We start from the raw sequence: 72,089 nt of genomic DNA on the forward strand, positions 1-72,089 counted from the left end.
GTGCAAATAGAGATGATCCCTCATTAATGCAGGAGCTTACATGAGGCCAGCTCCAAGGAATAATTGCAGTCATGTCTAAACACTCTCTGGTCCAAGTTTCCTTAAACCAGCATGGCATTTTATTAACATATCTGAACAGAAGGAAAACTCAGCAATAAATCTGTCTGGTAACCGTTTCCTTACCCTCTAGATACTTTTCAAAGCAGGTCTTCTGAGTTTGTCTTAGAGGGTATTAGAGTCCTGGAACTGTGTAGAAATGCATTTGGAAGCACATCACCAGACAAGAGGTCAAGGGGCCAACAGCCACTATTAATTGCAGCCAGGCAGGAGAAGAAACGCTGCCCTTCAGCCTCTCTGAGGTGGAGAGAGTGTAGCACAGCTGCAAACAGCTGTAAAGAGCCCTTAGGGAAGGAGAGAGCTACACCTACCTTTAGCATTTTTAGCCTTGTGTGGAGAAAATAATGTAAAAAGCAAAATAAAAACTCTACTTGCAGGAGGATACACGTGGATTTCTTCTCTTCCTCTTCTGAAGCCGAACACGTCAGTCTGCTCTCGCACGCAATGCGAGCTGCATGTTGAGACACCTTGTGATTATAAACTCTCCTCAGCAAAATTACTGAGGGTCAAAGAATCTGGGGGCTTGTGGGATGATGTGATTGGCAGGACAATTAGGTCTGGACTGAGTTCTTTCATTTCTGCTGGAAACTTGGTGTAATTACAGCTCCTGCCTGTGGCCTGTGTGCTGCTGGAGGTTGGATGAGGTGATCAGAATACTCCCTCTGGCCGTAAAATCTATTAACCTTGCTTTGCACTGCACGGGGCTCAGGCACACAGAAATTCAATACCTGTCCACCAGCTGAAAGCTCTCTTGTCAATGAGGGAGAAATAGAAGGAATGAGGTGCACAGGGTTTCTCTCCAGTTTTTTTCCATTGAAATTGCTGGAAAGAAGCTCTCAGGTGAGGGAAGCAGGGCTGTGTTTTGGAGGCTCTGTGACAAGGCTTGGGAGGAGTGGGCCCCTCTGCTGGGGTGCACTGCAGACCTGATTGGCAAGTGATGGACACAGGCCTTAGGGATTCCCATGCTCACTAAAAGTGCTGCTTCCTTATTTAAGGGGGATGGAAAAGGAAAATCTGGTGGGGGCTTGCTACTTTTTCTTATAAAAGGAAAGCTCTTGAGTACAGGAAAATAGGCTGTCCCAGAAACAGGCCAGAAAATCACCATACTCCAGAGACTGTGATCTTTATTTTTGCACATATAGGGCAGAAGGATTTTTTGAGTGAGGATCCTACTTATTTACCAGCTTTCTGAGAGGGTAATTTTTTGAGAAAGGGGCTAGTGCAACTTTCTAGTTAATTGGGTAATCTGCCTTAATGAGTGGGAGATTCATCTGCCTGAATTTGGTATCTAAAGGCTAAAGCGTTCAAGTCTGAGCCAGCTAGACTTTCACTCCCTTTGTAGGAAAAACAGAAGAAGAGATGGCAAAGACAGATAAGACTACTGACCCTCTGGAGATGCCTGTTTCCCTGCATCAGCTGGACAGGGAGCCTTGGGTGATTACTTCAGGCTTCAGCACTTGATTTGCAGGAATCCCAGGTTAGGTAAGATACGCAGCAGCCATCAGAGTAAAACTGTCATGCTTTTCACAGATGATATTAATGTCATTAGAGAAAAAAATGCCACCAAGTAATCAATCCTTAGCTTAACTGGCTCCAAGCTATGAAGTCAGACAGCTCCAGCTGGAGGCCAAATCCAGCCTGTGGGCTGACTCCATCTGTCTCATTTGTGCCTCTGCCCTGACTGTGTGGTGGGATGGGAGTGATGGGGAGCAGCTGTTTGCACCCTGGGGGAAGTCCAGCAGTTCCTCATGTTCCTACTGTGCTTAAGTGCAGCCAAACCCTCAGCTCAGGGAGGTGCTGTGTCCACATGGCTTGCGAGGGGAGTCTCCAAATGGGCATCTGGGCTCCAGGAACACAAAACAAAGCTTGGACCACCCTGTGAATGAAGTCATTCTTCTTGGCCAGAAAGAGACTTAGGAAAGTAAACATCTTGAAGCTTGTATTGCACAGCCCTTCTTTCAAAAGTCCAAATTAAGTGCTTGGATGTGCAGCCTGTCCTGAGAGGTAGCGTTTGTGTGTTTAGGGTTCTTGCAGTTTCCTTTGGAGGAATTTTCACAAAGAAAACAGGAGTTTGTGTTTTCTGACATTTGCTTTAGCTAAAAGGCATTGTGAGGACTTTTACAGAATACCAATTAGACTCACAGGTTAGTGAGGGAGAGCTATGCACTTCGTGTTGGCTGAGGTCACTGCACATCAGGAAAAGGAATCAGAGCTATTCACAAACAGCCTATCCCAGAGCTGCAAATCTGATTTCTCCACTTTAGCTAGATGAGGGTTGTTAGCAGAAGTAGCATCTCTCCTTACATTCACTGATTTAGTTAGAAAAGAGTAGACTAGTCGTTGGGCTGTGATCGAGGTCTGAAACAGAACCTGGCAACCAGAAGAAGGGTTCTACTCCCTGGGGTTCATCTGGGCTATTTTTCTCCCCCCAGCTACATCAGCCAATCTAGGAAAAAATATTACGTCACTATTAATGATCACTTACATTTATCTCTGACAATCACAGCTGTTGCAGCATTTCTCTTAGTTCCTATCATTATTCAACAATTGCAAGGCTTGGAAGCCTCTAAAAATACTCTTTGTGCCTTTGTGTTTGTCAACAGCTTTATGTGCTTATGTTTGACAGGTGATGCCTGTTTGTGCCACTGGTGCCATGAGACAGGCTGTGCTCTTGGGACACCAGACAAAGCCTATTTGACCCCTGCAGGGCTCAGGGAGAGCTGGGTGCTCCAACAGCTCCAGGTGTGGCTCATAGGTGGAGTTTTATCAAAGCAAAGCAATCCTATATCTCAGAGAATCCTTTCCTTCCTAATATTTCTCTGTCTTGGGGAAGCTGTAGGGCAAAGCAAACCCTTCCTCCCTAGGTACCACACAACAAGCACTGCCTGGCAGTGGATGGACATGCAGAGCACAAAGCAAGAGGACAGGAGGGATTTCCTGAGGCAAATCCAGGACTTGCTGAGACAGACACCACCCCTCTGAGCTCTGGGAGGGTCAGACCATCTCCTGTGACTGTTTTCTGGGTGGACCACTGAAAGCATGAATGAGCAAGAGCTCCTTGTAATGCTATAGCACATTTTCTCAGTGGTGTGGAGCATGAAAAGCCTATTTTCAAATGGCAGTAATATGCAGTGTTTAACAAAAATATATAAAGTAAAGAAATTCAAGGTAAATTGGAGCAATTTACTCTCAATTTTTACTCATGTTACCTCTAATTCAGCAGAGAGGTTTTCTTGCCCTCTCTCTGGTGTGAAACAAAGGGTATACCTCTAATAGTGATAGAGCTGTAAGAACAGAATTTAACCATCTACACAGCTTTAATCAAACATCTTTCACTACTTGAAAGGGGAATTTATCCAAGTAACAGCTTTTAAATTGACCACACTAGTGTTTCTGGGATAAGCCCTCCATCATTTCTTGGTATTTGTCTCCATCTGTCACATTAAACTTGCACTGATTTCTCTCCTAAATGTCAGTTCAGCAGGGTCAGAGGCAGCCACAACGTGGCCAGGAGGGCCTGAGGTGGTGCAGCTCTCTCCTCATTACCTGATTTGGCACACATTCCTGTGGCAGCTGAGACTGATGCCCCTCAAACTCCCCAGTTAGTTTGTCCCCTGAACAGAAGAACAGTGAAAAATGTCACTTTTCTTGATGGGTATAGTTCTCTCACAGATGATCTAAGTCTCAATCCTGTAACTCCTCTCTAGTGTGTATCATCACTCTCCTTAATATTTCTATTGCTCTACATCATAAACTTGTAGGCAATGTCTGTGCTGCAAAACAAAAGAGGATTAGGTACCAATGCCTGGTCTTAAAGCCAAGTGGCTTATTTGGTACAGCTACTGTAAAAATATCTAGTTCCCATGCTGAAAGACTACTTACTTTAGCTTACAGAAGCTGGAGGAGAGAGTAGCTGCTGTCTTTTCTAAATTTCAGTCCATGTAGTCCTTAGCTCTAGTAAATTTTTTGAAGATGTGGTTGCTCTACTGAGGTTGGTATAAAGCATAGTGTACTGATGTAGCATATAGAATTAAAATTCTTACAAATTCTTACAAAACTCATTATTAAAAGAGCAGATTTTAATGCTAGAAAGAGTTCATCCTCAATTAATGGTAGTGTTGTCTCAAAACAATATTTGCAAAGTACATACAGGCACATGCATGTGCAGGCACACTCCACCTTGTTTATGACCTGCTCCTCTTTCTTAAGTTCTCTGGTCATTAAGTGTAAAGTGGAATCCTTATTTCTTTAAATAACTAATTTTTTTCCTCTTTCAATGAACTTACTCATGCTCTTTGAACTTCAAGGTAGAAAAATCAAAAGCAGTCACTGTGTCTCTTAGGAGTTCTTGACCTACTTTATACTGATCAGTTCTCATCTCCTACAAAAATGTGGAAACTGTGTCAGAAGGATTTACACAATAAGATGTTGAGGCTCTTTCTTCTTTTAATTTTATACATTTCAAGGAAGGGAACCTGAATGCAATATGTACAATCTTTAGATACAATTGTAGGAAAAATGTCCATGCCGACAATGTAAAAGATCTGCTGTGGGCTCAAGAGAAAACTTGAATGAGTTGTCTTGTGTAATTCAGAAAGAGTCTCTGAGCTCTTTCATGTTGGCAGTAAAATCAGGACTATTGTAAAGTGATTTTGTTATCAGAAAAATGGGAAATTTGAAAACTTGGGGGAACAAGGTAAAGCAAAATACTTTTGCACTTGAGGATTAGGTTCCACTAATCAGTCACTGATCAATGTCATAAGATAAAGGCTCATAATAAGAAGTAATAATCCATTATGATTAGAGGACTTCATATTTATTAAATGTGGCTAAATAATCAAAGATCTGGTTAGGTTCTGGTTAGACCACCCGCTCCTCAACCTGTCAAATGCCTATTAATTAAATCAGCAGTCCAGGACACTGCTATGCAGAGATCAGGACAAATTTGATTTCATTGTGAGATAGCCCTTGAATTCTCCCCAAAGCAAAGAAGGAAAACTAGTTACCTTCACAGCCCTGTTCTGTCCCCTCTCCTCATCCTCTGCCTCGGACTTCCTTAGCAACAGGGATTTCTCCCCCTGGCAGGCTCTGAGGACCACGTCTAGGAATGCAACACAATAGGAAATGACAATCATACAAAACTTTGGCATGCTGAATATACAACCTGCTGAAGAAGAAGCATCCTGCAAGAGTCAGAAAGAGTTTTGGTTAATGTCTACAGGGGCTTTTCTTAATGTCCTTAAGGGTCAGCCACATGGTTGACACTGTGCTCTCAGACACAATTTGGTCACATCTGTCAGTGCTGGTCATTCCTGTAAGGCCCATTGGGTTCTGTGCTAAAACATAAAACAAAACATAGTTGCTTGGAAATGCCCTTGTTTCTGGCAGCAAACACTTCTCTACATGGATAACTGTGGAGAGTGTATTGAACACTGCCCCTAAAACACCACAGCTTTTCTGAATACAAAGGATTTAGTTTCTGACATGTCCATTAAGAGGTTCAGTATCTTTTTGTGCCATTACCTCTGTGACCAAGTGTGTGCAGTATTCATGTACGCATGTGCAAGTGTGCTTTTTCACAAGCCTTTACTGGGGAAACTGAATACCCTTATCCCTGTGTTCAGCACTTTGTGGGGACAAAAGCAAGGCAAGCCTCCATCATTATTCTAATGCCTCCAGTTCAAGAGCAGAGCCTTGCTCAAACTGTATTAAAGAAAGTCTGCCTGTAAGAGAAAAACTGATTTAAAGGATGTTGGATCCTTCAGTGACAATTGACTTAAAGCTCCAGTGGCATCAGCATTGTCAGACAAGTGAGCGGCACCAAATGCTCTCCTCAGCCCCACACCTTCTGTTCCCAGAGCTGCTACTGAGGCTTGATTTGGATCTTGCTCCTTTCTGCAATGTTTTTCTCCAAGTTGGACGTGAAATGCAGGGATGAGAGGGTTTATGCTGTGCTTACTGAGTTGTTTGCCATGAGCTCCTTCAGACTGGTGGAGATGGACACCATGCTAGGAATGGAGGTGTGTGACCCAGGTTCACCTTCCTCCCAGCTGGCATGATGCCCTCTCCTGCCCTTCAGGCACTCTGCTCAGCTGCCTCCTGGAAAGACCACGAGCTGCTTCTCTGGGAGAAAAAAAGATGTGATAGGCAACCTCCATTTAAACCTGGCTTGTGTGAATGATTCTTGTCATCATGATGTTCTAAATACAGACAGACATATTCCTGTGCATGCACATGAATGCATCACACCTCTGTGTTGTTCTGAGCACAGCTATTAAAATAAGGGGAGTCTGATAGACACTCAACACCATATATTAAAGCTACAGCCTGCTAGAGCCATTTCCTCTCCATTTTGTGCATGTACCAGCAGTAACCAGGTAACAGTAAACTGATTTACATTCCAGGGAGATTATCCACAGTGATGTGCTCCATTAAATGGGTGGACGGTGGCTTACACTTCATAATCCATGGTGACATACTGGAAATGAAAATGACAAAAATTATAGATAGCTCTTTGGCTGAAGATGTGAAAGAAAAGGCATGGAGAAGAGAGGCCCAGGGGCTTGCTTTTGCAAAATGCCAAGACAGGCTGTGACACGCCAGCTGATGGATCAGCTGCAAAGGGCTGGAGTAAATGTAGCTACATCAGGATGCTGACCAGCCAAGTGGGGTTCCATCTTAGGTCCAGCTCTCTTCAACATCTTCATAAATTACTTGGATGCAGAACTCAAAGGGTTACTGAGTAATTATGCCTATGATACTATTCTGGGAGGAGTTGTTGACTCCCTCCAGGGCAGAGAGACTCTGCAGAGGGACCTTGATAAATTAGAGGGCCGGACAATCACCAACAACATGAAATTTAGCAATGACAAGTGCTGGATCCGGCTCCCAGGTGGGGCAGCCAGACTGAGGGACAAGAGGCTGGAGAGCAGCCCCATGGAAAGGCCCCTGGGACACTGGTCAGTGGCAAGTTGAACATGAGCCAGCGGTGCCCTGGCAGTCAGGAGGGCCAGCCCTGTCCTGAGGGGCATCAGGCACAGCATGCCAGCTGGGCAAGGGAGGGGATTGTCCTGCTCTGCTCTGAGCTGGGGAGGCCTCACCTCGAATGCTGGGGGCAGTTTTGGGTGCCACAGTGTAAGAGAGATATAAGGCCATTAGAGAGTGTCGGAGGAGGGCTGAGGAGATGGTGAAGGGCCTTGAGGGGAAGCCACATGAGGAGTGACTGAGGTCACTTTGTTTGCTCAGCCTGGAGAAGAGGACACTGAGGGGAGACTTCATTACAGTCCTAGGTGGTGAAAGGGAGAAGAGGAAGTACGGACACTGATCTCTTCTCTGTGGTGCCCCCTGACAGGACCCAAGGGAACACCTGAAGTTGTGCCAGAGGAGGTTCAGGTTGGATATTAGAAAAAGGTTTCTCACCCAGAGAGTGATTGGGCACAGGAACAGGCTCCCCCGGGAAGTGGTCACAGCACCAGCCTGACAGAGTTCAAAAAGCATTTGGACAATACTCTCAGGCACATGGTGTGACTTGTAGGGATGGTTCTGTGCAGGGCCTGAGTTGGAGTTGATGATCCTTGTGGGTTCCTTCCAGCTCAGGATGTTCTATGATTCTATGAGTGCTCCCATTTCCACTCAAGGGCTGTGAAAGGAGGGCACTGAGTTAGAGTGCAGCATGGAGCTCCCATTTGGAAAGGAAATATTTATTTATTTACAAATATCATCTTCTGTGACTCAAAGAACATTAAATCAAAAGTGCAAACTTTGAATTTGCTACTTTTCTATTTTTCATGAAGGAACATCTATGAATGTGTGTGTATGTAGGTGTTTATTTGAGAATTTAGCTCAGCTAATGGCTTAGTTTGGAAAACAAGCCATTACTGACATCAAAGATCATGAAGGCAAGCAATGAAGACTGAAATGGATGGAACAAATAAAAATTGTGAAAAGAAGCTCAGACGCCTGAAATTTTTATTAGATTGCATTTTTTTTAAGCCCCAGGACACTTGAATACTCATTCAAGCTGGGTCAGCTCACAAGCATTCAAAAATTCCATATCTTTCCTTGATGACTGCTCCTTGGGTCACAGATTCTAACACTGTACAGTGAAATAAATGAATAAACAGGGCCATCATTTGTGTCTCCATGTTTCTAATATCACTAGTGGGCACTTTGGGGCCTTAGGGGTTTCTGGAAAAGCCATGGTTGAATCCGGGAACACCTGTAAAATTGTTTTATTCAACATTAGCATCCTAAAAAGAGACTTAAATCAGCCACATGTCAAGACAACCTTTAAAATCAGAAACATAAAAAATAAACCCCTACAGACTTGCCTTAAAAGATAGCTCTGAACTCAACAGCTCTGAAGTCTAATAAGTGCAATATAAACATCTTTTGAGCAAAACATACTGCTGAAAAGAGTGTTTATTGTGTTTCAAAAATCAATGCAATCTGCAGGGACTGAATCGAATAGCTGTACAGTCTACCCTCTGATTCATTTTGCTTTCATGAGTGAGGGATGCTAGGATGAAATGGAATATGCATGTAGCTGGAATGGTTGGGATATACATGGTGAGAAATATAATCACTTTTTTCTCACTTGGAATGTGACAGGACATATGCTTTACGTCGCTTTCATTAATATATCAAGATTTTTTTTCACCTGGTGAAAACCCCTAATTCATTAAATTGCAGATTAGATGCCACAACCCCTAAACTAGCTGAGAACCTTTAACTTGGGTATAATTATGAAATACTACCATCACCCAGACTTCTGCTGGCATGCAGGATTTGCTATCATCATTCACACATATATTTTTGTGTGAGTTAGACTTGCAGCTCATATTTTCAAAGCATTTGTGTCAGTCTCTGAGCTCTTTTCCTTTAAAGTAAATATATAACTGCATTAAAAAGATTGGCAGTGTCACCAGAAGCATCTTTTTATTCTAAAGTGGAGATGAGTCAAGCAAAAATTAAATTATAATGAAGTCGTGCCCATCTTACATGCAACTATCAGCCCCTTACTTGCTGAGATAGACCGAGATAGAGATCTGATTTTTACAGTGTTTTGAATACTAATTTTTTGAGTTTGTCATATGGGAAATGAGTTAACTGAGTATTGTAGGACAAGTCTTTGCCCCATGAGGGATATCCCTCCTAGGGATATGTCTGTAGGAGAAAGCAAGTAAGTCCTGAGAGGGCTCTGATAATTCTTGGAGCTGCATGAGTTTGGTGCTTAGTTCAGTGCACCCTGAGGCACAGCAAGCTGAAGCGTTCATACTTGGTACCAGGCTGAGTATGGCCCCTTCTGTGCTCATTCACAACACTACACACCTGGCTGCTCTAGAGCACAGGCAAAGCAAGGCTGCTTCTGCCTACGAAGTGTTGTGGGCACAGTCTGGTCACTGTTTCCCAGCTCTCAAACAAATGAAGGGCACATGCATGGAGAGGAGGAGATGGGAGGGTTGGGGTCATGGCACTGGACTGAATCTGCAATTATTTGTGAGGCCTTGGTATTTCCTACTATTTCCTTTAACTTCCCTCTGACAAGCTGGAATAAAGATTCTGGCTTTTATATTGTACAGGGTTGGCTTTTCTATATGGTCATGACAGGTTTGGTGTTGAGGGATGATACAAGTACCAAGCCAGAGAGAGAGGGAGTAAACCACAAAGGTTGCAATGTTAAACAATGTATTGCAATAACAGAGGCGTTTGGTTTGGGTTTTTTTTTTTTTGTTTGTTTGGTTTATTTTCTAGCCTGGAGAATTTTATAAAAGGACAGCAAAGCAATGGCAATCTGCTTGTCACATCAGAGCCCACCTCAGCCCTCCCTCTCTCCTGTGCTGTCACTGTGCACCCACTGAATGAATAGGCAAACCCAACTTCATTTCAGCTTCGGACAAAGACTGTCAGTCACTTCTGACAACAAGCATTTGGTGCCCGTTTTTAGCAAGATTTTAACAGATCAATCTTTATCTGCTGGTTCAAAGAAGCAGTTCCATCTGCGTGCTGCTTCATACTTGTAAATGCTGTGCTTGATCTTTAAACGTATCATTGTTCTGAGTCACCGGCTGCTTCTGTTTTAATGTAGGTGATCTGATTCACCAAAGTAAGTTAATAATATAAATGGGGAAAATTAAGTTCCTATATCTATGAAAGCATAAATGTTATCTGAGATGGTGACATTTACAATTCACCGAAAAATATGATTTGTTTTATATGCAGTTGTTACACTGCCAAGGAGGTTTTTTTATTTCTAGCAATTTAAGATTCTCTGTAAAGTAGATGATTTAAGACAGGCAGAAGATGCCTTTTCCTCACTAGTCCATTATGCCTGCCTTTTCACTTACTCTTACTCTAGAGCAGGCGAAGAAGCAGCACTGGTTAGAAATCACTGGATGAATGTACACAGCTCATTTTTCTTTGTAATATGAGGGAGGGAGAAGAAAATCTTATAAAACAGACCATTTAAAAAAAAAGGAGCAAACAATTCTATCATGATGGATAACACTTACACAATTAAATAAAAATACACTTGCGATAGCAAAGAGCAGAGCACATTTCATTTTTATCTGCAGTGTCACTCTCCTAATGGTTTCTGTCACCAAACCTAACCAAAACAAATCTTTGAAGCAGACAAAGTCTCAGATTTCAAGGATGCAGAGTTCTGCCAGGTGGATCAGAAAAGTAGGTCAGTGGGTCATTAATGCAGACCTGACAGGAAATAAACCCTGACCTGCTGAAAAGGAAGAGGTTTGGCACAGTCGTCCATTCGATACACTCCGTGCGTATCGTTTTCTTTAAACAGGCACTGGAGTTCAAGCACTGCAAGCCAAAATGCAGATCTGAGGACATCTCAGAGACTGAAATACCTTCATCCTCTCATATTGTGTGGACATCACAAATCAGATTACATAGATGTGGAATTTTCACACTCAAAGAGTGACATATATTACAATTTCTGTGTGCCTGAGTCTACTGCAAATAATTTTTAGAAACTCTTATGGTCGTATTCTATTACCGACCAAGTCAATAACTGCTTAAAATGTTTTTCATTTTTCTATGTCCTCCTAAAAGTCTGGAATATTTCTGACATTTCATTTTCCAAGAGGACATGATAGATGCAATGTTGGTAATCTCCACCTATGGTCTTGCACTGTTAGCTGCTTTGTGGTTTTCCCCTTATACATGGTGAGGAACATGATGGGGAGGGAAAACAAGTCCTGTTCCCTTGGGCATGTGGGGAGGATGCCATGCTGAGCTCCTGCTGGCAAACCTTCTGCATCCCTGCACCCCTATCTGCTGCTTGTCCAATCCCTTTTGCCTCCCCTAGCCACTCCAAAGGAGACCCACCAATGGCAGCCTTTGCCTTCAAGCTTTATGAATCTGTTTATTTTACTTAGTTTACCTTTCTTTGCATAGACCCAAGGGCTTTTTCCTCAAACAAATCTGGGTGTTTTACTCACTTTTCTGCTCAAGGAATCAAGCACTTGGGTATTTTTGATTTGTTTTTTGTTTTGGTTTTTTTCACATTGTTAACTTAATCAGAATTTCTTGCTTTGAGCTATTTTACTTTGGCACCAAGTTTTTCCATCTCTCTTACTTTTTTCCTGGCATCAATTTTGTATTTCACCCCACCTTTAAAAGCCCATTTCAGGAAATTGACAGTCAGTGGTTAAGAAATCTGCTGCAACTTGGAAATCCTTCATGATACATTAGTTTTCAGAAATATCTGATGAACAAAAATCCTTTGGGGGTTGGAGGTATCAAAAATACATATAGGCAAGCACAGAAATTTCAAGTTAAGATTTCTTATTTATCTTTCATACAATAATTTCCTTGCACTTGTTCAACTCTCCTTTTGTATGGCATTGTATTTTTTCTGGGCATCTTGAAAACCTAAATGCAGGTATGGCATAATAAAAAAACTCACACCAAGACAGACACATCCTGACTGGTTTAGCTTAAACTTTCTAGAAATGGCAATGAGATAATAAACCAAATGGTGCATGCAGCAGCAGCAGGTCACTGTACACATTAAAGCAGTGCAGAACATCTCTACTCAGTGTCAGGGTGGTTCTGGGTCCCTACTGAGATCACAGACCTGAAAGTCTTGTACTGGCCAGGAGTGCTTGTGATCCTCTGAAGGATTAAATAATCCACCTGGCACTGAGAGCACATCCACAGCAGAAGGAGGAATGGAGGTCAAGCCTCCTGAATCCATGCATGGTCCTCAGCACAGGATTTCATAGCAGGTAATTACTTTTGTATGTCTTAAAAGAGGTGTACAATAAACTAGTGGGTATCTACATGTCATAGATACGGGTTTGAATCCAAATAAAGTTAACAATTGTTTCTAATTATGATTTCAATCATTAACAGAAAATGGTAAATAATTTTGGCTGCTTGTTTTAAGTTCATACCTTCAGAATATTTCCCAACACAAAAGTTTGTAATCAAGAATTGATGTGCTTTTTTTTTAACACTAGAAGGTGAGCAAATCCACATCAAATTATCTGTGCAGTTATGGTTTGCAAACATTTATTCAGATCTTTAATTTGTGAGTTACTTAATTTTGAAACACCAAACAAAGCATCTCTTATTTATTAGATGATTATTCCTTCTTACAATTTAAATGAAAATGGAATTAATTAAAAGATGTAAAATCAACACTTTGTTATTGTTTGAATCATCTCAGCAAAGCTAACTTAGATGCACTGTGTTCCCCAAAGTAAACGTGCTATAGCATTTTAAGCAACTAAACACCTTTAATAAACAGAGGAGGCAACATTCCTGTTTGTCTAATTAAATTGATTATTTATGGCCACCTGCCTTTTAATTATATTTCAACTAGTAATTTTTATCCTTTCACATTAGGTTTTACTCACTAGTAGTATTTTTGGTTTTTTAAGTGAGTACTTGGCTTTCAATTTAAATGACCCAGAGGACTTCACCAGAGGACTTGTCCTTGACCAGAGCTACTTGAAAAAAATGTAAAGCAGAAAATGTTCCATTTGTACTTACAGTAGAAGTAATCTCTGATTAAAAAAATTATTTGTGACTGTAGTAAACCCTATTTCCAAGTTTCCCTAGGTGAAGAGTGTCTTTTTTAAAACCACATGCAACCATACAGTTTACTTTTATTGTAACTTATGTTATTCAAACATATGATAATAAATATAGATTTTCCCTTATGTTTTCATATTTTACATTTTAGTTTTAAGCAATTATTGTTTTAAAGGGAAAAATAAGATTTCATTTCAACTGTACAGATTTTTAAGTAAAATATCAATAGATTCAAATCAGTTGAGCAAGTTGATTACACCAACAAAACATATTTAGCAGCATTTCTGTTGCCATATATGTCTACTTATTTTATGCAGTAAGAACTTGAAAGTATAATTATATTAATTACCTCTCTAGCAGTACTTCAGACATATTCTGTTGATGAAGGGACATACTATGAGTACAGTCTAATTCCTACTTAAACCCAGAGTTTAAGTCCTACTAGAAATTGGTTAAAGCAAAGAATTTGCTGAGTGTTTTGTTAAATTGAGAGCCAGAAGAGAGACATCCAACAATTTAGAGATTAAGGATCATTCTGGAAAGTCTGAATTTGTATTTGACACCTTTATTTGACATCTCCAAGTAACTATGAAAGTAGTTACATAAAAGTATAAAGTAAGTATAAAGTAATTATGAAAAATAAAAGTTGGAGGAGCAATCAAACAAAAATTAAGTCTTTGTTCTAATGTGTCAGAGTGCAAAGCAATAACGGTGGGAGAATGATGCGCACTTGGGTGCTGCAGCTGAAGCTGTCATCATGGCTTTAGAGGCCATCCCAGACTGCAGCTGCCATGTCTCTCTTTCAGTGCCATGCACAGACAGGCAGGGCTAGGAGGGATTTTTCCAGTGCCCAAGATCCAGGCTGCCATCCTACCCCCAAGCACCCACCCAGATCACCTCCTCTACTGCTCCCCCTCTGAGGACTCCTGAGGACAGATCCTCATTGGGATGGCCCCATCTTGCTGGAGCTGACAAGGATTTACACCAGCTGAGGACCTGTCCTCAGCACATACCCTACTGGTATGTGTAAGTCAGTGTGCATTATACAGCGGGAATTATCTTTGAAATGAATTTCTAAAACAATGCATTTAACATATGAAAGCCTGGGAATCCAAAATGGAAGTTTTTACATACTTGGCATTCAATTGTAAGCTGGCAGTGACAGCTTTCATCCTACAGAAAACATTTTTTATCTCATGAAAGTTGAAAATAGCTTTGTGCTATACTGGTGCCTCTCGCTAAGATGGGGCTTTTCATCCGTGACCTACTTTGCTTTCCGCACAATGTACCTAATGAGTAATAATGACTTCGGAAAGGGCAGCGCCACAGAAGAAGTCGAAGTAACGCCGTAAGATGCTGTTTGCGAAAACATCAAACAGAATTTTTTCATCAGGCTGAATAAAAGAATGTGCTTAAAGTACTCATGAGTTTAAGAATTGAACCGCACTCGACTGCTGGTTGCAGGCTCTGGGCACCGGGCAGCTGTGGTGGCCATGCTGTGACAGCCCAGCAGTGGCGCATCCCTCCCTGTGGCACTGGGACACCCGCTGGCACCGCCCGTGGGACCCTGCAGCACTTTGGGGGGAGACAGACCTGCAGGGAGCAGGGGCTGCACTGAGCAGGTGGGAGAAGCTTTGGGGAGCCACAGAAGATTGGGATACCGAGCTCCACCCTCACTTGCTGAGCTCCTCTGCATTTTGCTGGTCAGTCACTCATTAGCATGGGCCAGTCCCCAGATAGATTTGTCCATCAGCTCTTCTGCAGATGGACAGAATTTATCAGCTTCTCCTCCTTTGCCCTTCAGCACCCTCGAGCTGAGAGCCAGAGCTGTACAACAGCCACCTCCCTCCTTCCTCTGCGGTGGGGCTGATGCACAGGTCCTGCTTCTCCAGCCCTCCTTGGCACTCTGAGTTTCCTTCCCTTTGCAAATTCCCAGCCCAGAAACCACCCCTCCTCTCTCAGGGAGTAATGCTCTGTCTCTTCTCACCCACCCTGCCCTGTCTCTACTCCAGCTTCCTAGATGATGTTTATTTTCATTGCAGAAATCTTGGTTAGACAAAGAAAGTAGAATATTACTTTTATTATTTTTACTGTTTTAATTCTCCTTGCTTTTTGGACTGAAGTACTTTGGTTTTGCAGAGAAGAAAAGATATGCTTTTTTCTTCTTGGATGACTGAAAATGTTAAATTGCAAAGGTCATGTATTTTGTTCTTCTCAGGTAAGCTGAGAATATTTGTGACAGTAAGAACATTCATTGTGAAACTGTGTAGAAGGAAAAGGATTTTATATATCAGAAATGTATGCAAGTCTCCATTTCAAAAATCCATGCAAGCCACAACACTGTATCATTTTTCTTTCTTTCTGTCAGCAGATGCCTTTTGAGTTTTCTCACCAGGCTGACTTTGAATTGTATTTTGCTTCTTTGCCCATGGAGCATAATCAGAAACCTGGGAAGATCGCATGAAAAGCACAAAATCCCTCCCTGAACAATGCAGAGTAAATAAAGCAGGCCAAATGCCAGGCAGCAGAGAGGAGAGATGACGTGCAGAAGGAAGATGAGTTGTGAGTTTGCTGCTGCAGGCAAGGAGAGGACAGAGAGATTCCTCAGCCTCTGACCCTGCCTCAAGAAAGAGTTTCCTGCTTCAGGCACAGCTCAAGATGAAGGTTGATCTGAGGGATTCAACTTAGAGGTGATCAGCAGGTCCAGGCTTGAGAATAAATTCAATTTCATACCAATTAGCATAAACTGGTCCTGAGGAACAACACTGAAAGCCACGAAAACCATGAGAAGCAGAGAAGGACAGCTGACTTCCCTCACAGTATGTCCAGTAGTGTAAAGGAGTATTAAGATGCTGATATTCTCGATGTTCCCAGTAGCTGCAAGGCCCCTTTATAATACTGACATGATCTGAAGGGGCGTTTGTTTAAGTGAAAACCATATCCAGTGCCTTAAGTAGGTCAAGTTCAAAGCCTAGTCAATATTTGAAAAATCTGTGCAAGTTAAAGAGGCAATGAGAAAAATTAGCATGTGAGCCCACTAGAGCTTTTCTTCCCAACTGCGCCTTACATGGGGAAAATGAGGACAGTACACAATGAATTGGTATTTGTGTCTCAAATACCCAACTCCTTCTCCAATTTTCCGTAGGAAAAAAAAGAAGTAATTCAGACACTCTTTTTCTGAGCTCTTACTTGATCATCCTTTTTTCTAAATTGGGAAATGGAAACTTTGATTTCTCATTGTAACTTTGCCAGAAAAATCAAGAGCTTAAAGTGAGTTTTGTGTAACTTAATTCCCAAACTTTTACCGTACAACCTAATTACAACATGTCACTGAAACTTGGAAAAGCTGGATACCAAATACACGTACCACAAAATATAGGCTGTGGATGACAAGAGAAGCCTTTCAAAACAATAACTAAAACTGTTGCTTCATTTACAAAAAGCTGGAATGGAAGAGTGATCTAAGGGATGTGGGGGATGCCAGGGCAGGGAAGGAAAGGAAAAGAGGAAGGGCAGCTCATGGCAGCTCGGGCCAGTGACATTTAGGCATAGTTTCTCCTGTGTTCCTCTTTAGCCAGTGTGCTTCCAGAGAGCAGCTCAGAGCAGATGTTGTGAGTCATTTTTTGGCAGAAACTCTGGATGAGCTACATTGGTATTTCAGTTCAGATCAGGAGTGCACTTCAGGAGGGACTATCCAAATTGTCCTCCCTTAAAACACTGGTTTTCATGGCAGAGCAACTCTCAGCTTCCAGATGAAATTAAACTGGGACAGGCACTCTCACTTCAATAAAATCAACATAAAATTCAAGCAATATTACAATATCTATTTATTTCAGGTTTATTTTATTCTTATGGGAACTTAATAGGGCTTAGCTATGCATTTCTATGTTCAGTTGTAATTCTAGCTGTAACACCAATTTCATACCTGAGTTTAGCCAAGAAAATGAACCAACCACAAATTGTAACAGCAGTTTTAAGTTAATGGTCTTGCTTATGTTTCTAAAAATAGTTTGGATATGAGACATGGCAAATAGTATTTTGCTAAGGTAAAGAGAAGAGAGAGAGAGAAATAGAGGTACATACATAATTTTTCTTAAATTTTTACATTAATTTTAAAAATATAATGATTTTGTCAGTGCAGCAGCATGAACAATGAGTTATAGTAAAAGGGACATGAGTGACAATCTTTATATAAGTTTGAAACATACTTCCTCCTCTCCAGAGAAAAACATGGTGTCAGTACAGTTAAATAATGGTCCAGCTTTTTAAAATTCACTGTACTTTTCCATACACAAATACATACAAGTGCTGTAAGAGAAAAAGTGCATACTAACAAATCGTCTTAGCTGCCTCATACTGATTCCTAGGCAACACTGATGTGCTTCAGTTTTACACTTCACTAAGGATAAACAATATGGCAAAAACATTAAAAGCTATGCAAACATGGTTTCAGGATCTCATCTATGACATCCTTCTGAAAACAGTTTTTTTCCTTATCTAATGCCCTCACAAGAGTACATTTCTCATTACATTTCTGCCAGCTGGAGAATTCCAGTGAAGTGAGAAGAAATAATGAGCAGCATTACAGCAACCAGAGAAAAGAATACATGAGAAATTTAAAGTATTCTCCACTACACCCATTGCATAAATATGCACCTTCCAGGGAGAAGAGAGAAAAGATAGCAAGGATATTACTTTGCCCACACTGACCCTGACCCAATAGCCAAGAAGTAAAGGCTTGCTTATATTTACAGCTGCCTGTTGCTTGTCAGCCACTCTGGGATGGTGATCATGACTCTTCGCTGCTTGTTAAATGGAAAAGAGCAACTGAAAATAACAAGAATCCTTGGCCCTCCTTCTTTGGAGGTGGTGGTGTCATGTGAGCAATTCTTACCTTTGGAGGACCTGTAAACCAGCCCCAAACACCTGAGAGCCATGGGGTGCAAGCATGGAATCACTTGTTACACCACTTTCCCTAGCAGGGCTTACTTCTGCATTTATCTTTTGCACATACCAAACAATAATAATAATAATAAAATAATTAATGCTAAAAATATTGATAGTAATATTTTTTAATAACTCTGCAGATCACTTGGTTTTTCCTGTGTCATAGTATCCTATCTGCCTTCAGAGATACACTCCCAGTCCCCCAGGCTGAGATGCTTGATCCATTTAGGCACCAATACTTTGGGTAAAGGCTGAATCAGACACAAATTTGAAGCTGATGAAGCTGTTTGAGTTATTCATACAGTATAAGCAGTGTGTACCTTTCACTGCAAAATTCCTTGATTCTTAGTGTCATTACTAAATAGGAATATTCAGTCTAGGTTTCCTAAAAGAGCCCTTGGGTCTTGAGAAACTTCCACATTCGTCTGAGTTTGTATCCAGTTTGTATCCAACTGAAATAATAAAATTATTTCAGTTGGAAAAGACCCCAAAGATTATCCAATCCAATCAAAATGTATTTTCTCAGGGAGTTTTGACTAAAGAATGACCCAAGAAACCAGTCAGCTCATGACTTTTCTTGAGTTCTGAGTAGTTCAGAGAAGGGCTGATAGACAGGGAGCACATTAAGCAGTTATCAGTGGGACTCAGATTGGCAGTCAGGTCAAATACAAGTGCTGCAGTAAGATTTTGGTTTCCAAATCAGATGTGGAGAAATAGGATATTTAAATGGAGTTAAATAGTAGCATAAAACCCAAATCAGGATGTTATTTTCACTTAGCAGATGGTTTGTTTTTTCACAATACTTCTTGCAGCCGGTTTGACAGTGTACCAGTGCAAAACTAATGCTGTCAGAGCCAACTACGTGTACTGCAGCACACAACAAAGTCAGGCACTACTGTGAGAAAGTTTGCCTCCAGGCTGTATTTCTAATAGACACTAAGACCATAAGATGGAAACAAAAATGTATGAAACAAGCATTGAAGAGACACATTCACACAATGAAAAAAATAGCATGAGGGCAGCACTTTTGGTGCAAGCAAGGCAAAGCCCCAAATATCCTGCACTGATTCAAATTTGTGGTGATCATTAGCTTGAGCAAGTAGTTTGAGTTAGCTCTGAAATCCTTCGGTGAGTTTGTTTTTCTAAGTCCACCCATCTCTTCTCCCCCCATTGCAGGGCAGAACTGAGAGCTTCTTTATTTGCTCTTCCCTCCCTTCCCTTTCCATCCTCCACCTCATGTCCCTAGGAGACCAGGCTTCATTGCTTTGACTCTCTGCAGAATGGCTAGTTTACGGTGGTGATGTTATGTTTTTTGGTTTATAGGACAATGTCCCTGTCCCAGGGAGCTGTCTCCCAAGGAGTTGTGGGAACACAAGTAATCACAGGAGAGATAAGGAAAGCAGTGTGACTGTGTGCAAAAGGGAAAGGAGAGAAGGAAAGCTCCCCAGGGCCCAGCAAATAAGGTTGCATATTGGTAGGACAGATGTTTATTTATTCCGTCTCCTCTTCTTTCTCTCATATGCACACAAATACACACATTTAATGATTGCAAGCAAAGAAGCATAGACTTTCTTGTAGCACCAAATAGAAAGAAGAGGCTGATTATGAGGGTGATATTGTTACACCTTCAGCTATAGCAAAGGGAATACTGAGAGCTGCTGGAAAAATAAATTGCTTTTTTACATAAAAGTTCTGTTATATTGAAAATATCCCACTGTGAGAATTCCTGTATGAAAAGAAAGTAAGAAGGACTGAGGTTGGTATTAGCTCTGGTAAACTGTGAAGAACTGAGGCCTTCCAAACTTCAAGTGCTCAGACAGATTGCAGAGTGAGAAGGATTATATTTTTTTAAAAAAGGCAATGAAACCTACTTTCAATCCAACACATTTCAATTACTGAAATTATTTAGTATTGGACCTCAATTTCTTTAAGCTTCTTACCTTGACAAGAAGTTATTGCACACCAAAAGATTTAGAGCATGTAGCATTCCTCCAGCAATGACTTTATGTTCGCTGGTATGTAATACAGAGAGGGAACTTTCCATGCCACCTTATCACTGGGAAATCCACTGGAAAAGAATATTTTTTTAGACCTAACTCTCCACAGCAGGAGTGAGATCAGTCTCTCTGTATGTATTTTGAGTCTGTAGTTAATGAGCAGAATTAATTGCATTAGTCTTGTAAAGGCCTCATCTTCCCCAGCCTTGAATTAACACTTTAATGATATTTTATGATGTGAAGTCTTATGATCTTGAATAACACCATACTTAAAAAAAAAATTCCTCCTATTATCACTCTCACTGTCAGAGAATAACTAGATGCTTAAGACAGTTTTGCCAGGGAGAAAAAATTAGGGAAGTGAAAATAAAATTGAATGATCAGTATGGGTGCCCCACTTTGCCTCCTCGATTATGTCCCTGTAATGAACGAGATGTTGGGATTCTGTTGAGAGCTCATAGGATCCTGTGCTCGTGCAAACTCAGGCAACTTAATGCTTCTTTAGGAAGCAGAGCTGAATATCAAGGGTCAAGATAAACTGTATGGATTCAAGACATGAGCCAGATAAGACCACTCATCCATGGCTGGGCCACCAGCCGAGAAGATTTTCCCTGTGGCAGTGGGCTGGGGCTGAACAGAGGCTGACTCTGAACTGGTGGGATCCCCACTTCACAGGAGCCTTTCCTCTGCCTTTCCCCTTGCTTACAAGGAGACAGCAACACCACTGTGCTCTGTGGAAACAACTGGCATGGCAGATCCATCTTGATTGCTCCCAAATTTCTGCTTAAGAGGAAGATGTTTGGTATTATCACACAGTAATTCAGGCTTTTGAAATTCCATCTCTTTGAGGCTAAAGTGCTTTCAGCTCAAACCCTCGCTCTGAGCCTCTTTTGGAAGTTCCCCATCTAAGGAACCCTGTCAGGCTGGATGATTATTAGACCAGAGTTCAGTGCAGTATTCTGAAAATCCAGCATGTGCTTTATTACATCAGAGTGCTTTTGCACAGCTCTCATGTTCAATGCAAGCTGAGCCCCAGAGCTCCAGGTGAAGACCCAGGAGAAAAACAAATTCATGACAAGTCCAGGGTGGATGGGGTTTTGAACAACTTGGTCTAGTAGAAGGTGTCCCTGCCCATAGGAGGGAGGCTGCAACTTGGTTGTCTTTAAAGTACCTTCCAACCCAAACCATTCTGTGATTCTATGGTTCTATGACAAAGCAGAGCTCCTTGCTTTCCCTGGCGACCTTGCAGGACTACTAAACACCTTTTTTGTTCCAAGGAAAAGGTGTGCAGGCTTTTCAGCCAGCTGGCTTTTCATTAGAGGATGGCTCTGTGGGGCAGCCCCTGTCTCACACCAGGAGATGTGCAGGGCAGTCATTCTGCTCACACCCAGCCAAGGGACAGGAGAGACAAGGGACATGTCTGCTGTGGGGAGCAGACTGCTGCTGCTGCCCCAGGGGGACACCAAGTCATCTGCAAGCCACCCAGGAAGGAGGTGCATGCAGAAGGGTGTCCCCCCACCCATCCATGTCCCTCATGGTTGCCTAGTGATCTGCACTTCTTGGTTGGTCTCATCATCTTTAGGTTGAAGATGGGATGATCCCCATATCCGTTCTTTAATTAGTTGCTAATTTATTCAGTAAAAGGATATTTCAGGCTTGGGCTACAGTCAAGACAAAACACAGTTTGCTGGACATTAAGATTTAAGATCAGGAATACACAGAGCACAGGAGAACAAGGGATGCAGTGAAAGAGAAATGCTGGCAGGGAGCAAGGAGGAGAGTCAAACTGCAGCTTGGGCAAAAGCAAAAAAAAAGTATGGCAGGCTGCTGTCGTCCAGGCTTGCAGAGCTCCCACTTCTGGCAGAGCCAGCAAGGAGAAGAGCATGTTTCACAGCTGGGAAAAGCTGTGTCCCTTCTGTCTGGAAATGTCAGTGAAATATCCTTGCTGCAGCACAGAGACTGGTTTCAGAGAGACATCCCAGTGTGTCACAGCATCGAATATTTTGTTGAGATATTTTTGCATTTTGTGGATTACTGGAGTGGTTAAAATCTTCACCTGAGCTCAAAATCATCTGGAAACAGAGGGGAAAAAACCAAGCAAAGTTCCAGCTGCATTTTATCCTGTATCTGCAAGCAAAATGTTCCTAGGAAATTGAAGATGTGAGAAAAGCTCATCTCACTATTGACAGTGGAAGCCTCTGAGGCATTTCAGGTGCTTTATAGCTTTCAATTAACTCAAGCAGGAAAAGTTAACAATAAAGCTGTGGCATGGAAATGCTAAAAGTGCCAAATTCCAAATAAAAACAAGCAGGAGAGAAATCAACACAGCAAGGCATATGGGGAAGTCACATAAGCTCACTGGTCCTGCTGCAATACTTGTTCTAACCAGATGAAGATGAGACACAAACATAACTGAAAACTGCAGAACTGAAATTTATTCAATAGTTTAATTGCCTAAATCACTAAACTTCATAGAGATGTCCAGTGAACCCACAGCATGCTGTCAAAAGCAATTCAGGATATCAAAAGCATCAATGACAGCATTGGGTGCTCTGAGGTATGAGTGAGAACCAAGGTGGGCTCCTCAGGGATGGGTTGTGGCTGCACTCCTGGTGCAGGCTGGAGCACAGCTCTGCAGTGGTGAAGGCAGGGATTTGGTGAGTATACAGCTTACAAACCATTGGGGTGACAAGAAAGGGGAGATTTCTGGTCTCCACAAACATCTACTGTTCTCTTTTGCCTTGATAGGGTCCTTGCATAGTTCAGGTGTGCTTCATTACGCATGAGAAATAAAGTGGTGAATGAGGTGCCTCTGACAAGTGGATGGAACTCTTCCCCAAAAGCAATACATCCAATTTAGTAGGGAGAAACAGGCACAAAACACTTCCTTCTTGTATTTATGGGATGAATTAGTTGAAAATGGGTATAGGTCATTACTGGTTACCATGCAAAACCAAGTCCAGAATGTAGAGGACATTTTTTCCAACACAAGGGCAGGATTTGGAGATCAGATACAAACTTGGAAGAAAGAGGGTAGCTGCAAATACACTCTCTAGAACAGTGTTCTTCATACTTTCAGATGTGCTTCATACCAATTTGTACATTGCCTTTCCTACCCACCTGGAAACAACCCTGGAGAACCCTGAAGGAACACCAGGCCCCAGTCCAGGGTGCTGTTTGACAGTGGCTGAACATGAGCCAGCAGTGCCCAGGTGGCCAAGAAGGCCACTGGCATCCTGGCCTGGATCAGCAATGGTGTGGCCAGCAGGAGCAGGGCAGGGATTGTCCCTCTGTGCTGAGCACTAGTGACACCTTCTGTGTCCAGTTCTGGGCACCTAACTTCAAGACAAACATTGAGATACTGGAGCACGTCCAGAGAAGGGCAACAGAGGCAGTGAAGGGTCTAGAAAATGTCTTATAGGGAGCGGCTGAGGGAACTGGAGTTGTTTATTCTGGAGGAGAGAAGGCTCAAAGGGGACTTCATTGCTCTCTAAAACTACCTGAGCTTGTAGTGAGGTGGCAGTCAGTCTCTTCTGCCACAAATCAGGTGGAAGGACACGAGGAAATGGCCTTAAGCTAAGGCAAAGCAGTTTCAGATTAGAAACTAGAAAAAGATTTCCATTCAAAGAGTGATTAGGCATCAGAAGAAATTGCTCAGAGAAGTGGTGGAACCACCACTTCTGGAAGTGTTCAAGAGGTGTCTGGATGTGGTACTTGGGGATATGGTTTAAGGGTGGTTCTAGTGATGCTGAGTTGACAGTTGAACAAGATAATCTCTTGCAACCTTAATGATTCTGTGGCTTGTGACCCTGCTGGAGCAGTCTGTTCCTGAAGGACTGTACCCTGTGGAAAGGAGCCTCACTGGAGCAGTTTGTAAAGAACTGCAGCCTGTGGGAAGGACTGAGGTAGGAAAAATTCATGGAGGACTGTCTCCTGTGGGAGTGACCTCATGCTGGAGAAGGGGAAAAGTGTGAGAAGTCCTCCCCCTGAGGAAAAAGGAATATCAGAAACAACTGTGACCTCTTCTCCCCGTTGCACTGCACCACTGATGGGAAGGAGGCAGAGAATTCTGGATTAAGTCCAGGAAGAAGAGAGGGGCGGGGGGGAAGCTGTTTTTAAAATTTGGTTTTATTTCTCATTATCCTACTCTTATTTAATTGGTAATAAATTAAGTTAATTTTTCCCCAAGTTGAGTCTGTTTTGCCTGTGAAAGTAATTAGTGAGCAGTCCCTCTCTGTCCTTATTGATCACAAGCCTTTTATTATATTTTCTCTCCCATGTCCAGCTGAGCAGAGAAAGATATTTAATGGCTTTGGTGGGTACCTGGCATCCACCACAACTCTTATTTGGCATGAGAGCAGATGGGCTGAGCAAAACCAAAGGGTCTGGTCCCTCCTCTCTCTGGGACTGGTGCTGCCAGCACTGGTGTTCCAGGCATATTGCACAAGTCAGAAGCCTGTTTGTGTTTTCAGACATTTAAAATCTTTACAACAGTATTCATTTCTTTGGGTTTCCCAATAAGATAAAATACCAAGGACAAGTCAAACAGCAAAGCATTAACTATTTTATTTCTCCCCACTTTCTATTACTAAAAGAGCATGAGAAACACTTGAGGGCAGTTTGCAGAGTGCATCTACCATCCAATATGACAAGTAGGTTAATTGGAATGAAGGAAAATGTGACCCTTGACTACAACTGCCCCTTCAGGGTATTGAGTTTAATGTTGTTGTTATTGTGCTCTGTAGCATTGTGAAGCAAAACACAGCGACGGGCTCTTCTCAAGCACAGGAGCTGTTCTTAACAAATGGAGCTGCACCGAGTGACTTGGATTAAATTTGACTAAATCTTGCCTCAAGAAATCTTTCCCTAGAAAATCCTGCAGCACTCACAAATATTTTAGGAGTGACAGTGCTGGGTGTCCAGCTCAGCGGAAAAGCTCCTGGGCTATGAGGGTGCAATACGATAGGCATCTTGCAAGCAGGAGAATGTGAGGATCACCTGCCACTTCTGTTGCTACCTGTGCATGTAAAGAAATCAGCTCAGTGACTTTGTGTGAATGCTGAGGCAGGGAAATAGCTGTCTTTGTGTTTGGGTTTGGTTTTTTTTTGTTTGTCTTTTTTCAAAGAGGGAGAAGGCAGCAAGAAAATATGTGCAAATTAATGTTAAAGAATGGTGAGTTTTAGTCTAATTCACTTGGATGTTCTGCTCTGTTGAATGCCAGAATAGTATCCATGGAAATTCAGGCAGGAAGAGTTGGGGTTACACACATCAGATTTGCCCTCACACAGCTCAGTGTTAAAAGCTATTGCTAACATGGAGAGAGCTTATTCTCCTAAACTGGCCCAACAGTTTCTATGGGACTCTTCCAGGGAATCAGGTTTTGAAGAAGGAATTGAGTCGTACTCACAGCATGGGATTGCCTGCATGCTGATGTGGGAAGCAGGTGGAGATGCCAGCAGGCATGGGGCAGATTTTTCTCACTGAGGCCTGTCCTTGGCTGTGCCCTGAAGACCACCAGGAGCCAGTACCCAGCTTTGCCAGGAGCACCTGTCTGGAAACGCCTTCCTGAGGCAAAGGGTCTGGGCAAAGGCACAGCTGGGGACAGAAGGGCCACACGCAGGGTCACAACACTCCCAAGGAAAGATCAGAGTGTGGGAAATAGTAAGAAAGGCAGTGTTAGCAAGAGGAATAGAGGAAAATGTGGTCTGAGGAGATCCTGAAGTCAGCTGGGATGTATATACTATCGAGATCTGGAACTGCTAGCAGGACTTTTCTTCCAGGTAAAGGCTATTTTTAGCTGAGGGATGTGAAAGGTAGTAGGGTACGAAATAAAGGAATAAGGTCTCAAGAGTAAGCCGTAGGCAAAGGTGAAAAATATGTTGCAAATAGAAATCAATCTACCTTATAGCTTTTTTTTCCATATTGTACCTGCTATAATAATCCTCAGCAAAAACTGGAAAAACCAATTGCTCATCCCTGCATAGGATATACCAGGAAAAAAAGGCAGAAAGGAATTTTCTCTGAAATAAGCATACTCATGAGGACCTGAGGACCTGAGATCTGAACTTTAAGAGGGGAACATTGTCCTTGCTCCTCTCTCCTTGTCCCAAAACAGGATTAACCCAAACCACAAGTTTTTATACATCCATCCATGTATTAGCTGTATTATTTCATCTTTTATTGAATTTGTTCCATCAGATTTACTTATGTCACTGACTTCACTGGGAGCAGAATTGGTACATTGCTTTGTACTATCTGAACAAAAAGCAATAAAAACATAAATGTTCCTTAGAGCCAAATCTGTTCTCTGGCAGAAAAGAAAGGTTTCAAAACTCTTCAAAAGATGAGTTATTAAATGAGATGAAAGTATATTTCAAACAGTGGGAGAGGTTGACCTGTGGCCTACTGAACAGTGATTTGAATATTTTGAATTTTCTGAACATTTTTTACACTTTTTTGCATTTCTTTGGGATTTATAAGACACCCCGCTGAAGGGTGCAATTGCAGGGGAATATTAGCAAAATCACCAAGGACTCCTAGACACTTACTGCTTCTTGGAATCCTCTCAGACATGCCTGTCTTACATCAAGGTAGGTTTTAGGAACACAGGTGTTTGGGTTTGACACCTCCATAGAGGACAGTGAGTTTAAAAGCACAGTCTGATAAGCTGTTCCTGTTTCTGGTGTGGGTTACCTGTTCTGCCCTACTGTAGCTGCTTGTCACCCCTGGAGCCCATTCTGCTGGTGTGACTTTGCCAGGTTACCCTCTGCACAAATGATCTGTTGAGTGATCCTCTTTGCCTTTATGAAGAACAAACTAAAAAGGAAACCCCAGCACTTTATGGTAGGATCAGGCTTTTAAGTTTCAACGACATCAGAAGAATGATTAAACAGAAGAACAAGGTTGGCAGCAATGTCGGAAGGTGACTGGAACAAAATACTGAATTTGGATCACCAGTACTCCACTCGGGTTGTCTGTCTGGGATCCTACATATTGTGGATACTACTTGTGAACTAGGTCTTGAACCAGTTTCTGCATGTGCCTCAGCATTGGTTTGCAAATACATCTCTGGGAGCTTTCCTACCTCGCTGTTCCAAGAAGCAGGGGGTTTGTTTGATTGATGCTTGCAGCATGCAGAATGACTGAAAAAATAGATCAAAATAAGCTGGCTTTTTGCTAGTACACGAAGAAAGCAGAATGGAAAAAAATGTTATTGTTCTTAGACAGACCTGAAAGCCGTAGCATTATACAGATAAAGAAATACTTGGAAGCACATTAGGACTACGATATTCCAGCTGAGACATGGAAATAACTTGTCGTGTTGGTGCTCATTTTCAGACAACAGAAATGAAATCATGTCTCCAGTATGGAAAGGTCAGCCAACAAGATTTTGTTAAATTCATCAAACTGTGCTCCCCACTGAGTAGTTGTCACTGGTGTGCACTAAAGTAACATAGGGGCTGAGGGTGTTTTCACCCAAACAGCAAAATGTGGCCAGAATAGAAGCTGAAAAAAATGCATTGATCTTTTTATTTCCTGTGTACTGAGAAGTAGGATTCCCTAGATGAAACTTAGCACATATCTTTCTTTCCTTCCCCATCTTGTATCTGGCAAAATAACACTTAATGGCTTTAGAAAGAAACCAGTGTTCCAGCCAGCATCACCTGGCAGTAACAAGATGCAAGAAGGTTCTCCAAGTTTTGAGTACAATATTTTTACTGAGCAATAAAATTAAGTCAATTTAACTGTTCTCCTGAAACCAAGAAGAAAAAAATATTCTGTAGAAAACTGTGTAAGGAGATCCTTATACATTTTGAAACTGGTTCAAAGCTACAACCATAATTTTCGCAGCATCCACAGATTAGATGACATTTACAACAGTTTTTAATTAAATTTACTTAATTTAGATATTTATCAGCCAGAATCCATTGGCACACTTTCTTCCATCTTTTTTAAAGGTTAAATGAGCAATATGTGTAATGAGGTCTTTAAGGGAATACAAATTGTGTCAGCCTCGAATTATCCCAAAAGCCAGCAGAGTGCTGGAGGATTTGTCGAGCACTGGCACAGGGGAAGGTGCCTCCTGCTCACTCTGCTGACACCAGAGTGCAGTGTACGACCTTCACAGTGGCTGCTCTGCCCAGGTTGGAGCTGTGGTGGAGCACAGCACAGTTATCTGGCTGCAGGATCTGTTCACAGTCCCAGCCTCTCACAAACACCACTCTTAGGGCTGCTTCCAGGGGGCTTTAAGGATACGATGAGGCAATGACTGAGGACGGTTTTCTTAAAGACTCTTCAGGAGACACTGAGCTTCTGAAGTGTGACAGAGTGCAGGGAATGAAAGAGTAATGCAAGCCCAGCTGGCTGAGGGGACTCTTTGCAACTCTGGAATAGCTGAAATGTTTTGCTGAGGATTGAGGGGAAGAAGAGCAAGAAAACTAATGTCTTTCTTCATCCCCAAGATGAGCACCCACACCCTTCCTCCTTTACATTAGAGCTGCACTCTGCACCTGCATCGACCCTGCCATTCAGCATGGCACTACTGCACCTTTCAAAAAATGTGTGGTGAAGCATGTCTTGGAAAGAACATTATCACAAGGCAGCACGAAGCAGAATGAAATGCACTATGAAAAGGGCAATTACAGTGAAACTACATATGAGAGTTGCAGATGGACGCAATATGTAGTTGAATGACTAACAAGGAAACACAGTAGATGGCCTCCTAACAGCACATGGACCATATGGCACAGCAAAACTTGGGGAATCGTTCTCATCAACGTGGCAGTTTTATAAACGCCAAGGTAAAAAAACACATAAGCTCTTTCGAAAATCTCAGTGAGTATCTCATCTCAAACTGACAGATTTCTTCAGAGCTAGCCTTATGGGTTCAGATAATTCAGTGCTGAGTGTGCTGACAATAAGATAGGACAGAACAGAAGACTCCAGTGAAAGTCCACAGAAGATGGTAGAAGTCTCTTGAATTCAGCATCACTCAATTTGCTAAATCTGGCATCAACACTGCTTAGATATTGGTCAAGCTATCTTCACATTAGTTTTTACTTCTTCAAGCTATTTGGTGGTAACAAATTGCATCTAATAACATGGAATATTTAATTACCCCACATGCTAGAAATAATCAGCCCCGATTGTTCCTGTCCAACTATGTATTGCAACTGTGTAGGAATGGCCTTAACCGTAGGGAATTCATGTACCAGTTGTTGTAAACAAATGCTCAGGTAATCTGGACTGTCAGATACTGGGAAAAAATTGACCTGAACACAGGGGAATTAGAGGTGAAGAATGACTGGGGGAAAAGGAGCTCAGTGGTGAACTTCCTTTGCCATTATCCTATTAGCATCATCATTGTTATTACTAGTAGTAGTAGTAGTATTAAATATCAGCTGGTGGTTGACCAGCTTGTGCTTTATCTGGGTCCTCCAGCCCAAAACATCTTCAGGGATGTTTGGTTGCCCATCTGATTCAGATGCCTCAACTTGGGCATGCCAAATAATTACTATTGGTCCTGACTGTGTGCCTGCCAGAGTCATTGAGAGTTACAGTCTGACAGTGGAGGTCCCAGGTTATATTGGTAGCTTCTTGTCAAAAAACGGGATTAAAAGATAAAAACTGTATCCTTGTGATAGGTTAAGCAACAGTACCAAGCATTTAGTCTTTGCTTGGTTTGTCACTTGTCTTTGGAGTGCCAACACCACTGCTCTGAAGTCTGAGGTCCGAAGCTCATTGCGTTTGCCTTATTTGATCCTGATTGTCTTAAACAATCTGACAAGACACTGGGAAATGGAAACATGACATTTATTATTCTGCAGAATGAAGGATTTTATGTTCTAGTGTATTTTTGGCAAAATAGAGCAAGGATTTAGCAGACAGCTCTTAAGCAATATGCTAACTTATTTCTTTCTGTCCAAACTGTAAGCTATATGACAGCTGCCTTTCTAATGAGAAAAATGCAGTAATCATCACTTGCATGTAGTGGTTGGCAACAGTTGTTTGAATTTCTGGTGAGCATAACTCTCTGATCTGTTTTTCCTCTGGTAGTTTACATACAGTTTCTAAAGTTTGCACTGTTAGTCATACCTATATTTAGAACTTTCATTAGCGATGACTCAAAAGAAGCAGAAAAAATTGAAGAGAAAAGATATGACTGTAAAGCTCAGTAGTGAGGAGAAAAAAGTGATGTCCTGAATTTCATTCTGTGGCAATGTGTGTCTTGAATTCAAATTGGAATTAATTTAAGCAGTCAAAAATGTTTTAAAAATAATTGACAGTGAAGAGAAACTAATTTAAAAGCTGATTTTTACACATTAACTTTTGCTTTAATTGCTGTAAGTGCTTTCTTTCCCTGATTAAAAAGGTGCTAAGGGTAGCTTAAGGCAAATGTATTCAGTTATTTACTTTAAGTAAAGAGCTCTGATTGCATTTGCCAGGTAGACGGGGCGGATGGGGAATATTGGTTTAACTTTTCATCAAAGAAGGGACAGTAAGTCAAAGAATCACAGAATAAAATCACAGAATCATGTTGGTATAGGAAGACCAGGAAGCTTCATGCTGACTGGGACCTTTGCCATTGCAGTCCCAAATAGCACAACAACGTTTCAGTTTCAATGATCCCATGAATATGGATTTGCATGGTGGTGGCAAAGAAACTGCAGGCAGCACGGCATGGCCAGGTTTGCCTGAGCCCCAGTTCACTGGGTGAAATCCCCTTATAGAAAACTTTCTGTGTGCTTCCCTTGCCTGGGTAGAGCAGCACCCTGGTTCTCCAGCACAATTTCTCCCTGCAGTAATGCTGGCTGTCCTGTCAACAGCTGTGACCCTGCACAGATAAGCAAAACATGGGTGGCTTAAGAAGATGCAAAGATCTCTCTTATAGGTTCACATTCTTCATGCAGCCATCTGTATCTTTCATCTTCTGTGGTATTTCATGTTAATAAACTCTACAGAGTAGGATTTTGTGCAGAAACAAGAATAAAAAATACCATGAAAAGACAGGAACAAGCAATGAGAAGAAGGAAAAATTCTGTGTTCTCATCATCTGTATCATAGATAAATGTAGTTAGTATGTGGATTGTGTAAGAGATGGGCCTAATTCTGCTGTCATCTTTCTTACAGTGCTGCCCTTTGACATATCCCTCCACAGGTGAAACCCCAAAGTTTTGGCTAATTTCCTGAAAAGGGCTTCTACATTATTTTAAGGGTGAGATGCTGCCCAGAATTAGTTCAGTCAGTTGAATACTGCAAGGTCACTCCTAGACATATTTCACAAGAAAAGATTAATTTATAGTTGGTGTAAATTAGTGCAGCTTGAGTAGAGTCAATTGAATTACTCTCGCTCAGTTCAGGCCTCATAGTCAGATTGCCTGTGGAATATGAAGTATATCTTGTCGGAGAAGCTAATTTAATCTTTCTAAGTGATAAAAAAGAGGGGCCAAGCTTTCCTTTCATAAGGTAAGAGAAACAAATATGCATTTTAAAGGAGCATTTAAATGAAAACAAACAATCCTGCAGAAAATGTCATGTCACTGATATGAGGGCAAAAAAGGCATCTGCTCAGAGAGATGGTATAATACCAGGGGCAGGTGAGGAGGTAGTGCCCAGCTGAAGGACAGCAACACTTGCCACTGGGCTTCAGTCACAGAGAAGAGATGCAACAGAGGCCATTGACTCCTTTCTTCACAGAGAACTTCCAAAAGTGGGAAGAGGGAGTTCAGCTGATCCCTGACATGCTTCCAGTGTGCTGGTGCACAGCAGGGCCAGAGCCAGCTGCCTTGTTTGGAACCAGGAAAGTGTTTCTAGAAGACATGCTCCCAGCCTCACTGGTGATTTGTCCATGCAGCTAGTTCAGTTCTCAACCACCCTTCTCACAGCTGAGGATGCTGAGTAGGCTTGGAAAAATTCACAGTTTGTGTGAGGTGTTTGAAAATTAGCCTCTCCTAATTTACTGAAATATCTCTGTAGCACATGTATCAAAGCACCTGGAGACAGGAGTAGTCATTGTCCATCTGTCAGGAAATTCAGCATTAAAGGGGAACCAAAAGCCTACATACATTTATGCCCACAAATCCAGGCTCATGTGAATGATGCATAGCTGGAAAATCCCAGCTTCGGATGCATTTTGCTAATCTAGTAGAAAAATTAATATTCTGGGGTATGTGACTATACTTTCCAGAATATTTTCCTGATCATCTCAGATTTCCTGAAATCTAAGCTGAAAGTTAGGCTTTACTGTAATATCAGAGTTACCCACCAAGTGCTCTTTGGGAGAGCTGTGTGGCAGTAGCATAGATGGAAAATATTTTCCCTCATATTAAGTATAACATTGTTGTCTGGAGATTATGAATTACTTCTGATTATGTAATGTTTATTTCTCTAAGACAAATGAGTGGAAAACGAAATAGCTCCTTGTTATAACTTAGTATGCAGCTTCAGGAAAAAAAGGAGCTTTTGCCTGTATTTTGAAAAGGCTTAAAGACCACCCCATATGGTGCCTTTGCCAGAAGATGGTACACAAAATAAAAACGCAAAGAGAAGAAGATGCTAGAAATTATTTCCTAACAACTAACCCATCAGCAGGAACAACAGCGTGGGCCAAAGTGGTTCTCTGTTTTCTTCATGAAGAAAAATCTTGCTATTGTTAATTAGATCCAAATGCCTGTGTTTTGATATGTTACATTGCCATTTAACAAAGGAAGGAGTTTTGTGAAATCTCCTCCCAAATAAATAATTCCGAACAGCAACTTAATGCCAATATCAAAGTTGCTTCAAAATGCCTATGGTCAGAAGTATTCATTTCTTGGGAAGACGCTGTAGGGTGTTGCCAATGTTGATGTATTTCAGATTTTGATTCTGAGATCCAAGCACTGACTAATAAAATAGGTAACAGCTGTCTGTGTAAGTATGCAGACTAGTACCATTCATTTACTTCTTCAAGGTGGAAGTATTTTTCCAGTGAGTTTCAAAAATCTCTTTAAAATACAGTTCCACAGAGAAAGAAATTACTTTTATGCTGACATTCTGGGGTTTCTGCCATTGCAATGACAAGTAGCTCAAATGTGCTCTGTGCACTGGCAGAAGGGCAAGGTTTCTCACTGCCAGGCTGGACAGGGAGGAAGCTGGTGGCACTGGGAGGTTTTCTGGGCCACCCCTGGGGTTAGTGGCACATGTGACAGATGTAAAATGCACTTTTCCCCAGCATAAAGAAATAAGAAACATTTCTCCATTCATTTTTAAGCAACTTGTCTGATTTCTGTGCTTGTGTTTCTGTTTCATGCTGTTTCCATGCAACATAGGATGCATGGAAAGATGCATGATGTTGCTATCAAAAAGACAGCCCCTTTCTCTGCAAAACGACTGGGTCAAAGCCTTCTGCTCAGCTATCAGTGACTGGCTATGTTTTTTTTCCACAGACTTTAAGAGAAAGACCCTTGTTTTGAAGGACCTCCTTGTCATCTAGTGATCGTCTAAATAAATTCCTCATGTTTACCCCTGTTTTCAAGTCATATATCTGATTTAACCACACATGTGCCAAAATGCCACCTTTCACTGCCCTGCTGGAATAAAGAGGGTGAAAATCCAATCCCTGCTTAGGTTTTCTGAGTGTATTCTTCTCAGTAACATGGAGAAGACCCTCACCAAAGTAAATAATGTGAAACACCAGCAGTGCTACTCCTGCTAGACTTGCAGAGTCTATTTTGTTTCCGTTGAAAAGACCCCCTCAGAGAACACACCAATATGTGACAGAATACCAAAAATGGACTTAAAAGCCAGAAGAGTAAAGTGTCCCTCTGGAAAAAAAAAAGGCACAAATTAATAGTCTCCCAGGAGACAGGAAAACATATCACACCTCAAGAGAAATTAAATATTTAAAGAGGCTTTGTCAACCTGCAGGGGGTCCTGAGCGCCTGCTCTTCCTGAAGATGCCCCTAGGACTAGAGATTCTTTTCTCAGAAAAAGAAGAAATTAAACCCTGACTTGGCTAAGAAGTTGAAGCCTGGGATGCCTTGGCGAGACTCCTGCCTCTCCTGCATTCCCTGTGGTGCAGCCCCTTGCAGGACTGTGCTGGGTGCCAGCAGGGGCAGTGGGATGGGCTGGACACCCAGGAGGGCTGGCAGCAGCCAGGGCCACCAGGCAGGGGTGCACAACAGGCACGGTGCACACCTCAGCAGGCAGGTGCTCTGCAGTGGTGCCTCCTTCTCCTGCCATGGAGAGAGAGTGTCCTTTAGCTGGGCAGTGCAGGAGGGACATGGGAGGGTTTGGCACCATGGCCACAAACGTGCACAAATCTCATCCTCTGCTTCCTAGCTCTGGGGTGCCCAGCAGAAGAAGGAGGTGTATCTCTTGGAGAGAGTCCAGAGGATGGCCACAAAGATGATTAGAGGGCTGGAGCACCTCTCCTACAAAGAAAAAGCTGAGAGATTTGGAGCTATTTAGCCTGGAGAAGAGAAGGGTGCAGGGAGAATTTACACATTTGCCAGCACCTAAAGGGGCCCTCAAGAGAGCTGGAGAAGTACATTGTACAAGGGCATGTAGTGATAGGACAAGGCAGAATGGCTTTAAACTGAAAGAAGGTTTGGACTGGATAGTAGGAAGATATTTTTTACTGTGAGGATGGTAAGACACTGGCACAGGTTGCCCAGAGAAGCTGTGGATACCTCATCCTTGAAATTGTTCAAGGCCAGGTTGGATGGGGCTTTGAGCAACATGGTCTAGTGGTAGGTTCCCCTGCCCATGGCAGGGGGGTTGTCACTAAATAATCTGCAAGCTTCCTTCCAACCCACACAGTTCTGTGATTCTATGATTCTAACACATCCCCTCAACTGGGAAGCTCTGGGGTGGGAGGCCCAGGAACAGCACTGCAGGGCAGCACTGAAGTAGCACTGCATCTGCTTCCCATTAACCACATCAGATATAAGCTGGCAGGCAGAGGGATGAGAAACTGGGACTTATATATTAGCCAGCTCCAGCATGCATTACCCTGTGTTGCAATTAGCATTTCTCTTTAAAATCCTTCCAGGCTCTGCTGGGGCAGAGGACAAGCCACTGTGCTGCAGCATGCAGTTGCTAGGGTGGTTTTGGCACAAATCATGTCCCAGAGATGAGGTTTTTGGGAAACTCCCTTAAAGATACTCTGTTTTTTAACTCAACAGAGCTGACATTTCAAGCCAGGAGAGAAAGGCTCTGCTGCCATTGCTCACACACTGGCACCACCACGCTTTGTGCAGTTAGCACAGTGTTCTTCACTTGTGCTCTGAGACAGGGCTCCTGTCTGAGTGCATAATCTTTACTCAGTGCCTGGCACAGCTGAATCAAACTGCAATCATGTCTTCCCACTGTGTCTCCACAGGTTGATAGCCACAGACCCTGATTCCTAATGCAATGAGGCATTGCTAATAAGGATGACTTTCTTCTCTTTAGCTTAATAAAAATATGCTCCATCCACAAATGGGACTGAAAGAAGCCAAATTCTAGGGAAGAGGAGAGAAATCCCAAATTGGATTCTAGTATCTTCAGTGGAAAAAACCAAACCAAACCCAACAACAAAAATGTTATCTAAAATCCAGTAACTAAAAACTGCAATTAAAATATTTTTAAGGGCACTTATTTCTTATGGAGTTGAACCCTCTGTACTAAACCAAGAGGATAGTATCTCCCATTCTTCCAAATTACCATCATTTTGGCATGTGTTACCACAAATCCAGGACTAGGCTAATTAAAATTGTTTTGTTGCTAATGACAGTGCATCTTCTTTCACTAAAGAGTTCAAACTACAGCCTTCCTCTTGATCTGCTGTGAGATTTTTTAATCTCTAAATTAGAAGAAAAGCATATGCCCTTTTAATGCCTACAAGAATTTGAGCTCATTAATGCAAAAAAAAAAAAAAGGAAAAGAAGCAAAGCAGGATTCTATTATAGCTGTTCTTTAATTATGGAACAGCATGTGCAAGAAGACTCTTTACTCACAACCGTGTCCTCAATTCTATTACACATTTTAGAAGCAAATGCATGTAAAAGAAAAACAGCAATAGACTGTGGAAACTGTCCAGAGCCCTGCTCTCCTAGGGAAAAGATGCCAATGGTATTTTTGTACTGCTACTCCTCAGCAGCCTCTTTGCACTTTCCTCCGGGTTACATGCACAGCATGACTCACTGCCTGATGGTTTCATTGAAACAGAAAAATATAGACACAGTAATGATTACATTCAATCATAAACTACAATCAATACAGCAGAGTTTAAATGTTCTGCACCCTAGCAAGCCACTAGTGTCCCCCCCGCCCCACCCCATGCTACTCCCTGGAGAAATGACTTTTCATTTCTAAAAGATAACAGTTGTTCCAAGTGTTCTAGCAAATGTAGTTGAGTCTCTCAGAATGAAATATGTAGGTCAGAGCAGGAGGCGTTCATTGTTTTCTTTGATGTACCTCCACGTCAGCCCTTGTGTGGATGGAAAAGGCACTCGCTGGGTGCCCTGCAGGAGCTCACTGCAGACAGCAATCCCCCCGGGCCCATCGGGGCCACGGGACTCACCACAGACTTTGTGGCCATTTATTTATGGACATCAGGGTATAGATTGCAAGTTATTCCTTGAACAAAGACAATTATCTGAAATAAGTCTTTTTGTACATCACACCACCAATGCAGAGTTTGGCAAACTCAGAGGTTCTGATGAGAAACAGCTCTCAGGAGATGCAGGTGAGACTGAAAGTGGGATGGGGTGGGGAAGGGATGAGGGAACACAAGCACGTTAGGATACAGGGAGCCTCTCCCTCCAAGAAAAGTAATAAACATTATTTTTGGTCTTTAGAGACACTGTGTGTCCTGTGCCATCACAGTTCTTTAAGCAAAATACCCTGTCTTCAATAACAGTAAAAAATCTGGTTTGGTGTAAAGCATACTTGCTCTTCTGCAGTATCTTCAAAGGAGAGATGCCCAAAAGAGTCACTTCTGCCCTATAACTCTGACCCTCTAAAAAAAAAAAAAAATCAGCACTGCAGCATCTCCCATCACAAGTCAGGGGACATGCCAGCACATACATACCCCAGCAAACTCAATTTCCCATTTACTTAATAAAAACCTTGCACTCAGAGCTAGCCAAAAAAAAAAAAACCAAACAAAAAAAACCTCTTTTCTTCTTAGCAATGATAACTGCCTAAAGATGAAAGATAACTCCCAGAAGGCCAGTAAAAAAATTGAATCATGCTAACAAATCCTAAATAAAGGTTTCAATTCCAACATGTCCTCTGTTATGCTTGGGATGAACAGTAAGTGACAGCTGAATAAATCAAACCCCTGGAGTTTCATCATAAGTATCAGGCTAGAAGCGATATCATCTCACTTTAGCTATTCGTACTTCTTTTTTCTTCCTCCAATCTTGGAAATGTTGGATTCTATGCCACTCACATTAGAGTTGGAAAAGGACTAGTGGAAGGAGTAGTGCAACTTTCTAAAAAACAGCCTCTCTTCTTTTTTTTTGGTCATATATCAATGTTCCTAGTTTCATCTTACTGCCTGTCTCCCTCTCTTCCTCTCCCCCCGCCCTGTTTCCTCCTCCCACTCGTTAGTCTGTTCAGCACCTCCAGTGAGTCACTCCGAGCAGGCTGACAAGGGAAGTGAAGTTCGACTTCATGTAAAGTTCTGCAGATCCCTTCTGCTGGGTGGTTTGCTGGGCACTGCTCTGCTTCCTTCTCCCTCCTCTGAACCTGGGCTGGGATGGCCCTCACTTCTGAGGATGTGCATTTGGGACCACGAGCCCTCTGCTGCACCTGAAAACGTGTTGTAGGCATTCCTGTCAGTCACAGAGCTCACACAGGAGACTGCAGGTGAAAATCCTGAATTTACACCCCCTGCTAAAAGGGGTGTAAATTCCTTAAATTATGTCATGCTAATTTAAGCCCAGGGGAAGGAAGGAGTAGTCCCAGTCCCTGGCTAACTGTCTCCTAGCTCTCCCCACCACTGAATATGTCACCCTTAAAATTTCTAAAATGGATTTTGCTTTATCACATGAAGTGTCAGCAGAGGCCACAATATTTAGGTCACAATAACTTACTGCACAACCATTCCTGAAGCAGGGAGTGAGAGCTGTATTCTTTGACCCCATTTCAGCAACATCTATAAGTATGTGTCTAACCTTAAGCACATAGCAGTTTTATTAGTTAAAAAGCACATTCCTCAACCAGATTTTAGTGTGTGCAGCAGAGCTGTACTTCAGCTGTCAGGCTGAGATTTTGTGATGTCTCAGCAATAGTTGCTGGCCCTAGGAGAGGTACTGTTACCAGTCTGGCAGTGAGGCACTCGACTCTGGGGGTGGGAAGGGTAACTGAGGCATAAAGGCTCTCCAGAAACCTTTGTTAAAGACAGAGTTGCTGAGACACTAATGAAGATCTAGAGATCTCTCCTCTAGAGCACAGGGGCCTGATTCTTAACAACCCTTCACCTTGCAGAACCTGGACTATGCAGTCCCCACTTACCTGAAAGGCTCTGACAAGTCCTGGTGCTGCCCTGTGCGTCTGAGCAGGACTGTGATGAGTTTTTTTTGTGTGAAAGCCAGGACTTTATGCCTTTTCCAGTCAGAGGAGCTGGTGGGGTGAAACAGGTAACCAGGGACTGGGCATTGCAGGCACAGCTGCTCATCATCTTCTAGGAGCTGGGGAGTTGCAGTTAATTGATTATGGCTCTCAGGTGGAAGGTTCTTGATCTTTGCAGCCTTCACGCTTTTTTCATGCAACAGTTATCAGGAAAAATCAGAAACTTTCTTGAATTGGGTCTGACCTTCTTTCTACCCTTTTTAAATGCAGCAGCCCTTACAAAATAGTCATCCAGCACAGCATTTTCCTACTGTGTTTGCTCTGCTTCCTCTTTAGCCGGGTGGTAAGCCCACGTACTGGACTTGGTGGATTCAAACTTTTTTCCCGGAGATTTTTTTACTGGGGACTTTCTCTGGATGTTTCTGCAGGCGTGTCCCTCACTGCTACAGCTCTTCAAGCTGAACTTTGTGTATGTGCTGTGGGCTTGGGTGCCTGCTGGACCCCTCGGGTACCAGGGGGAGCCAGACCACAGCAGCAGCTGCCCAGAGGGGTCCCAGGGCAGCCAGGAGTCTCTGCTGGGATTTGGGTGCTTTCTGAACAAATGCCTGAATTATGCCTCAGTCTCAACACAGACAGCAAGGAAGTGATTTGGATCTTGCCCTTAGCACACAACTCTTAAATGAATCTAACTCTACTCTGGCTGTTGCAGAAATTGCAGTAAATCCTCCTTGCACTTCTAGCACTTTTACAAGTCCTGTAGATGCAGCTATTAACAAGGCTTAGAAAACTCTTAAATATGCTCCATTTTCTGAAACCTGGGAAAAGCCTGGCTTGTTACAAGAAGTCTGGGATTGATTAGTGCTTGCTCTTTTATGTACATTTAAGTATTAGGTCAGTTCTGAAAGATGCATAAATTACTGAAACTAAACTGTTGAGTGAATAAGATTGATATTTTCAAACCCTTATGGTTCCATTTTAAGTTCCCATGGTATTAATGCCAGCAGAATAACTTACTGCAACTGAAACCCACCACATTCAGGGCTAAATTATGCTAAAATAGGTCAAGCAGCAGTGAAGGCAGCTCTTTTGACTGAACTAGGGTTAACAAGATGCATGTAACAAATGCCTCAGGAGAACAATCACATGCACTCGCTGCACATGATACCACAGCAGGATCCCCATAGCTTCAGGTTCCAGCTAAATGGCATCATGGTGTGCTCTTTCGGGCAAGAAAATAGTTTTACAATTGTTTGACTATGATCCCTTCAGTTTATGTGATGTAACCTGACAGTTTAAAGGGTCCCACAAGTGCGCTTTCACTGCGGCTGACACAACTTCTACATCCTCAACTAGGCTGTTTTTAACATAAAGCAGAGGGAGAGCAAAGAAGTAATTAATGAAAGAGCTGATACCTTCTGAGACTCCTGGCATGACAGCATGCCCAGCTGCCTTTCCACTTGTTTTTGCAGCAAGAAAGAAAGAAAGAAGTCAGGAGGCACAAATTACCCATAGGTATTAAAATTGGAATAAAGCTGAAGTAGAGCATCTGAACATCCTTGGAATTTTAGGTTAAAGTAAAGGAATACTAAGATTCCAGATTTAGGCTTCTTTGTTACATTAACAAAACAAAACCAAAAACTTTCCCCTCAATTTATTGGATTTTTCAGCAGCTCCATACTTCTTTATGAAATGATATGTAATTTTTATCTCCACTGTCTTGCCTTGCCTCGCTTTCCTTTCCCTTCCCCCCCACTTTTTCCTTTCTTTTCCAAAAGCCTCTATTATGAATTACAGCACTTGTCTTTTGAACACTTCCATCACAGCTGTATGCAGGGGAACAAACACCTTACAGTGAAAAAATGAAGTAGAGCAAAACATACAGACATTGATTGAGCCAGCTCTCACCAAGCACCTGGGCCCAAACACATACACATAGACACTTTGTGCATAAACCATTTCCACTTCTAATATTCCAGATCCATGTCATTTTTCAGAAATACAGAATGCACAGCATAGTAAATTTAGAGATATTTATGAATATGTGTTGCATTTTGCTTATTCAAGAGCACAGGATATTTTCTGTAAAGCTGCTTGATCGTATTGAGTGCTAAAAATGTAATAAAATTCCCAGTCATTACAGCTGTGTACATTTTTATGAGGGATTTAAAATTTATTATTTAGCTAAACAGAGAGAAAAAGGAGATAGAGAGGGAACAAACATGTACTCTAGAAAAGACACTTAAAGAAACCAATTCTGTACAGAAATAAACTTCCAACTTTAATCGATTTCATTCATTGAAAGTTTCTAAAGTATTTTCACATCTGGCTGGGCTGCATTTAAGGCAATGTAGAGAGAGTGCAAAGGAGGCATTGATGAAAAGTCATCTCACCTCCAGCTTTGGGGGGTAAAATACAGCACAACCCTTTTCCAAACAGAAATGCTGTTCTATTGAAGAGAACAAAAATGTTCCCTAGGGCTGTATTACTTTATCAAATCTGTTTAGAGATGACAACTAATTTATTTTACCCCTCGAAAATGCAGGAAGCTCAGTTTCAGTACTACTATTTTTACTTTTATTTCAAAATAGAACATTGAAATGCTTTGATTAATTGTAATAAACTAGATTACATCTAAAAATTACTTCTTGTCAGTGTTTTAATCTTGTCCTAACTGAAGGCTACATCCAAGTGGGATAGATGGTTACATTTGCAAGGAAAAAATCCCATATTATTGTCCTGCACAAAAAATTAGGAAATTCCCATTTCATCTTCAGCTGTGATGCTTGTTGACTTTTCAGCATTTCAGACAAGAGGGGAACTCCAGGCTTTGGAGAAATTCAGGGGGATTTACTGTCTGCCACAGCTTTGATTAATTTTATTGCTGAAATTGTTTTGGAATGAAGGTTTTAAAATTGTCTTCTCATTTCAGTAATTGGGTCTAGCAGAAAGACCTTTTTCTTTCTGTTTAGAAGCTATTTTAGTCTGCCTTTGTCAAACCAAACTGGATTCACCTACCTTGAGACACATTTCCCTTTACCATAAATGAAATGTGCAAATTATCTATGATAATTAGATTTGACCCAGTTACTGGATTTGGGAACATCCTTCTATCTTGCCTGGAGCTGAGCATCCCTACAGAAAGCAAATCTCCTGGTTAAGACAGGGTATAATCAAGGTTAAAAACCTTTCATCAGAGGCACAGAAAGAGATGTAAGTGAACTAGCACTATTCCATTGCCTGACATTGTCTGTTATTTTCTTCTGTGCAGTGAATTATTCATTGCTAATGATTTAGAGTTCTCTGGCTTATCTACATGATGACAGCTCCTCTCCCCTCCTGCCACGAGCACACCCCACCACAACAAGAACACTTATGACAAATAGTGATGTCACATCCTTGAACTTATTTAAAAAGTATCAGCTATGAATCAAATGCCTCAACTAATCCTTCCTCATCCATCTTACAGCTTCAGTAAGTCGTGGGGTATCAATGGCTGAGCATTACCACCTTTGCTTGGAGATAAGCCCTGTACACACAGCAGTGTAACAACACCCGATGGGAAACACATGCCCGAGAAAACCGCCCCAGCAAGATTACATTGTGCTAAGAAATTCCATTTGTTGGCTGGCTGGCTCCAGAAATGTTATTTATCCCTTTTGAGCTCCCAAGTTAAAATGCAGGGGCTTATCTGCTCGAAGCATAATCTTGTACCAAACCAGCAAGACAGCAAGACATTTAGATTCTGTTGAACTCTCCGTGAGTTGCCATCGTGTTCTTAGCACAGACTTTGGGATTAGCTGACATCTGCTCCCTGAACTTGTTTTTTTGGCGGGCTTCTGGTCAATAGAGGAAAGAAGTGAAACATTTCTATGCAACACTGATTAAGGAATAAAATGCATTTTCTTTCAGTGATGTATTCTCTTGGAGTTGCTGCAAAATAAAAAGATTCTCTCCAAAGCTTGCAACAGTAATGGCTATTAGTAAAAATTCCTGTTTAGGGACAGCCTTGTGATAAAATATAAATAGCAATAAAAATCATGAATATTTACTTTCCTATTGGGAGATCCATCCTGCACTCCTCTGAGGGGCTCGGTGCCCTTCTTTCACAACCCTCGAGTGGAAATGGGAGCACTCAAAGAACATCCTAAGTTGGAAAGTACCTACAAGGGTTATCTATGTCCATCTCCTGGTCCTGCACAGGACCATCCCCAAGATGTGCCTGAGAGCACTGTCCAAGGACTTCTCGAGCTCTGTCTGGCTTGGTGTCATGCCCACTTCCCTGGGGAGCTGTTCCAGAGCCTGACCATCCTCTGGGTGAAAAACCTTTTTCTAATATACAATCCAAAGCTCCCCTGACACAGCTTCATGCTGTTCTCTCCTGTTCTGCCACTGATCACCAGGGAGATCAGTGCCTGGGCCCGTAGGCCCTGATGAGGTCTCCCCTCAGTCTCCTCTTCTCCAGGCTGAGCGAGCCAATTGACCTCAGTCACTCCTCACACAGCCTCCCCTCAAGGCCCTTCACCATCTCCAAAGCCCTCCTGTATGAAGATATTGGGGAGCAGAGGGGCAAGGATGGAGGCCTGTGGAACCCCACTAGTGACAGGTCACCAGTCAGATGTCAGCCATTCACTGCAACCCTTTGCACCTGACCAATGAGCCAGATTGACCCAACTCCTCTCAATCTACAGCTCCTGGGGTAAAAATGTGGATCTGACAATAGAGTTTGTACAAAAGTTTGTATACTGACATACCACCCTGGCAATCCCTCTCTGCTGTGGACTGCATCTGACCCTGAAACAGACTAAAGCAAGTGTTTATCCATTTACGCAATTTTACAATCAGAAGAGTGAAATAATCTGGATTGAAAAAGTAGTGCTTAGCCTGAAGAAGAGGAGAAAAAAAGCAGCTCCTCCAGGCTGGGGAGGATGAGATAGATGCTGGGAAACTGAGACCATCCCATTTGTTCAGCCACCTTTTACACCAGATGCTTTGAATTTGTACATTCTCAAAAGAACCTTTTCAGGCTAAAATTCAGCCTCCATTCTGAGGCTGTTGAATTAAATAAGCCTCTCAAAACTTTTGCATTTATGATTTATGAGGGCAGTTAAACCCTTGTAAAAAACTAAAGACTGAATGAGAGAATCTGTAAAGAGGCAGGACCAATGAACTGAGTTTATGATTAAGTGGCAGAAACCTCCTGAAGCCTAATTCCACTTCTGAATAACATGCCACTTGACCTAGGGCAAGCTTTTTACCTTATTAAACTTTCTTCCAACTGCTGATAAAATTTGTAAGACTAAATATGGCAGTAAGTAAGGACACATTCACATCTGTGTTTAAAATATTCTGAAAATCAAGACCAGATTTTGTGCATATCATAGAAATACTTTTGTTCTTTAGACAGTGTTTGAAGGATCATGGATTTGATGTGAATAAGCCAGTCATGGTACCACACTACCACAAATTAGGCTGAGATGGCAGCATGGAACTCCTTTTTGGTTACCTGACATCTTTACAATCAAATGAAAATACCTCATGCTGATTCATTTACCATCTGGAAGGATTAATGCAGGAGCAACCATGTCTTTATGCATTAAATCAGATTTGAGTTTGTACGGTCTGAAAACTCTGTGGTCACTGCTTCCATTCCTGGTTTTAGGAAGCTGGAAAAATCTATATTAATTAACCAGATTTTTGCCTTTAAAACTTCCTTTGAGGATGGATTGTTGGAAGTTAAGTAAATGGAGCAAGAATGCTTGATATGTGTGGGTTTTTTTCCATAAGCCACAAACAAGGCCAACTCTCCAGCTAGCAAAAGCTTGTCTTGGGGAGCCCTGTTTTTCCCTAATTTCCCAGAGAGTGACAAGCCATGCCACCCAGGTGCTGATTAGTAGTGTTAGAGTCAGCACCAGCTCACTCCCAGCCAGCAGTCTGAAATGCTTGGGCTGTTCCCCTGAACTGCTGGTGGCTGCACAACATAACCCAGGCCCCAGGATCCAGCAGTAGCCCAAGCTCCTGTCCCACTGCATGTCTTCATGTAACAAATGCAATTGTTTGGACTTTTCAGCTTCTGGCCCCTCCCTTCCCTGAAGTAATCAAAGCACCTCAACACTCCTTATGCCAGCGTGGTCTTGTATTTATTCTGCCCAACCATTCTGAGCACCTTGAAGATGGTGTTATGCTGGCATAGGGAAGGCATGTGATTGCCAGGTGAGAATAGTCAGCGGAAATACTAATCCTTACCCTGCAAAGGATCATACCCTTAACTCTGTCCCTCCTGCCACGACCCTCCCTGCAATCCTCATCCCCTCCTCTCCCCAACAAGGGGCATTTAGCAGTGTACTCCTCCATCTCTGAGATCTTTTTGGTGAAGTGTCACTCCACTGACCGTTCAGAAATGATAAAAAAAGGGAAGCTCTTAAAACCAACAGAAGAAAAATATTTGAAAAAGATCATTTACTTTTTCATTCAACACAACTTTTCATAAAAACCTCATAGAAAACATCCAGCAGTTAACTGCACAAAAGTAGTTGTCCTGCCTTGTATTTTTTTAAAACCCATGGCCAAAAAAACCCTCTTTGATTTTAAACTCTTATTACTAGCAGAGAGAAAATGATCAGTTATATAATCTTTATTCCACTATTTAACAGATACTAAATATAGTGCTGTTGCTCAGAACAATACAACACATCACAATATGAGAAACAGTGCCGGAGAGGAGAATGCTGCCTTTCTAGATAGATGCATTTTTAGTATTATGTTCCTCAGGAAGAGCATCAAATATTTTTCTGAGTGACCTAATTTTCTTTGTCTGATCAAATGTGCCAGATGCTTCCTTATTCAGAGTTGCCACTCCAAGTGAAAAACTGTTTTCTGGCAGCCACTTGAAATCTCGTCTTCAGTTTTCTGTTAGGGATTATTATACAATCATTGCCTGGGCAGACTGAAAGCATATGGTAACTGGGCTGACATTATCTCTGCTATTTCAAAGTTCCCCAAGGATGTGTGGGCATAGTCTCAGGTATAAGCTGACCTCCCTGGTACGTACAAAATGCCACCCAAACTTGGCAATGGCCAAGCAAATTGGGGTTAGACAGCTTGGCATCTGGATTCCATCTTTCCCTCAGGGTAGGGAGGTTTTTTTCCTTTTGTTGGTATTTCCATCACTCAAATAGGAGAAAATTAGAGGGATGGCTCACTGCCTTTTAATGTGCTCTTCCAAGGTAAAATTGTATCCTTGCAACCTGACTGAAGCTTGAAACACTATATTTTGGTTATATCCATCTAAATTCTTACATACTTGATTTCATTCCTGCAGTACTGACTAACATTTCTTGTCTGCTCTCTTGATGACTGGGAAGATGATAATGATTTGATTTCTCCTTTCCCAGTACTCCTGTTGCTGGTGACAGGGAGTCAGTATTTGTAGGAACAGACAGCCAAACTGCTGGGAGTGAACCCTGTGCATTCCAGCCCAGGCTTGCACGTTTTCCTGGCACCAGGAACAGGGTGACTGCCGGGGTGCTGTGCACCTTCTGAGCCCTCCTGGCACTCAGAGGTGGTGTCTGGACACCTGGTAAGAGGGAATGGATTGAGTACAGGCACTGAACCCCTTCCTCACTGTGCAGGTTGCATTGGTTCTATCTTGCCCCCTCAAACCTGCAAGGGTTGTGAGACCAAGGGGGCTTCCTCTGAGCCTGGGGGAAGAGCCAGGCCAGAGGTGACTCTGCACCTGCTCTTGTCTAGTACAAAGACAAGAGTGATACTTTTTTCATTTGTTACAAGTATGGAAGAAAAGTTCATTTTATCAGAAATTCTTTTACTGTTAGGTGGTAGGCAACAGACACTGACTAACCAGGGCAATTAAGTGCTCAGTGCAGATGCTCAGCAAATGTCATCAGATTTTTCTAACCAACAAGAAGACAAGATTACTGTGCACTGAATGAACTGGCACATGCCTATCCATCAAAAGTCAGGAGAGAATTTTGATTTTGTTCTTATTGCCTTTATTTACTTTGTGTTTCCTTTGCCCTGGAGGTCTCACCCTTGCTCAAGATCCAGCCACAAAGGCTATGTGTCCACTTCTGACCAAGAAGGGACCAGTGCAGGGTAGGATGGGGCATGTGTGAGCCCCAAGGAGGTCTGTGTAGGGTAGATTAGTCAAAACCTGGTTCTTTCTCATCTCTACTGATTTTGGGGAGAAATTTTGGGGCTGACCTGTTCCCCAGTTAAAACAGCTGAGGATCAGACCAGGGAGCAAGCAGAGCTCATGGCTGAGAGTCATGTCATGCTCAGTCCCTGTCTCTTTTATTTATCAGCACACACTGCCCCAGAGCACCCCCTGCACTTGCTGTGAGGGGCCCTTGCCTGCACCTGTCTTTGGGACAGTTTAACTAAAGGTCTCCATTTAAATCAGCATAGCCAAATGAGTAGAAATGTGGATGTTCAATAAACACTTAAACACTTAAACCTAGTTTACTTCTGCTGGGCTAAGTTGATTAGAAATTGATTTAAGATAAAAGAAAATGAGTTGCTCTTAAATTGTAGTACCCACATAGCCAATACATTCCTGCAAGAAAATCAGGAACAGGTTGTACATTGACAAAGCTGTCACGGAAATGGAAATCAGGTTTTCAAGCCATTTAAATTTTAGTTTCTTTAACTCAGTTTGATGTATCAACTATTAGCAGTATCAACTGTTTCAACAAAACTAAGTGTATCAAAATCCTGTCTCATTTTTCAAATTCTAAGTCCAAATATAACACAGCATACTTTTTTTTTCCTTTCTGATTTAAACTAGTGCCTATAGATAGCTTAGGGAGTCACACAGAATTTTAAACAGGCAATATAAAATAAATAAATCTATGAGATAATGTATTCTGTGATATTCAGAGCTGAGATAGCTCATTTTCTTCTAGACAGTCTGTAATTTTACTGTAACTTAATCATGATCCAGACTATAGTATGATCTCCTAACACATTGCTACAGGCAAGTTTTCCTAGTCACAGCCCAAATGAAGAGAAAAACCAAGCTAAAATAGCAGCCACCTGGAGCAGGCATGTCAGCTCAGAGAGAACTGGCCAGGACCTAGGAGACAGAGAAGGTACAAGAAGAAATTGCAGAGGTAAGAAGCAGTGGCAGTGCTGGCTTCAGCAAACTCCATGCCAGGCCAGAAACACTCTAAGTGCATTGATTTTAATTCTTAGAAACACATTAGAAGAGTTTTATTAATAACTCTTCCCAGCCTGTCAGGTGTAATAGGAAAGCCCTAATAAGTGCTTCCCAACTGTGAATATGCCATTTTGCTATCTCATATTTCCTTGTCAGTGGAAGGAATTGTTTCCTCTTCTCACCTCAAAGTCAACACCTACTCCTGATACCTTGGAGCCTTTCTCAGTGCCTGAAGCATCCTCCTTTGAAAACAAGCAAGCAAACAAAAAGAAGAAAGCTACTCCCAAATGTCCCTGTTAAATATTGCTCCAGAACTTTACAAAGTCATTTTCCTTCAAATATCAGTCATTAAAAAATATCTGTCAAGGGTAGTTGTGATTAGCCAGCTGTGCTGCAGAGAGCCTGCACTCCTCAGCCCACTTCAGCTGCCTGTTACCCAAGATAATATTATCTACATGGAAGTCTCAGACAGACTTTCAGTAATTATCAGTTATTTAAATTGTTATTCTGCATTTCGTGTTTGTCTGAGCAGAGCAGGTCAAGGAGGTCTTGGAATTCTTTTTACCCAGCACATCTTCTTGGATAATTTACTTGTCCAAGTTCAAATACCTTTTCCTTGATATGTAAGATACAATTTTAGAGAGGAAGCTAGGATATATTTGGGTCCTTCTCTCCTTGCTCCATAGTCTTTCACATTTTTTAGAATTTCCCTGTAAAATATAGTATCTTCTACCTCCTTTTCACTCTGTGCTCTGCCCTGCATTTAATCCCTACTACCTGCTCTTTCCAGCTCCCCTATCAGCTGTGAATCCTCTGCCATCAATAATCCAGTACTTTAACTGGCTTAGAGTTTCCTTCTCTCTCTCTGTTCCGGTCAGATGCCAGATTAGACCCAGCAGAAGCCTGCTACTATCCCTGTTGTATGTATTAATCTTCTTACAAGTATGGTCTGCTCTGCATTTAACCTCTCCTCCCTGCATAGCCAGGTGATACTGAGAGCTACAGCAAAGTTATTTGCCTTTGCACATTAATGAGTGAGGCATCAGTAACAAACAAATGTAATTTTATATCACAGATTCAGCTAAAATTGCTCAAGGCTCTAATCCCAGGCACATAATTTGGGCTACCACACAGTCTTCTCTTCCCATGATGGGCATCGATGTTGTAGGGATTTAAGTTATTTGGTATCAAGAAGACAAAAATCCATCAGGTGAGCAACTCCTTTGGAATCAGTGGGTTACTCTGCTTAACTGGGGCAGTAAGATTTGTCTCTATGTCTGTGCTGCAGAGCTGCATACAGCTGTGCTAGGAAGTGAGCTAAATCTTTGATTTTGGATTTTCGTCCCCATGTGGATTACACTGTACATCTGGGGATGTGCCTGGTTGGTGAAAGAAAAAGAACAGAAGCTGGGAGCCCTATCTTCTATTCCTGGCTCAACCCCAATTCACTGCGTGACTGTAGGCAAATCACTTAAGCTGTCTCTGGGATAATAATCGACACAGTAGCTCCAGGAGGCTTAATTTTTAAAGTGTCAACTCATATATTTTCTCCGATGTGCCTCAGGAGATGTCCCCTTCCCTTCACTTGGAGCAGGAGCAAGGCCTTAGAACTGACAGCAAGATTTGCAACCCCTGACCCACTCTTTCCCAGTCTGCCATAACTATTTCATACAGAATGTTTAATAATGATGCCAGAAATGCTGTCCCAGAGCTCTGAAAGCCTCTTATCAACTCTGATTCCTAAAGTGCAGTGTACAGAATCCTGTGTAATGGTTTTCTTTTCACTACTTTCAGCATTAATTCTTCTCTCTTGCTATGCCAGCACATGCATAAATCTGCTGCCAGTGCTTTTTATCTTTGGTTTCACTGATTGCCTGACTTAACTGTGGAGCAAGAAAGTTGGATATTTTCTTCCGGTGTGTTTTTGTGCACCTGAAATCCTAAACTTTCAGAAATGCCTAGGGAAGGGCTGTATCTTTGTTGGGGTGGAGACTGAAGTTTACATGTTCTTCATTTGGGAAGAGCTATAAACTGCATGTCCATTCTTCTGAAAATCCACTGTCTCAAAGTGGAAGTATAGGAAAAACCAATTCACATTTTCACAGGGCAGATAACATTCCAAGCAAGTACTCCCCCTTCTAGTTTCAGTAGCGTCTGATCCCTGTGGCAACTACCACAAAACCACTACTTTCATGGGTAAATAGTATTAGGAAAGTATTTGGCATGTTTCTCTGACTGAAATTTAGCAGCTGGAGGCAACAGAGGGAGTAGGACTGTGGGCCAGCACAGCTCTCTGCAGTTCACAGCAGTGACCTGCTTGGAAGGTGCCCTTCCAGGTACCTGGGGCGGGACAGACATCAACAAAGGCAATGGGAAGACAGTCCTTCAAACCTCATCAAGGTTTGAGTTAGGTGCCTTGCCTGAATGATGAAGACTTGTATTTGTGTAATTTGCTGGATCACAATATGGTGTTTCAAAATGTCTGCTACCACTCATTTTTAAAGCATATGTATAGCACATATAGTCTTGTCACAGCTGACACCTTTTTTAGAGTTTGCTACATGAGAGTACTCTGTTGCTGATGAATCAAGCCATTTTTAGGACTGGTTCACTTCTGAGTATTTTGGAGGAGCAAAGTAAAAAGTCAACTATTTTTCAATGAAACATCCCTGTCCCTATCTTTTGAGCAATTCTTAAATTTCTTATTTTTAATAATCATTATAAATGTGATGCAACTAAGCATTCTCCAGAGGTCTTGTAGAGTAAAAAACACTACAGCTAAAAATCTTGGCTCAGGAAAGCATCCTTCATTAGGATAACATTTAACACGAGCCAAGTCCACCAGGTCCCAGCTCAAGGGCAGAAAAGATGATTTAGCACAGACTGAATTGCAGTGAATAACAAGAGGTCATGGAGCCCATGTCCTTGCCCCAAGGCAGTCCCAGTGACACCTCTGTAATCCCAGCAGAACCAGGTGTATCCTGTTGGTACAGACTCCAACAGGATGGTCTGCCAGGGACACACCTTGTGGGCAACTCACTGACCTCCTACTAACAGAGGTGTGCAGCAAAGACATCAGCTGTAGCCACTGGAAGGATTACAGTTTCAATCTCTATGAAAAAGGAAGGAAAAATACGGCAAGAAAAGCACAGCAGGTGGCTTGGGTGCTAAACAATTTAGGCCTGCACTCCTCTCTCGTTGGCAGCAGCCAGCGTAGCACGGGCACTGCAGAAAGAGGGGTGCTGGGCCAAATTCTGCCCTCAGAGGCCTGTGCACACAATTTCCAGTGACATCCATGGGAATTGCGCATGTGGATTGAGGGCACAATCTGGTTCTTTATTTTCAGCTCCTCTATTATGATCATGGCATGCTATTTTCTAATTCCTTTAGCAAAAATAACACAGGAACGCTTAAATATTAATGCTGCCAAATGTCAGAAACACCTCTGCAATACACTCTTGAGCAAATTCATGCACACACATTTCAGGAAGTACAGCCATGCTCATTATTGGAACCTGACATCCTCAATCAGTTAAAATTCTCCTTATCTTCATTGGGGTTTTGCCAAGCTAAGAACTGAATAAGAGCTGCTGGATTAGCTCCTTGGTAGCTGACTGGGATGTGGATCTCCTGACAGCCATGGTCACAGCTTCTCACTTAGAGATGGATGCAGAAGCACAGATGTCATCTTGGTTTTGCCAGATGATAAACATTCAAGTAGCTTCAACATCTCCTCAACAAAATGAGGACTGAAGTCAAGCAAATGTAAACACATAGGTAAGAAGAAAAGTGCAGGTGGAGATTTACTAGGAAAAGAAAAAAACCCAGGAGATCACCCCCTCACCAATCCCCAGTACCACGTTCCTTGCCACTGCTCACACTCACAGGGAAATAAAGGAGGTACTGGAGTCAGCTAAGGGGAGAGATGAAAACCTCCACAGCTGCAAGTAGGCCGTGTGGGCTTGCTTTTGGCAAGAAACAGCCCGTGGGTCAAGGCCACAACACCTGCATCCTTCCCCTGCCAGTGTGGGGGGCCCCATCTCTCCTAAGGACACCTTCAGCAGTGTGCGTCTGCCTCCAGCAGCAGAATTCATTGTGCTGGATCAGATGCCTTCCCACACGAGTTGCAGGTTGACACTCAGGTGCATGGGAGGAAGAGGGGGGAAATTATGTGCCTGAACCTCATACATTTCTGCACAGTTACTCAGCTAGCACAAGCTCTTCTTCAGGGTACAGGACCAGAGGGAAGATGGCAAAAAGGAAGCAACCTTTTCTTCCAAGGGAAGCTGAGGTGGGTTGCACAGGCTGCCCCACTGTGTGGCAGTCAAGTGGTGAATTATATCTGCCTAGCCATCCTCTAAAGGGAAGGGTCTCCATGGCCCTTGGCCCTCTTTGCTGCTCCGGTTTGAGTATCACTGCAGGAATGTGCTGGTCTCCTCCACATTCTGCAGTCTTTGGCAGGCTCTCTGGTCAGGCTTGTGGGATCTTAAGCTGTCAGGAAAGATGGAATAGAATAAAAATGAATAAATTATTTAATTATTTTGAAAGTGCTGCTGTAGAATCAGAAAACTCCATGGAACACAGCAGAGCCACACAGAGAGGGGGCAATAAAATAGTGGTGCCAGGGAAGGCACACAGGTGTGGAAAAGAGGAATGTTGGAACCCAGGAAATTCCTTTGGCTGCCCTGGAGGACTCGAGCCCCTGTCCAGGGGGCTCAGAGACCTTGGCACAGGGCCCAAGACCCCTTTGATTTAGCCCTTGGAAAAAACATTACCAATCTTTTTATGAAGAATTACAAGCCACAAAAGTTTAAGTAGAATGATAGTGAATTTATCACAGAGTGAAAAATAGATTTTTGAAGTTTTTAGAATGGGGGTTCAGGGGGCAAGATGGAGAAATCTGAGCATGTCCAGCCTTTCTCCTTCTTCTTCTTCTTGGGCTCCATCTTCTGCTGTGATGTTGGCATTTTTAGATTGGTTTAGCACAGAAGCTCACTGTCTAACACAGGTGATAGGTATTGGAAAGTAATTGTAAATATTGTACACATAGTTTTTAGTATATAAAGATAATACTGCCCCAGGGGCAGGCAGAGTGCCTCTGACTGTCTTGCTGAGGACTGTCCTTCTCAGCAGGACAGGAGAAGGAATTTTATAGATAAGAAACCATTAACAACCTTGAGACTGAGAAATGAAGAGCCCTGACTCCTTCTTTGAGTGCTGGGCTGGGAAAAGAGATTCTAATGTATCTCAGGGTCACTCTGACCAGCTAGAGATCCCGAGAGAGGGACACCTGGTAAACACTGGGGCAGCAGAATTCTGCCTCTGGACATTGTTCTTCACCTCAGGAGTCCCACCTGTGAGCTGCCCCTAACCAGGGCACACAGGGAGGCAGGGATGGCACTGCCAGGGGACGTCAGTGGTGCTGCCCAAGCCCCCAGCACCGGCGCTGGCTGTGGCGCATCCTCGTCCCAATGTTCCCTTTGGTCAGGGCAGGAGCTGCTGGCAGCTCAGCGTGTCTGGGGGCTGGCTGGGGTGGCAGGAGCCCTCTGCCCTCGGCATCCTGTGCGCCTGCACAGGCACCCCGAGCCTGCCAGCATCCTCCAGAAATGCACAGCCTGTCACAACGCGTTGCTTAATGCTAAACTACCCATTATAAATAAACATGGTCCTAATAATAGTTCGCCTGACCTGACTCACTGTAGGAAACAGCCTCAGAAATAAAAGAAGATGACTTTCAAACAGAGGAGTTATAATTTTACATAAATAAAAAATGAAAAGGGCAGCACAGGACAGGCATGGGGAAAATCGTATTGCAGGGAGTCGAAGTTGCAGTCTCAGGGTGTTAATGGGCTTGCCCGGCTGCTAAATCTGACACTGCCTCCCCTGTACATTTGCTGGAGTTTGACAGATGGATGTGGAGAAATATTACTTGAATTGTCAGATAACCGTTAGTCACCCAGATTAAAAACAAATTCCATTGACATTATGTCATACCTTGGGAGCCCAAAACAGATATTGATGTTTTCATCTCGTTGCAGGGAGGAGGGAGATGGGAGTGGGTAAAGTAAGAAATCAAAATCGTGCCTGATAGAGCAAGTCTTTTGGCTTTGTTTGAAAAATGACACCACAGCACAGTGCACTTAGCTGAAAATGAGAGATAGCACAATCTAGAGAGATAGTAGAGCCTATCTCACTCTCAAATGAAGGGGAGACAAAGACAGTGCTATCATTAAAAAACCCTGAACTTTTAAGACCTGTACACAATTGTAAGTCCAAGTATAGGAACCAGATTCACCCAGTGGATACTGCAAGATACACCCCTCAAAAAGCTCCAGACACCAGTGGGATGTGTGGTGGGCTGAGCTCTACACATCCAGAGGAGAACGAGGTGGTTTTTCTCACCTTTGGTTGAGAAAGCAGAGGGAGATGCAATGCCTGTGCATCAGCATGTGGAGCACAAGAGGTTTGGACTTGCTCAATCTGCAGGAGAGACAGCTTTGAGGAGACCTAACAGCTGGCCAGCATCTAGGAGAGGCCACGAAGAAGCCAAAACCTGGCACAGGATCACGAGGCTGGAGGCTGAGAAACAATCACAGAATCATAGAATTGTTTAGGTTGTAAAAGACCCTTAAGATTATTGAGTCTAACCATTAACATAGCACTTACAGAATCACTATTAACGATGTCCCCAAGTGCCACATTTATATGTCTTTTAAATACCTCCATGGCTGGTGACTCAACTGCTTTCCTGGGCAGCCTGTTCCAATGCCTGACAACTCTTCTGATGAAGAATATTTTTCTCATATCCAATCTAGACTTCCCCTGGTGCAACTTGAGCCTATTTCCTCTTATCCTTTTTACTTGGGAGAAAAGACAGACAACCTCCTTTCAGGTGATAGCAGAGAGCAATAAGGTCACCTCTGAGCCTCCTTTTCTCCTGCCTAAACAAATCCAGCTCCCTCAGCTTCTACTCACAGGACCTGTGCTCCAGACCCTTCCCCAGCTCCATTGCCCTTCTCTGGACATGTTCCAGCCCCTCAATGTTGTTCTTGCAGTAACTGGCCTAAAACTGGACACAGGATCAGAGGTGTGACCTCTTTACTGCTGAGAACAGGGAGGCAATCCCTGCCCTGGTCCTGCTGGCCACACTACTGCTGGTACAGGCCAGGATGCCATTGGCTTTCTTGGCCACCTGGGCACATGCTGGCCCCTTCTGCTGGCTGTTGACCAGCATTTCTAGGTCCTTTTCCACCAAGCAGCATTTAAGCTACTCTTCCCTGAGTCTGTAGCACTGCATGGGGTTGTTGTGATTCAAATGCAGGACAATGGATCAGTAAAAGCCATAAGGTGAAATAAGAGAGTGTTGGATTGGATATAAGGACTGCTAGGTAGTGGAGATGGTTGCTCCAAGAGGCTGTGCTGTTTTCTTGTTTGAATTTTTTCAAAGCAAAGCCACGAGCAGCCTGGCCTCAAAGCTGTCCCAGAAGGTTGACTGGAGACCTCCTGAGGTCCCTTCCAACCTGAATTGTCCCATTATTCCTGTGATAAGTTCACAAACTGTTTCTGTTTTGTTGACCTCCATGGTGACTATGGTGATTTACATCCACTGAGGATGTAAATAGGTTCATAGGTAAGTGTCCCAGAATCAACAAAAAGATGGGATTGTGTTTTGCATGAGTTATTGGGTGGCATGAAGATGTCTTGAAAGTCCTCTACCAGTGATAAACCAATAAAATATACTGGAGATATCTTGAAGCAACAGAGAGATTTAAAAGGATCTTGTCTTTGGTCAATGTTATGTGTATTTACAGAACTGACTATGTCTTTGATACTAATTTTTTTTGCTCAATGCAGTACCTTACTAATATTCTTTCCATACGACATGGTCTGTGCTTCTAATTTCCTAAGTTTATAAAAAAGTCAAAAGAGGAAGACTGAAATTCCATCCCAGAACATCATATTGATTACAACATGGTTCATTGCTGCCGTTTGAACCGATACCCTGCACAGACCTCATCATTTGAGATGGCAGAGAAAAAGATAGCAGGAGTGACCTGTCATCTAAACCAGACCCTCGTTCACAGATTCACTGTATCTTTGAGAAAAGAATGACTTGTCATCCTGTTACCTGAAATCACACTTGACTTCAACCAGGTTAAAATAAAAGGCAAATACAGTTATTTATTCACAGCTTCCAAAACAGGCAACACAGTTACTTACAAATGTATATAGAATAGGCAATGGATGAAATTCAATAGGAAGTTATGGGGCTGCATTGCATAGACAGTTACCGGTCCCCAGACCTGACAAGTTCATCCAGGACTCCAGGCACTGCCAGGTGCATCTTCTGGGACACCCCCAGGGCACCTCAGTGGGGGCACACAGCTTCTCTGGGGGAACCCCACTGGAGAGCTGCCCGCAGTGCCTGTCTTCCTTGTGTTCCCCTCAGATCCCCTCTCCTTCAAGATCAGCTCATCTCTCATTCATAATTATATTGTCTTTTGTCTTCAGGCTTCACTTTGAGCTTTTTGAGGGGTCCAGACCAGTTTCATCTATCATCGTGCAGTTCACACTATTTCTTTCTTGCCAGAAGGCATCCTCACCACTCTCTTAAATAAAATAACAAGGCTTTTTCTCTTCTTAGATATGGCAATGCCTCTCTGCATCTAACTGGCTCATGAACAACTCTGTTTCAGGCAAGTCCCCCACCCTGGCTGGCCACTTGGCACTTCTCTGACCCTTTTAGTCTGCAGCACTGCACAGGAGCACACTACACAGCCTGCAGAGCAGGTAACTGCATGTGGCTGCCTCCAGGATCTTGCCTGAGATCAGACACAATCAGTAGTTAATCTTGTTGGGATACTGACAGCTTTCTCTGTGCCAGGCTGGAGCGACTGTTGCGTGACGTGGAGTTTGATTCTCTCACCAGGCTCCACCAGAGCTGGGGAAGGGTAACAAGAATACACAAAGCTAAGAAGAGAACAGCAAAAGCTTTCCTTGAGGTGGAATCCACGTGTCTGTCTCATGCTATCAAGCAATTAAGAGACAGTCAAAACCACAAAGGCGGGCAGGCAAGTCCAGAACAGAAAAACACCTTAGAAAAGAAAATAGAATAACTTATTAAATATTTGAATAGTTCTATTAGATTAGGTGGGGGAAAATGTTGTAATCATTTACCTTACATATTGCCAAAGACAGCAGTTCTCATTTTCTGTTAGGGCACAAAGCAAATATCAGTGGAAGCACTATAGTATACCACGTTCAACTTCAGCAAATTCAGAACTGTTATGGTACACAAATATGTGTAGCTGAAATGCCTGCCTACACCATGACAACTGCTTTTTCAGGCTAATTCTCTGCCTCATTTTTGTCTTGGCTTCTTGTTGAAACTGGGATGAACATAAAAAGGCAGGCAGCCTACCTTGTCAGATAGCCTTAATTCATTAACACAGTGAACAGAGCAATTTAGTCTTGTTTTCTTCTCAGAGTCAATCAGCAGCATCCCCATAAAGGCTCTGCATTGCTGAAACTAATCAGACCTCAAGAAGTTTGGCATCCTTTAGTCCCCTTGAGACTTACAGAGACCCAGGCAAATTTGATACAATAAATTTGGCAAGAGAAGTCACTCATGTACATCTGGTGCATGTCGTGTACTTCATCTTCTTTACAGGAACCAGCCTGAAACCTTCTGCTCTGTAAATGAGTGCGAGTATTCTGTCATCACCAGTCTTGGGGGGACCTTTCTGCTTGAGCAGTTGCCACACTTAGGATGTCTGAAAGATCTAAGGAGGAGCTGGTCACTCGAGGCTGATCTTGTAATGGCTGATGAAACCCTGTCACTCCCCGGGGCAGCTGCTCTGACCTCCTGCTACAGCCCAGAGCCACCATGAGATGAAATACTCTCTGCAGGTGCCTGCCTCTGTCCTTTCACTATGAAGGCAGTTTGGCTGACCATGTCAAACTTAGATGTGTGACTTTCAGATGCCTGAGCTACAACAGATGTATCCTGCCTAGACACAGTACAACTGGAGTAAAACATATAAAATATGTTGAAAGCTTAATAAAGTTTAATGCATTTCCAAATGTGGAGCTTAGAAAGCTGCAACAGTGTGTGTCTCCTTCCTCCAGCAGCAATTCATCTTGAGGTATGCAACCCTTTATTTTCCAAGTTTACATAGCTTGTCTTTCTATATTCAAGAATAAACATGCTTGGTTTCTTCCATACTTAAGAGAAATTATGATTTTTCTTTGTAGCTGAAGTACAATTACTTTTTGAAACAAAATGCCTGACCACTGGAACACTCACCTTCTCTCCAGAAATTCCAAGGATCACATTATATTTTAGACAGAGATTTCTTGATCAACTCCGGGAACTTTGAACTATATTCTTTATTGTACCATTTATATAAATATTAGCTGTCACAACATACATTCTAAATGCTGACTGTAATGATAAGTAAATATTGCTTGAGGGGCATAGGTGAAGCCTTGTGATATGATGAAATGTTAAAAGTATAAAAAATTGCAGACAAATATCAATAAATTCCAAATTACTATTAGTTTTGTTCCTCTGGCAATATGTTATCCAGCTGTCTCCGAAGAAAATAGGAATTTCTTTTTACTAAACTGCATGATTTTTAAATGGGAATGCTGTAAATCTTATGTCAAGAGTTCTCCAGAAGGAAAAAATTGAGCTGCTCTGGGGTATTTCTGAGCTATGTCATTTTTAAACTAGACAATAACATGGTTTTATAACAGGTCACGTGAACCCGGTTCAGCCGCAGGAGCAGTGCAGGCATGCAGTGGATGTGCAGGCACTGGCTCTGGGTAGCTTTAGGCAGAAGCAAAGCTCAGTGTGTAGAGACATGACAGAGACACAAGCAAGGCAGCACAAGGATGGAGAGGGGTGACATCATGCCACCAACACCCTCCTCATCACCAAAAATTGCCCCCTGCACGTCTGGCTGCACCTCCTGGACCACAAGGACCTCCTCCCTGTGCAAGGATGGCTGGTGCTCACATCTGTTCCACGCATCCCTGGATTAGTTACTTTAACAGCAATCCCTGTAGCATTTACAACCTATGCACTTGGTGGTCTGCAGAAGTAACAGTGGAGGCACGGGAAAGAAAATTTTAAGTGCTTTGAGGGCTTTAAATCCAGTATTACATTCAAAGTTTGATGGAACAGAAGCTCCGTAACCACCAGCCTGAAAGGTAAGCATTCCCCACAATGCAGAAATCATTAATTCAACCAAGAATGAAGACAGCACCATCTTTTTCATTATCCCTTAATTTAATTGTCACAGATTAAAGCCTGGCAAATCTGGGCACAGATTCCTGTTGTCAGACTTCAAAGAGAGCTCCTGACATCTTCTGCCAGAATCAATGATCATCGCTATATCCTTCTCTCACACAGCATCTCTATCTTCCCTAATGCTAATGAACATTATTTTTGCATGCTTCTGAGCAGGCTAAAAAATACACTCTTGAATCGCATTTCCCATGCGAGGGGGAAAATGAACCCTTCTACATTTGTTATTCTCCTCTAACAAGGATTAGACCATGGTGTGGGTACTAATGAGTGACTTGCAGTTGCCCGCCTCTCACTTTAGTTTAGTCCTCAGGAATATTGAAGATGAAATTTCTCAGCTGAAATCATAACACGCTCTATAGATTAAATGTTTCAGAGCTGTTCTTATAACAAATAATCAAGCTGTCGAGATTGCTTGCTATGCAGACTTGCAGACCTCTTGGGTCACTGTTGCCAAGGAGTAATTTTCTTTAAAGTAGACTCGCTTGTCCATCTTATGAAAAAGAAAAACAGAAATAGTAGGTTTCAAGGAACTTGGTGTGAATCATACACATTCATTTCACATCAATTTGCCTACTCTATGTGCTATTTTTCAATATGCACCATAATTGCTAATTACAAAAAGAATTAGGCTCCAGAGCAGAATAAAGGTAGAAAATACCTGAAAGAATTTCTGATGGAGCTATAACAGATAATAAATTTGCTTCTGGAAGTATGTCCATTTTTGTTCTAATAGCTACATGATAGTGAGAAGTCAATTACTACCATATTATCATTGTCAAGCAGAGGTCACAGAGACAATCCTCCTGTGTGCATATGTGTCTGCAAATCAGTGTCAGGGAAGTACCAGATAAATTTATATCTTCATTCTTTACTGCCCTGTTGATATTCCCCTCAGTACTACAGCAAAGCTCATGCATCTTTATTCCTTTTCCATCCACTAAAATTTTATTTACGGGGTGGCACATTTACTAGAGTGCAAAGTGCTCGAACCTGACTGTAAGCAGATGATACAAACTATGAGACATGGTGCATTAGGCAAGATGTTATATACACTTTTCCAAGTAATTGATTTCCAAGCTAGCACTGGCTAATTGAAGGACTCTGTCATTCAATAGGAATTAACCAAAAAGATCTATTGGATGCATTGACTCATTTCTCACCATTCTGCTCACTAAATGGAGAAGAACAGAATTATAACAACTAATAGAGTGAAAATATAACACTTGGTGTCAGTTAAAACATAACACCTGGTGTCAGTTATTCTCATTAGATCACTATCTTTTTGGGCTCCAAACATCAAAGCAAGCATATCTCACTTCTTCAGCAATTACCCAACAGAAATTAGGGAAACTGTCCAGAGGCTGACGTAGCGGGTGGCATCCCTGTCCGTGGAAGGGAGAACGGACAACGGGAAACATAATAATCATTAAGGTCTCCCTTCCAACCTGAACCAACCTGTGATCATCTTCTGGAGGGCAGGAAGGCTCTGCAGAAGGATCTGGAAAGGCTGAGATAGGTGGATAGGCTGACAGATAGATGGGCTGAGACCAGCAGTATGAGGTTTAACAAGGCAAAGTGCCACATCCTTCACTTGTGCCACAACAACCCCAGGCAGCACAACAGCCACTCTGTCTGGAAAGTTGCCCAGTGAAAAAGGACCTCAGGGTGCTGTTTGACAGCAACTGAACATGAACCAACATGAGCCCAGGTGGCCAAGAAGGCCAACAGCACCCTGGCTTGATCCCCCTGTATCAGCACTAATGTGGCGAGTAGGACCAGGGCAGTGATTGTCCCCCTGTTCTCAGCAGTAATGAGGCCACACCTCTAATCCTTCGTCCAGTTTTGGTCACTGCAAGAACAATATTGAGGGGCTGGAGCATGTCCAGAGAAGGGCAACAGAGATGGTGAAGGGTCCAGAGGGTAAGTCCTGTGAACAGTTGAGGGAACTGGAGTTGTTTAGGCAGGAGAAAAGGAGGCTCAGATGTGACCTTATCACTCTCCACAACCACCTGAAAGGAGGCTGTAGCCAGGTGAGAGTCAATTTCTTCTCGCCAGCTGTGAGTGACAGGATAAGAGGACACAGCCTCAAGCTGCACCATGGAAGTTTCAGGCTGGACATCAGGAGGAATTTCTTCACAGAAAGGGTGATTAGATTTTGGAATGCTCAGGGAGGTGGTGCAGTCACTATCCCTGAAGGTGTTTTAGGAAAGGCTGGAGGAAGCACTTAGTGCCATGGTGGAGCTGACAAGGGGTGATCAGTCAAAGGTTGGACTCAATGATCTCAGAAGTTTTGTCCAATGTAAGTGATTCTGTGATGATTCCATGATTCTGTGAAACTTTCTTAATCTTCTGGGAGGACATCTGTAGCAGCAACAGTGGAACTGGAGAAAACCTGTCACCAGGCAGGCTCCCATCAGAACAGAGACTCCTGGGCTTCCTTAAATTCACACTTCTAGGTAAATTTGCTTCTCAGGAGGAAATCTGATCAAGGAGACCAGACAAGCTGCTCTTTGGAGTCTACCAGCATAGGTTTGCCTTTGGAGCATAGTCAAAGGACAACTGAGGTCAGATATGGTAGGCGATTTTTCTGGGAGCAATAGTTCTGGTATAAGGACATGCCATTTACCTTCAGAACTTTCTGAAGGCTGCAAAGACCTGTGATATCAGCAGTCTCAGGAGATGGCTTTTTCTAGTTTTATGCTCTTTCATTTGGTATGGAAGAAGAGGCTTGGGACCAAACTGTCATTCAGATTTCATTTGCTCTCCCAGAAGGATATCTTCCTGCTGGTTTATGACTTCTTAATAACTTGTTTGCAAGGCACATGATGCTGTTAAAGTTCAGCTGATCCATGACGTTTTCACAACTCACAGAGGTGCTGCCAGGGAGATGGCTGTTGGGCCAGAAGAATTCAGGTAGAGTCCATCTGAAAAGGAGAGACAACCTGGTAAATTCATCATCATGTCAGTGCAGGCACTGGGAGCTCAGGATGATGCAAAAAGAGCAACAAATATAAACATAGATATTTCAAGAGGGATTTAAAGCACATACAGTAAATGCAAATACCTGCAGTGAAATGGGAAGTGTTCCTATACATGGAACAGAAGCCCTCAGAGTTTACCATCTAAGATAAACACCTATGCTGTGGATTTAAAGAGAATTTTCCTTTGGTAGATGCTTCCATAGTGGTCTGTTATGGATGTGCTTATACTTCTGAGACTCACCTTAACATCAGTGTGATCCCCCCTCATTTTTGCATAAGAACAAAGAAATAGTGCACAGATTTCATACACTCTCAACTGGAATTGTCATTAAGAATCCATCAGAATCCGTCTTTATTTCTCATTCTTCCTCAGATGTTCATGGTTTTGCAAGAAACAGGCAAAAATAAATAGCAAATTTATAATGATATTGCAAATGTAAATTAAAAATACTCACAGATGGAGAGAATATTTGGAAGTGTTAAGAAAGCTCAAAAATGCTAGGAAAATAAATGAACAAGTTCTTCCAATGGCTCAGCTTCTAATGTCCACCGAACAACTTTTACCCTGACCTACTTTTTCTACAAATAAATATAGTCACTTGCATTTCATCACCAAAATAGACATATTCAGAGATGACAGGAAGTCTTAGTGTGATTCAGTTAGAAAAGGCAGTCAGTCAAAGCCATGGAAAATCAGATATTCACTAGAATTACTCAAAAACTGCTTCATAAGGTGAAAAGCACAAATAACCCACCCCTCATAACCCATAGCTGCTGAAAATCTCTGTCCTCACCTCTGAACTATCACAATTAAAATATTTCTTTGTAGTAAAAAATAAATAATTCTAAAATGAAGAGGGGATCCAAATCCAAAGAGAGGATCCTTTTCAGTCCATTCTAAAGGAAAAAATGCAGGAAAAATTACAGATCCTTTTTTTCCCCTGAAAGATTTTATGCTTTTCCACTGCAGTCTGTTGAGATTGTGTGAGACCTGGCTACCTGAAACTCAGTATTCAGCCCTACAGAAGGGTATATCACAAGATGTACTCATTCCTTGCTTGAGTGCAGATTATTAGCAAAGACTTTTTTCAAACACAGGTATGAGTGTTCCCCTTAGGGCTGAGTTGTGTTACAAGGCTCTTGAGGAAAAGAAATAAATATATAAAAGGCTGGCACGGGATGGAGCCACTGCACAGGGTGCCTTAGGAAATGAACTCCAGGAGTACTCCAGGAGCTGTTTTCTCTCCATACACCCCTGGCTTTCCTTCCCAGCCATCTATATTACTGTTAATTGGCCTCCTTATAGCTCAGACCAGTGGATGTAGGTGTGAGGATGATTCCCCACCCACTGATGCTGGAATACTGACAACACCCGTTATCTGCTAGTTTATGCAAATATAACAGGGAGGAAATGAGCTAACCTAGTGCCATCAGAGGGAGTGACTAAGCCTTAAATGTCAGTAGAGACAGAAAGAAAATCATATACTCCAACATTGTTTAGTTGTGGACTTATGGGAAAGAGCATCATGCTCAGATCTCCATGATGCTAAAGATCTTCTCTGAGAGGCTGTGAGCCCTTTACTTGCTGTGCTTGATTGCTCTGAGCTCATCAGCAGAGTGATCAGTGTAGCACCTGGCTGAGTTCTTAGACATTTGATGGGAAACACTTTCCAGGGAAACTTTTCTGCTTCTGTGGCTATCCTGAAGCTGAATGCATTTTGTCAAGGGACAGAGGGGATTTATCTCCAGGTAATCAGAAATACTCGTGCTGGACTGCAGACTTCACCCACTGGGATTTGAAGGGAGTGATGCCAGGGACCAGAGGTTGTAGAGTATACAGAGAGTAAAGGCTCCCTGGGACTGCCACATCTGAAAATGCTCACAAGGAAGGCTGTCTCAGAGTAAAGGTCTCAGCAAAGTTGAGGACAGTGTGGAGGAGATTTCAGTTTCAGGATCTGACCCAGCTCCTCCTTCACTTAATAATGCAATGTCCTGTGGCTGCAATATCCCTCTCCAGAAGATAACATTTTTACACAAAAAAATCTTGAATCAGAAAGTAGGCAGGTAAAAACTTTTCTTTCTGGATAACCACTGCAGTTAGTAAGGAGATTAAAGTAATTTTAGCAAACCCTTCTCTCTGTATTAGCTCTTTTCTCTTTTCTTTTTCCTGCTGCACACATGAGTGGAATCTCTGGGTCATGGTGATCACCAAGGAAACAACCACCTTGAAAAGAGAAGATACAGCTTTAAAGAACGAGTGTGGTTGGCATGAGGGCTAGCTCAGTGGCTGCCAGACCTCATTGGATGATGTTGAAAACCTGCCTTCAGTGTCTTTTCTGGAATCTTTAGGTAGTCTTTGCAGGGATTTTTAGTGACTATCTAGATTTGAAACTCAGCAACATCACACATTGCAGCTCCAGGTGGGGAGGGAGTGTGTCCTGCTGGGAAGTGATAACCTCCTCTCCTCATGATTTGGAAGAGGGAGCAATTAGAAGGCTCTGATGTGAAGGTGATGTCCAATGCTGGCTGCTAAAAGGCAGCAAAGATGGAGGGAATTCATGTGTTACACTCTTTTTCCTATTGCACATCTTTGGAGAGGCCTGAATTTGAAAGCTGAGTCAACCCTCTTGTCTCAGAGTCCATTGTGCATTGTGCAGAGCAAGAGAAAAGTGGCCTTCTTTATTGAAAGAGTCCTTTCTGACCCAGAATGAGGAGCAATTTCTGCTGCAATGTAGCCCAATGAGCATACCAAAAATCTGTTTTTCTGGGTAGTGTCCTGTGGGAAGAATGTGGAACTTCCATAGTTTCAGTTCTGTAGTTTTATTAGAGCTATTAGAGCTATGTCAAAATACTGTGGTGCCAATTCTCTTCCATTTTTGTTAATTGTTAAAGGAAATATCTTAATTCTGTAGAAGAATGCGCAAGTGCAACATATGACTTATTATCGAGAACCCAATTTTTTTTATGCACTGTAAAACTCCATCTGTCCTGTCATCTGGAGTTGGCTACTACTCCTCTAGCACATAAACACAGATTAAGAATAAGAAGTTTTAAATATCCAGTGTATTAACCAAAGCAGGGCTGGATTTTATTTAACAGAAAGTGTTGGAACAGCAGACTCATTTCTGTCCTGTGGGTATTTATGAGGATATTTTGTATGGGTTCCTGTTTCTGGCATCAGGTACCCTAATTCAGAAATTCGTGAAACTGTGGTCCATTCTTAGGGGTTGCATAAGTAGCCAGGGCCACAGGGCATTTTACTGCCTTTGGAGAGAAAATGGCTTTTTCTGTTCCTACCCACTGCTGATAAATAAGGGTGTTCACAGTGCTCTAGCGTACACTGGAAGAAATTGTTTCCACCAGCTCAAGGCTTCTGACCGAATAAGCACCATGACTTTATGGCACTTGGAAGGAGTGATTTGCACCGAGGCAGCCTGTCCTCTGCTTGCTGGCAGGTCATGCCAGGTCTGCAGGGCTCCTCCCTCCTTGCTTCCCACAGCCAGAGCATGGACCTGGCCCATATTCTCGGGAATTAAAGGCTGTTGGTCTTGGTGACACCTAATGTGGCATTTTCAGCTACATAACACCACACAAAGATTTTGATCAGTCAGTAAGGTTTGGAATGACTTAGATATCTAAGCACAGGAGTGAAGTATGTGCTGGACAATTTAGGCTGTGGCTCAGCAAAACCCCATAACTTTGCTCATGTCCATTCACAGTTGTGGCCTCAAGACAAGCATGGGCTTGCATGCTGCCCTGAACAGCTGGATGCTCAGTTTCCCACACTGTATGGATTAGGCCTTTCTTAAAGAAGGGAAAGCAAAACTTGGCATTGAAAACTTGGCCTCTCTTGTTCTTCCCAGAAACCTTGTGGTGTAGTGATGAGTGTGAGATAGAGTCTGTAGCATCCACACAAGACAAGTAGAATGATACCAGCAGCCCTTAAGAAGGGCAAAACTCTTCACTTGTTAATTTTTTACATATTATATAGATCTCTGGAATAAAGCAAGAGTGTTAAACAACAATGCTCATTCCTAGACCTAATCATCTCCCATAGAATTCAGAGATTCTTTTTAAAAAGAATACATTCAATAACTATAGAAAATAATTTAAATCAGAATTTATTTAATGGATATTTCCATTCATTTTATACAGAGCAGATTCAGGTTTATGAACAGAAATCTCTGAAAAAACTATGGACTAATAACAGACCTAAGTGCAACTATGTATTATGGAAACATTAGATTTTAGAAGGACTCTGTGAGGGCAGAGTAAAATGTACTTTGACGGTCCAACAGCAAAAAAAACCCAAAAACCAAACAAACACATCAACAAACAAAAACAAACAACAACAAAAAAACCCCTCAAAACCCAAACCAAAATGAAACAAAAACCAAAAACAAAACAAAAAACCCCCACCCCAAGCTTATTTTTGTTAGGATTGCCTCAAAAATAGCCAAACTATTCCCCCTCAAGTGACTTCAGCTGAAGGAAGAGGCCAGACTCAAATTTCCTACCAAATCCTGCTGGTTTTGAGGGCTGTGCATTCTTCCCCAGTTCCCCCTAGCCTGTGGAGTTTGTGTGTGACTCTCCCACCAGAGGCAGCCCAAAACCTTCTGTCATGGGAGAAAAACCCATGTAGGTTGGGAAATCTGCTGCTATAAGCATTGAATATTCTTATTCTGCAAAAGCAAAAATGAGTGTGGGTCTCAGACAGAGACCCTAAACCATCCCCAGTCCAGTGAATACACAGCCAGGGCTGCTTTAGGACAGGCATAAGGGAGAGGGCAGAGGGGATCTCCTGTTTCTGAATCCTCCCAATGCTTCCTTGCTCTTACAGGGCTGCTCTGGGCATGCCTGGCTGCAGTGATGGGGGGCTGTGAAGGGTAAAAATTAGAGATGTAAGTGATTGTGATGTATATCCCTATATATTAAAGCTATATACAGAACAAGAAGCTACCAGGACAGAAGTGATGTGGGTGGTACAAATATTTTTTCCTTGAAGACCAAATATAAAATACAAATATTCCAAAATTGGAGAGGAGAAATGCATCCATTTTCCCCTGAATGAAGTAAAAATGCACTGTGCACAAGGGGTGTGAATTCCCAGGCAGATCCAAACAGAAAAAGGTATGAGGTCCCAGCTACCATTCAGTGCAGTACTGCTGCTCTTCCGGACAGTTTCTCCATCACTGGGAACTATCCTGGTGACCAGATAGGCTGATTTCCTCCCCTCATTTTGTACCAGTCACTAGCACAAGATGTAGGAAGGACCTTTTAAGGACAGAGCAGAAGAAAGAACCATCAGCTTCCATTAGGATCCAGACTCCCTGCTCTGCTGAGCCGTGGCGCTTCCCAGGACTAGCCACCCACTTTAATTGAAAAACATAAGAATCAAACTGTCGCAAGATTAGTGGCAATGATATTATTGCCACACAATGACACAGTAAGGATTTGCAGGGATAAAAGGAAGAAAAAGGGGACTCAGGAAGATTGTATAAATAACTGCCTGGGTGCAGTGAAGCCATGCATGCAGACAGTTCCTGCTGCACCATTGGCCAAGGCAGCCGCGGCTGCCCCCGGGTTAAGAGCAGCTGGGATCTGTAATCCAGTGTAACTCTCACAGTCTCTCCCCGCCGGGGTCAGCTGAGGACTGCAGCTGCTGGGGAATCACAGAAAGGATCACCAGGGTAATTCCTCCTTCCTCCTCTCCTTGTTTGCTCTGCCTGGTGGTGTGTAGCGGAGCTCTGCAATTCTGTGGTGCCTATTTGGGAAAATGAACCCAGGAATGGGAAGTACAGAGGGAATGCACCAAGCTTTGAAGCGCCCAAGAAGTCCTTTCCTAGGTGTGAAAACAGTGACCTGCCACAATCCCCTCCTTTCCCTGCTGTGAGCTTAGCAAGAGCAGTCTGTTCCCTCAGCTGAACTGACACCATTCTGTCAGGTTCGGGGCTGTTTGATGATGTACACTAGTGTCCTTAGGATGTGCCTAAAGACTGCTCTTTACTTCTGAGTCAGAGGAAAAAGCGTGCATTTGAGGGACTCTAATGTTCTTGGTATTAAATCTGGGTTATTTTTGGTGGAGTGAAAGCTCGCTATAAATTTGAGTAGAAATTGGATTTGACCGGTTGGTCCGCATCACAAACATATATGGAAATTCCAACAGCATCCCTACAGAGGAAAATATAAGCAGCAAAGAAGCAAAACCCTAAAATGCAGTTTTGTAATTGAAAGGCAAGCTCAGTACTAGCCCTGATGTAAGAGTTGGCCATAATAGTTTTTCTTCCTCTTATTGAGAAAGCACTTGAGCACTGTAGTGCCAAATCCCATCTTTCCCCCTCGAGGAACCAATCAGCCCTTATAAAGCTGCCCTAATGGAGAGAGCAAGTTTGCAGTACAGAATCTGCCTTGACTCATGTGATATGCTTTTACATTTCCTTCCTTCTGCCAATACTGCTGTGCTGCGCTGCGCAGAATGAAAGAGGCAATTTAATATGGCGTTAAGCCATGCGCTGCCTGCCGAGCCTGAGGGATGGATTCATAGGGGTGCTTCTGTGGCACTCAGCCAAAATTAGGGCAAAATGTTATGCTGCAGCACGGATCCTGCCTGGTACGTGGCCTCCAGCTGCCTCTCGCAGGGTGAATCTGTTGGAATTGTGCAGGTGAGAGGGGATGGAGCTTTCTCTGATGTGCTGAAATAAATTTTCAAGTGTAATTTTCCCAGTCTTCCCTTTCTCCCTTCCAAAAGGAATCAGCAAGCACCAGAGCTGCAGCATGCTGCAACTGAGCTCAGCTGTCAGGAGTGGTTTTCCCACAGGCTCAGGACTGTAGGCAGTGCTTTTATTTTGAGGAAAAATTAGGTACTTCAGTTTTAGAGAGACATTGGCACTGGCTGCCCAGCTTGACCCTTTGTGGAGCGATGATCCAGCTGCTTGGAAAGAAGAAAAGTAGAAATGCCTTACCAGGCAAACTGCATTCCAATTTTACTTCCTTCCCATGACTACCCCAAGTCTTATCTTGGGTAAGTTGCCTCATTTTGGTTTGTTTTTTTTTTCCAAAAGGAAAAGCATCAGGAATGACTGTCAAAACAAAACAGAGTTTTGCCTGCAGGAAGATGAGTGATGTTGCTGCAACGCACAGTATGAATGCTGAAATGCCTATTAGAATAGTGATGTTTGGATAAAATAAAAAGTTTTCCACAGGGGCTGGAAAAGGGAGAACATGCCAAAGGGAGCACCGCACTGCATCCACACCATTCTTATCTGGGCCACCCGTTATGTCGGGCACCTCAGACTCAAGCTGGCACTAGGATTGGGGTTAGGGGTCAGAGAACCACACAGCCTACACCTCTAGAGTACTGGGGCTGGAAAAAGCACACCAAAGGGAGCCCAGCACAGCACCAACATTGCTACGTACACATAATTTCTAATCTGGGTCATTCATGACGCTGGAGACCTCAGCCACAGCCCCAAGATGCCACCTGGGGTAGGGATCAGAGAACCACAAAGCCTATAGCTCTAAGGATACTGGGGCTGATGTTACTTGCAAACAAATATTCCCTGAATTATAAACACTAGGCACACATAATCTAGAATATTATATTTAAAGTCAAATGTTCACACAAGCTTATTTTCTACAGTGTATTTTTTGCTTGTTCACTATCCCAAGTATTAAATAGCACCTCTGTGTTTCTGAATGCTATCAATGACTACTGTTTCCTTGACAAAACCATGAGAGAGAAATAAATCTCATAAAGAGATTGGTAGGCAGCTGTTTGCCAATGGCTAAATGCTTGCAAGAGTTACATGATATTATCTCTGTGTTTGTGCTGCTCAACACCTGACTAGAAATCAGGAATTCTCTAGACCACCTGGTTGCCTAGCAAAATTTGGTGCATTTACCAGCACTGAATCCTTTTCTAAATAGTCCCAAAATCCTTCTGCATCAGTGCAGAAAATGACCCAGGATCCTTAACAGTTAATATACAAGTATTTTCCTATAGAAGAAGTCCATACATTCTATTTGGTAGAAAACTCTGCATGCCTATCACAGAAGGCTGCCACACAATTTCTGCTGTCATGAAGCAGATCTTCCCTCCTACTATCCAGAAACATAGAAACAAGTATAATAGGGTGTGGTGGGATTTTTTGTGACACTCGAGACAAATGCTGGCAGGGGTTTGGTGATGCCAGCAGTCCAGCAGCCAGCTGAGCAGCACAGCACTGCAGCAGTGAATGGGCTTGTGCTGCCCAGCTGCGGTGTCACACGAGCACAGGGACACAGCTGAGTGCTCAGCCCACCTCTGACGGCCCCCTCGAGGCTGCCCTGCTGCTGGCAGGGATGCTAACAGCAGATCAGCCTCACCAGGGGCACGGAGCAGAACAGTGCCTGGTGGGAACAGCTGATCTTTGGGGACACTGGGCAGCCGTGCCAGCAGCAGTTGCAGCCCCACCATCACCTCACTCAGCATCACTTCCGACTCTGGTAAGTTCAGTGTGTTTGTCAAAGTGCAGCTGGAGATACCACACGATGGATGATGGCCTGGGGCTCAGCTTCTCCATCGCTCCACACTGCCCTAACCCTGTGCTGCTGCATGCCTGCCCCATCCCTCACATCAGCACCAGGGGTCAGGCAGCCAGCAGGGACACCCAGGCAGAAGCATAAATGTGTCCCACTGCTCCCCCTGGGACCCCTGTCACTGATAAGGGGTCCCAGGGAGTGCAGGGTGCCATTGAAAGCAGGATGGTTGCTTGTGTGGTCCTGAAATTGCCCCTGTTAAAGGATAGCTGCTTGTCTCCTTGTAAATCCAATGATGGCTGTGAGAGGTTTGAGTCTACAGTAGTGGATGGTCTGAATCTCCATTTCCAGCAAATTTAAAGAGCAGACCATGCAAACCTCTATTAAAAAGAATTAGAGTGGACCTGACCTTGTCTTGGGACTCAAAGTAAAACTGGGTATCTCTTTCCAGCCATGGCTTCTCTGCTAGGATCCAACAAAATATTCCCATAGATAGGAAATAAAATCACTGCACAAACAACTACTTTGTGTTACTGTTTCCTTAAAACCAGAGCTGCAAGAGAAGGCTTAAGCAAATCACATGTGGGTTAATCAAGTGAAGCTATGCCAGTCTCATGCCTGACATATGCATGCACTCAGGCATGACTCACCCTTCAAATGATGATTCATCATTAGTTTTTCTTGTGGGTTTCTATGTCTTTTGTCCAGCCTTGTTACAATCTCTTGCCATCAACTCACAAGTCCAGTGATGATTGAAACAACATTAAAATTAGATTTTTAACTGGGACCATGCATGGTAAAGGGTGGAGAAGTTACACGCTTTATGTTCTGATGAGAGATGGGGAGCCAGACTGTGGGTGATGTTTTTGAATGGGAGAAGGAGGGAAGGATAGAGGCAGAGGTAACTGTAGAAGAGCTGATTCCAGAAGGACAATGTTGCCAAGCAATGTGATCGTATTTGGTTACTGCATGAAGAGCTGCAGCAGTTTGGTGAGCTGGGAGGAGTGGTTACAAATCACAGGACCTGCATAAAGGCATTCTACATCTTGCACTACATTTTCTTTGCATTAGCAAAGAAGACTTGAGTTTGCACCAACCTTCAGCCCCACAGCCCAGCGCAGCACTCAGAAGGAGCATCCCACACTTTTCCAAGGACGTTTTCTGCAGGGTAGGGCAGGACACTGCTTAGACTATGGTCTTGGCTTCTCCTTTTGGGGCTGGCAACTCTCTCCCTGCAGGAGGAAAGGCTCTGCATTCCTCACTCACCAGGATTATCACCATCACCTTGCCCATGTCTCATAAATGTGTAAGTCACACCCTCTGCATGCACAGTGCTCAGATCATGCCAGGTAACACAGCACTGGGTAGCTCCAAGTGCTTGGCTTGTTCCTTTCTCCACTCAGCGCAGTGTGCAATTCTGGCCCTGGGCATGCAAAGGAGGA

Source organism: Ammospiza caudacuta, chromosome 2 (genome assembly GCF_027887145.1).
Source record: "Ammospiza caudacuta isolate bAmmCau1 chromosome 2, bAmmCau1.pri, whole genome shotgun sequence".
NCBI lineage: Eukaryota > Metazoa > Chordata > Aves > Passeriformes > Passerellidae > Ammospiza > Ammospiza caudacuta.